General features: G+C 50.0%; 1 long non-coding RNA gene across 1 annotated transcript; it reads left to right on the top strand.

Moving 5' to 3' along the window:
* The first annotated feature begins 40684 nt into the window (after positions 1-40684).
* On the top strand, positions 40685-71229 carry LOC142295638 (uncharacterized). The gene is made up of 3 exons (XR_012751506.1): positions 40685-40751; positions 70760-70890; positions 71121-71229. It is a non-coding gene; the product is annotated as an uncharacterized LOC142295638 (long non-coding RNA).
* The last annotated feature ends 860 nt before the right edge of the window (positions 71230-72089 follow it).

The raw sequence follows: 72089 nt of genomic DNA, 5'->3' as shown, positions 1-72089 counted from the left end.
GTGTCAAAATGTGACAGTGCGATGTAAATGGACGCCGCGGGTAATGCGCACTTATCCACCACCATTGGAGGCCCCGTGACGTGATCACAGGGAGCTGATGTTTGCCTTGGTAGCACAGGATCATGTAATGACTCCTGTCACTATCATAACTCACTTCCTGTTACAGCCAGCAGAGTGCTGGCTGTAAGAGGAGTGCAGCATTTCAGGTGATCTGAGCTATGCAGCTCTGAACAGGAGAAATGAACAAGTGATCAGACTGCTGATCTTTAGAGACCCCTAGAGGGACTAGTAAAATAAGTAAAAAAAGTTTTAAAAAATTAAGAAGAAGGGAATTTTGTTACTTACCGTAAATTCCTTTTCTTCTAGCTCTTATTGGGAGACCCAGACGATTGGGGTATAGCTACTGCCCTCCGGAGGCCACACAAAGCACTACACTAAAAAGTGCAAGGCCCCTCCCCCTCTGGCTATACCCCCCCGTGGTATCACGGGTTCTCCAGTTTTAGTGCCAAAGCAAGAAGGAGGAAGCCAATAACTGGTTTAAACAAATTAACTCCGAGTAACGTCGGAGAACTGAAAAACCGTTCAACATGAACAACATGTGTACCCGCAAACAACCAAGAAATCCCGAAGGACAACAGGGCGGGTGCTGGGTCTCCCAATAAGAGCTAGAAGAAAAGGAATTTACGGTAAGTAACAAAATTCCCTTCTTCTTCAGCGCTCTATTGGGAGACCCAGACGATTGGGACGTCCAAAAGCTGTCCCTGGGTGGGTAAAGAGATACCTCATGTTAGAGCTGCAAAACAGCCCTCCCCTACGGGGATGTCACTGCCGCCTGCAGGACTCTTCTACCTAAGCTGGCATCCGCCGAAGCATAGGTATGCACCTGATAATGTTTGGTGAAAGTGTGCAGACTCGACCAGGTAGCTGCCTGGCACACCTGTTGAGCCGAAGCCTGGTGTCGTAGCGCCCAGGACGCACTCACGGCTCTGGTTGAATGGGCTTTCAGCCCTGAAAGAACCGGAAGCCCTGCAAAACGGTAGGCTTCCAGAATTGGTTCTTTGATCCATCGAGCCAGGGTGGCTTTAGAAGCCTGCAACCTCTTGCGCGTACCAGCGACAAGGGCATCGGAACGGCGTACGGGCGCCGTGCGGGAAATGTAGATTCTGAGTGCTCTCACCAGATCTAGCAAACGTAAATCATTCTCATACCGGTGAACCGGATGAGTGCAAAAGGACGGTAAGGAGATATCCTGATTAAGATGAAACGAGGATACTACCTTAGGGAGAAACTCCGGAATGATGCGCAGCACTACCTTGTCCTGGTGAAACACCAGGAAGGGAGCCTTGGATGACAGAGCTGCCAGCTCAGACACTCGCCGAAGCGATGTGATCGCAACGAGAAACGCCACCTTCTGTGACAGGCGAGAAAAGGAAACTTCCTTCAGAGGCTCGAAAGGCGGCTTCTGGAGAGCAACTAGAACCCTGTTCAGATCCCATGGATCCAACGGCCGCTTGTACGGGGGTACGATATGACAAACCCCCTGCGGGAACGTGCGCACCTTAGAAAGACGTGCTAGACGCTTCTGAAAAAACACGGATAGTGCTGAGACTTGCCCTTTGAGGGAGTCTAGCGACAAGCCCTTTTCTAACTCCTATTGTAGGAAGGAAAGAAAGATAGGCAATGCAAATGGCCAGGGAGACACTCCCTGAGTAGAGCACCAGATTAAGAAAACCTTCCACGTTCTGTGGTAGATCTTAGCAGACGTGGGCTTCCTAGCCTGTCTCATGGTGGCAACGACCCCTTGGGATAATCCTGAAGACGCTAGGATCCAGGACACACAAGCCACACAGTCAGGTTCAGGGCCGCAGAATTCCGATGGAGAAAACGGCCCTTGAGACAGTAAGTCTGGTCGGTCTGGTAGTGACCCCGGTCGGCCGACCGTGAGATGCCACAGATCCGGGTACCACGATCTCCTCGGCCAGTCTGGTGCGACGAGTATGACGCGGCTGCAATCGGATCTGATTTTTGCGCAGTACTCTGGGCAAGAGTGCCAGAGGTGGAAACACATATGTGAGCCGGAACTGCGACCAATCTTGCACTAAGGCGTCTGCCGCCAGAGCTCTGTGATCGCGCGATCGTGCCATAAATGCCGGGACCTTGTTGGTGTGCCGAGACGCCATTAGGTCGACGTCCGGCCCCCCCCCAGCGGCAACAGATTTCCTGAAACACGTCCGGGTGAAGGGACCATTCCCCCGCGTCCATGCCCTGGCGACTGAGGAAGTCTGCTTCCCAGTTTTCTACGCCCGGGATGTGAACTGCGGATATGGTGGATGCTGTGTCCTCCACCCACATGAGGATTCGCCGGACTTCCTGGAAGGCTGCTGACTGCGTGTCCCTCCTTGGTGGTTGATGTATGCCACCGCTGTGGAGATGTCCGACTGGATTCGGATCTGCTCCCTTCTAGCCACTTTTGGAAAGCTAATAGGGTAAGATACCCTGCCCCGATTTCCAGCACATCGAACTGAAGGGTGGACTCCTGCTGAGTCCACGTCCCCTGAGCCATGTGGCGGAGACAAACTGCTCCCCACCCTGACAGACTCGTATCTGTCGTGACCACTGCCCAGGATGGGGGCTATGGCAATGAGGTGGGAATAAGCCACTATTGCAGAGAGTCCTCGGCCGTCAGGGAAAGGGAGACTTCCCGTCCAGGGAGGTTGACTGCCCATCCCATTGGCGGAGAATGTCCCATTGCCGTTGGCGCAGATGAAACTGCGCAAAGAGAACTGCCTCGATGGCTGCCACCATCTTCCTTAGGAAGTGCATGAGGCGCCTTAAGGGGTGCGACTGGCCTTGAAGGAGAGACTGCACCTCTGTCCGCAGTGAACGCTGCTGGTTCAGCGGAAGCTTCACTATGGCTGATAGAGTATGAAACTCCATGCCGAGATACGTTAGTGATTGAGTCGGAGACAGATTTGACCTTGCCAAATTGATGATCCACCCGAAAGTCTGGAGAGTCTCCAGCGTAACATTCAGGCTGCGTTGGCATGCCTCGAGGGAGGTTGCTTTGACGAGTAGATCGTCCAAGTACGGAATCACCGGGTGTCCGTGAGAGTGCAAGACTGCTACCACTGCTGCCATGACCTTGGTGCCCACCCGTGGGGCTGTCGCCAGACTGAATGGCAGAGCTACGAACAGAAGATGTTCGTCTCCTATCACAAAACGTAGAAAACGTTGGTGCTCCGTAGCAATTGGCACGTGGAGATAGGCATCTTTGATGTCTGTTGAGGCAAGGAAGTCTCCTCGAGACATTGAGGCAATGACGGATAGGAGGGATCCCATCCGGAACCGCCTGGCGTTCGCATGCTCGTTGAGCAGTTTCAGAACCAGAACAGGACGGAAGGAACCGTCCATTTTTGGAGCCACAAAGAGATTGGAGTACAAACCCTCGCCCTCGTTCCTGAGGGGGGACAGGGATCACCACTCCTTCTGCTCTTAGAGCGTCCACCGCCTGCAGCAGGGCATCTGCTCGGTGGAGAGGTGGGGCCGTTCTGAAGAATGGAGTCGGAGGACGAGAACAGAACACTGTCCTGTGCACGTGAGCACAATGTCCATCACCCACCGGTCTGTGACCTGTGGCAGCTAAATGTCGCCAAAGGCGGGGGAGTCTGCCATCAACCGCGGATGCGGAGAGAGAGAGAGAGAGCTGAGAGTCCTGAGGAGACCGCCTTGGTAGCGGTTCCTCCGACTGCCTTCCTTGGGCGAGATTGAGCCCGGCCGGAATCTGAGCCCGTCTGAGGTTTTGTAGCCCTTTTGCACGAGGACAATTGGGACCTGCCGGAGCTTGGGAAGGACCGAAACCTCGACTGTACTTTTAGGACAGCATTAACAGGGTAAGTCGCAGTGCAGACATTGCGGGGTTACGGACGCCTCTGCGGTACAGATGTCCCTGCTCAAGGTCAGCTGCGCAAGAACAGCAGAAAAGGTTAGGTTGCCAATACGGCTGTGGATGCCGGAGCAACCGACACGCCGATAGCCTCCTAGACAGATTTCAACCAGAGTCCATCTGTCTGTGAATGGCATCTTGAAGTGAAGCCCCATCTCCAGTGCAACTATGGCTCTATATGCAAGCCTGGAGATTGGAGAATCCACCTTTGGACCCTGGGTCCAGCGCTGACCACGTCAGGGGAAAAAAGGGATAACGTGTATCCTAAAAACGTTTGGAGAAGACGCTTATCTGGTAAGCGTGGTGTTCCTGGACTGCTTCTCTGAAGTCAGCGTGGCCAGAAAAATACTCAATATCTGCGTGAGACACTGAAAAGGAACTTCTCCTGTTCGTCTCCTATCTCCACTGGGGGAGCTGAGGGAGAAAGATCCAACCTTCCATTGATGGACGGTATAGGATCATTCCGTATGGCGTTACCACCCGGTGTATCCGGATTGAGAGCGATGTCAGTATCAAAGCCCTGAAGAGCTGCCTTTTGTTCAAGTAGATTGCCCATGGGTGCAAGTCTCTATATTATGACTACTCCGTCCCTGTCCATGGACAGGGTTGACAGGAGGTTTCTTTGGCCACAACTAGTAGAGCCCCGGCAGACGAAGTGCTAGAGACCCCGGCAGACGACGTGCTACAGGGGAGCATGCACACAATGGGACGGTGTCATGAACAGCATCCCATGTAGTAAAAACAGCACTGAAATCTGTGTTGCTTTTTTGCCGCTGCCGACTAGCTATCTAGAAGTATATAGCCAAGATTGGTGACCGTACATTGCAATGTATAGCATACAGGCATAAAGTACAAATGACCACTGCAGCACAAGCAATACAAGCAGCATAGAAGCCTGTGCCCTGGCACCCCTGCTCTTCTGCTGCTGTATACTAGTCATCTAGGGGAATATAGCCCAGAAGAGTGACCCTACAGTGCAATGTATAGCATACAAGCACAAGTACAAATGAACACTGCAGCACATGCAATCCAAGCAGCATAGAAGCCTGTGCCCTGGCACCTCTGCTCTTCTGCTGCTGTAGACTGGTCATCTAGGGGAATATAGCCCAGAAGAGTGACCATACAGTGCAATGTATAGCATACAAGCACAAGTACAAATGCACACTGCAGCCCATGCAATACAAGCAGCATAGAAAAAAACCTGTGCCCCAGCACCCTTGGTTTTCTGCTGCTGTAGTCTAGCCATTCCAGAAGAATATAGCTAAGACTAGCGACTGTACAGTGCAATGTATAGCATATCAGCATAAACACAAATGAACACCTCAGTCGTGCAAAACAAGCAGCCTAGAAAGCCTGTGCTTTAGCACACCTGCTTTCCTGCTGCTGATGTGTCGCTCCCCAAGCGGGCATATAGCGACCTATGTAGTTAAAAACAACACATGTATACACTGCAGTTATATCGTGGTCAGCCCTATGTGTGCCTCTTACCGCCCGCCTATAAGCGGGTGTATGATCGCCACTGTCCTGCCTTGGTGCCCCGAGCTCTGCAGTAATGGCTGCCGGCTTCTTCCCCAGCTCGTGTGAGTAGGGGCGGGCCGTGGGCGTGCCCCCAAGGCAGAGCGGGAATCCGGCGTCCGACAGAGTGCAGTGAGAGGGCTGGAGCATGTAAAAAGGCTCCAGCCCTCGGCGCTGCTGATTGCTCAGCGCCTGTCCCCTTCCCTGAGTGACAGGGAGGGGGCGGGAACGAAGCGGCACTAGGCCGCAGAAGCCGGGGACTGGAGTTATAAGCGCCGCCGCCGTAAAAGCGCGGTCGGCGCCCAGTCCCCGGCGAACTACAAGTCCCAGCCGCGCCGCCGCTCCCGGAGCGTCCGGCGCGGTAGTTCCCAAAACACAAAGTCACTCAGCAAAGCTGCAGTGACTGTAACCCTTTACTGTCCCCGGCGCACTAGCACACCCAGCAAGTCTGGAGTGTGCTGTGCCTGTGTGTACGGGGACACAGAGTACCTGTAATGGTGCAGGGCCATGTCCCTGAACGGTACTCCAGCTCCGTATCCAGCAGGTTCAAATGGGTCTGTGGATGGAGCCCGGCGTCAGAGCTTTGAGGCCGGCAGGATCCCACTTCCTCAGAGCCCCTCAGGGGGATGTGGAAGGAAAGCAGCATGTGGGCTCCAGCCTCCGTACCAGCAATAGGTACCTCAACCTTACAACACCATCCAGGGGTGAGAAGGGAGCATGCTGGGGGCCCTATATGGGCCCTCTTTTCTTCCATCCGAAATAGTCAGCAGCTACTGCTGACTAAAATCTGTGGAGCTATGCGTGGATGTCTGACCTCCTTCGCACACAAAGCTAAAACTGGAGAACCCGTGATACCACGGGGGGGTATAGCCAGAGGGGGAGGGGCCTTGCACTTTTTAGTGTAGTGCTTTGTGTGGCCTCCGGAGGGCAGTAGCTATACCCCAATCGTCTGGGTCTCCCAATAGAGCGCTGAAGAAATAAAAAAACCTAAAAAGTCAAATCACCCCCCATTAGCCCCATTGAAACAGCATAGAGGAAGACAATTCCAAACACCAAAATTACGGTTTTTTTGCTTGCCACAAATTTTGCACAAAATGTAATAACAGGAGATCGAAATGTAGCATCTGCGTAAACATGGTACCGTTAAAAACGTCAACTAAGGACACAAAAATAATCCATCATTGAACCCCATATCCCGAAAAATGAGAGCGCTATGGGTCGCAGAAAATGGCGCACAAAGTAAGGGACTTTTTTTGGCCAAATTTCAGAATTTTCTTTAACCCATTAGATAAAAGTAAACCTATACATGTTTGGTGTCTACAAATTCGACTGCCCTGAGGCAACACACCAACACATCAGTTTTACCATATAGTAAACGCACTCAATGAATATCCCAAAAACAATGGTGCAGTCGCACTTTTTTTTGCAATTTTTGCGCACTTGGAATTTTTTTTGTCATTTTCCAATACACTATATGCTAAAACTCATGCTTTCATTTAAAAGTACAACTCGTCCCACAAAAAAACAAGCTTTCATATGGTAAGATTGACAGTATAATTTAAAAATGTTGGCTCTCGGAAGAAAGGGAGCAAAAACAAAAATTAAAAAACGGAAAATCAATCGAGGTTGAAGGGGTTAAACCCATAGATAGCAGCACTTTTGGTTCAGGGAAAAGATGTTTAACATCTTCCGCTCCATGACCTCCTGGGGAATTTGTGTCGGGGTGCAGTCCTCTGAGCGCTGGATTGATCCCATGTCTAACACTGAAATAAGTGAAATATTGCAACTACAGTTTTCATCTGTATAAGTGCAATCTACCCCCAAGTCAAATAGAAGATTAACAACAAATCATTGTGCACTTCTACCTCTCTGCAAGGGTGCTAAATAGTTATTTTTTGCAGCGGTTTCCCCACATATAAATGCAATGGCAGACCCCATTAAAATGCCAAAATTATGTTTTTTGGTTGAAACAAATTTTGCGCAAAATGCAATAATAGGCGATCAAAAAGTAGCATCTGCACACAAATGGTACGGTTAAAAACATCAGCTCGAGATGCAAACATTAAGCCATCACCGAGCCATAGATCCCGAAAAATGAGAATGCTATGGGTCTCAGAAAATGGCGCAAAACGTACCCTCCTTTTTTCGGACACACTTCAGAGATTTTTTTTAACCCCTTAGATAAAAGTAAACTTATCCATGTTTGGTATCTAAGAACTCGCACCGATCTAAGGCATCATAGCGCCACATCAGTTTTACCATATAGTGAACACTGTGAATAAAATATCTCAAAAACAATAGTGCAATCGCACTTTTTTTGCAATTTTTTCCGCATTTGGAATTTTTTTGCCATTTTCCAGTACACTATACGGTAAAACTTATGGTTTAATTTAAAAGTACAAATCGTTCCGCAAAAAAAAAGATCCCTCACATGACCATATTGACTAAAAAATCAAAAAGTTACGTCTCTCGGAAAAAGAATGGCGAAAAAAAACAAAAAAAACCCCGGAAAGCACAAAATCGGCTGGTCGGGAAGGGGTGAAAGAAAATCTTTACATATTGTATTGGCTATGTGGTATAGAAGTGTAAAACCTCACATTTTTGAGAAATACATTTTTCAGTTATTGCTTCTTCGGTGCAGAATACACATATATTTCTTAATGCTGCTTCCTAGAAACCATTATTAATCCTGCTGACTCTTGTTTGACAGCTCTGACATGTCTATTATATGTCTCTATTGAGTACTTTGAGTGTATAATTGTATACTGTTGCTAATTAGCTGTTATACTGTGTATTTCTAATCTATTACATTTGTGAATATCACATTTATTTAGTCATTTAATTCTACCGTTCTTCTTTCTCATGCAGAGTATTTTCATTTGCTTTTAACATATAATAATACTATTGTCGAGCACCAGAACTATTGAAGGAACTGCGTTTTATTATACACCCGATGATTCTTCAGTCCTCTGATCCTTTCCTTCTCATCTAAAAGAAAAGATATGTGTCAAATCAGTAGTCATCCAATCCATACCCAAGTCTTTGTTCATTTTACTGGCAGAGGTTTTCATAGATCTAATATCTTCTGGCACTGAAATAGGACACCTAAAAAATATGTTGTAAGATACTTTTATTATTGTTTGAGGTTGTTTGAGCGGCAGAAGGTGCTGAAAAGAAAGGTGAGAGCAAAGTACACATCAGTCTACGCTTGTATCCCGGATCACATACTTCATTCTCTGTAAGAAGCAGAAGCCAAGCTGTTCAGTAACCAATCAATTATTTTCAGTTTCAATTTTCTCCTGCTGCATCTTCACCTGGTCAAACAAAGCTTAAGAGCTTATGAAAACCATCGATCTAGATCAACAGGTTGATCGACAAGGGATTCCGCAAAGTTTACAGGGCGATACTCACTTTTAACTTTCTCTGCATCGTGTAGAAATGAAGTAAAATTCATTACTTCTCTAGGCTCCCAGTGTTTAATATATTACTTCCAACACTTATTATTAAAGAGAATCTGTCAGCAGGTTTTTGCTATGTAATCTGAAGACAGCATGCTGCAAGAGTTAAAACATAGAATTCAGGGATGTCTGACTTGTTAACCCCTTAACGACCCATGACGTACTAGATACGTCATGGATCGTGTGCCGGTAAGCCCCGCCCCCTGCCGCCGGCAGGCGGCGGCGATCGGCGCACATATCAGCTGTTATCAACAGCTGATATGTGTGCCTGCTAGCCGCGGGTGGAATCGCTTCCACCCGCGGCCATTAACCCCTTACATTTCGCTGCCAAAGTCTTGGCAGCGATATGTATATGGGCGCCGCCATGACAGTGACTTACCCCGCCCCCACCGGAAGTCACGTGACATGATCACGTGACTTTCGGTGGTTGCCATGGTAGCACAGGGTCATGTGATGACGCCTGTAGCTAACATGAGTCACTTCCTCTCAATGCCGGAATACAGCCGGCATTGAAAGTGAAGCAGCAAATCTGCAGTTCTCAGCTCTGTAGCTGAGATCTGCAGATAGTGCAAAGCGATCAGATTGCTGATCGCAATAGCCCCCTAGGGGGACTAGTAAAATAAAAAAAAAAAGTAAAAAAAAGTTTTAAAAAATTAAAAAAAAATAAAAAAACCTAAAAGTTCAAATCACCCCCCTTTCACCCCATTGAAAATTAAAGGGTTAAAAAAATAAAAAATACACATATTTGGTATCGCCACGTTCAGAAATGCCCGATCTATCAAAATATAAAATCAATGAATCTGATCAGTAAACGGCGTAGCGGCAAAAAAATTCCAAACGCCAAAATTAAGTTTTTTGGTCACCGCAAATTTTGCGCAAAATGCAATACCAGGCGATCAAAACGTAGCATCTGCGCAAAAATGGTACCGTTAAGAACGTCAGGTCGAGACGCAAAAAATAAGCCATCACTGAGCCTCAGATCCTGAAAAATGAGAACGCTACGGGTTTTGGAAAATAGCGCAAAACGTGCGCCACGTTTTTTGGACAAGCTTGTGAATTTTTTTTAACCCCTTAGATACAAGTAAACCTATACATGTTTGGTGTCTACAAACTCGCACCGATCTGAGGCATCATACCCACACATCAGTTTTACCATATAGTGAACACACTCAATAAATATTCCAAAAACGGTGAATAAAATATCCCAAAAACTATTGTACAATCCCACTTTTTTTGCAATTTTTCCGCACTTGGAATTTTTTTGCCGTTTTCCAGTACACTATATGGTAAAACTTATGGTTTCATTTAAAAGTACAACTCGTCCCGCAAAAACAAGCCCTCATATGGCAAGATTGATGGAAAAATAAAAAAGTTACGCCTCTCGGAAGAAGGGGAGCAAAAAACAAAAACGCAAAAACGGAAAGTGCCCGGGGGCTGAAGGGGTTAAGGTCCTATCTGTTGTTTATTTGCTATGTTTGTTTAACTAGCAAGACTTCTTAGTGCTTGGATTACAATACCATGCTGTCAAGATTCCTCTCTGCAGACCTTCTTGCCTTTGGAGATGCTCTGCTGCACTTTCCTGTATTACTAAACTAGCAGTTTGTTTGACAGCTCAGGATTCTATGTTGGTGCTGATTACTTAGGTGTCCCACCTTCCTGGTAATTACTCAGGCTTCTTTACTGAGCATGCTCGCCCAGGACTTTGCCAGTTGTATTTTCTGGTTCTGCAGTTGTGCTGTTAGCTTGTGTCTTTGATACTGTTCTGATCTTTCTTCTCTGACCCTGGACTGTTATTTGATTTCTCTCTGCCTATCCCCTGTTCTTGTTGTGACCTTCTGCCTTTTTGACTACAGACTGTTACCTGATCATGTCTCTGCTTCTCTTCTGCTTCTGAATCTATTACGTGCTCTCCTGAATTTCGAACCCTTGGATATTGAATTAACGACGCCCCTGTTTTCTCCTTGTGCTCATACGCGTCCTCCCATTACCAGTCCCTGGCATTCCTGACTACTCCTCTGCCCATACTTCCCATAAGCAGTTGCTAGCATGGCACATGCCCATGGCAGTCTGGCACTCCCCCTCCTCAGATGGACACCTCACGGTCAATGTGCAATCTATATAGAGAGCGTGGTGTAAGGGAGGGGCAGCTCGCTCAGCTATGATAGATTGCTAAATCAAAAAATTCTGATTGTGTTAGAACAGCTGCACCCAGTAATTAAGTGATACATCATTGTATTCAGGTTCTCTTTGCCTACATCATGCTGCTCTTAGATGAGGTAGCAAAAAACTGCTGACAGATGGAATTTAAATGCAATAAATATACAGTATAAACTATCTATTGTTTTTTATTATTCTTAGTAGTAATAAATGCATTGATAGACACTTTTAAGAGAGTTGAAATAACGACAAACACTCTCTTATGTAAAAATTCCATCTTTTTAATAATATTATGCTCTTATACTGTAGCTAGTTATTGTATATTATTATTTATGCCATTCTATATTGATTTGTAATTATTGTACCTTAGTTATTTTTGTGATGTCACATTAATGGAATGTGTTCCGTATATGTCATCATAGGAACTGGCACTGAGTGATAACATCATGATATTCCCCTGGATCAAGAAATGCCTGATTTATAGGGCTTGTGATTAGCCAGTGAGAAGTATTACCTAGAGTGGGTGAAGATGCTGCACTGTATCCGTAAAAGGGATTGTCCACTACTGGACAATATTCCATAACTAGCTAGAGACACAACTTTAGGCCGCTTTACACGCTACAACATCGCTAATGCGATGTCGTTGGGGTCACGGAATTTGTGACACACATCCGGTCACATTAGCGATGTCCTTGTGTGTGACACCTACGAGCGATTTTGAATCATCGCAAAAACATGCAGAGGAGCCCCACAACCAGAGCCCAGCGCCGCGCCCGCACAAGATCAACCGCCACACAGCAGCCTCCAGACCGGTATGAAGTAGCAGCCAGAGACTTGAAGGAGAAGCAGTCTTTAAGGAGAGCTAAATCCCAGGTCAGAGGCCCTCTTTGCCGTGGAGTTGTAGAGGAGTTCAGCTTGAAGAGTGGATATGGCTTCATAGTCGCACCTGGTGTCAGAGAAGGAATCTTTGTCAGCCGGAGAGATGTGAGAGCCCACTTGCCAAGAGGACATCCAGGAAGAAACTTGCAGATGGGAGATCTAGTGGAATTCACTAAAGCATCAAGGAGAACGTGGATGGTATGCATTAGATGTAACGCCATGTCCCAAAAATCCATACTGTAGCCCAGCAATTTCCACTCAACCTACCCCAAAGTCTACAGAAATAACAACAACAAAAGCAATAGAACAAGAACAAGAAAAAGGAACAGAAGCAGAAGAAGATAAAGAACTGGAAAGAGACACCAACAAAGACAAAGAACCAACAGAAGATACTACAGATGACGACGACAGAAATATGTAAAATGACAGGTGCCACAGCCCTACAGGCCAAAGCCCTGGTGAGGAGGAATCCGAGTAAAGCAAGTACAGCAAAGTGAAGAGCGTTACAGTTTACAGTTCTGCAACGTTTACAAGTTCAAGAAATGTGCCCACATGAACTAATGTGAGAAACCCCTTTTTGCACTTTGAAAAACATGGACCATAGGCTATGAACTGGCTATAGCCACAAACTCTCGCAGTATATATAGTTACCCCAGTGGTACCACCACCAGAGCCAGCCTGTTTAGGAGCCTGGCTCGCCTGTGACCAGGGATCACGCCTGTTTATGGAGCCTGGCTCTCCACCACAAAGAGGGTACCTGGTCAGCACCGACTGTGGAGGCTGCCTCTACATCCTGCCAGAAGAGGCTGAAGGTGCGGCTCCACCAGGCCAGGTATACCCTGAAACCACCAGACCAAGAAAGCCGCCTCTACATCCTGCCAGAAGTGGCTGAAGGCGCGGCCAACGGGAGAGGAAGATTGGAGGAAAGGTCTGGGGAAGCGGATGGCCCAGACCTGGTTGCTAAAAGAACCGGTGACCTGCCTCCTGAGAGGGTTTTGGGTGGGTTAACGGACTTGTGGGTGGAGGGTGGTGATGTATGGTACCTGGTGGTTTTAAAATGTTTTAATTTTTTACTGTTTTATGCATTTTAAAATGTTGTCTTGCAGCCCGAGGACGTGCTGATGACAACTAAGGGGGAATGTGGCGCCCCTGACCTGTTCAGGTACCACTGAGTACTGCACCCATGCTGGGGGCAGTAAAATACAGGTAATCCAGAAGGCTGACCGATGTGTGACTACACAGGCGCATAGTAATCAGGTCTTACACATCTACCTTTGGGAGGACCCCTGAGATATTCCAGGAGGGGGCGTGGCCTCCATGTCCACTCAAGGGGTGTGGTAGAGAGCCTGGTTGCTAGTTTGCGTAGGCAAGAACAGGAGAGGAGGAAGTAGTGAGCCAGTTAGTAAGTGCAGCTCAGGGAGAGCAGACGTGAGGAGCAGACCCTGCAGGCTGTTACAAGCTGACAGCGTAAGCGCAGTGACTACCGACGGGGGAGATCGGTCATCTGGTAGTGCCACCCGAAATCCATCCAAGGCTAGAGAGAGCAAAGGGGTGGCAGAGTAAGGGGACTGCCAGGGAGGTACTAGGCCCGCAAGTGTAACAGGTCCCAGTGCAGAGATAGATTCACCTTTCTTCTGCCAAACCTGCCGGTGGGGGTACTCCAGACCCACACCATACCACCACAGAGTCCGCAGCCACGTAGCAAAGAGAGGGTCCATAGTTCACAGGAGGCAAGCAGCCGGAGTGACCTGGTCCAGGCTACAAGCAAACAGGCCGAAATGAGGGGAGAACAGGCAGCAGCAACGTCCCTGGGTGACCCCCGTAGGGACTTCAAGTCGGGGTCACCACAAAAACACAAAGGGCTAAGGAAGGCGAGTTGGTAGTCACCCTCATCAGCCAGCCGGAAGGATACCTGGTTCCAGCCTGGTTCATCCCAGCTACGCCCAGGTTACTCACCCTGCCATCTACTGTGAGTAAAAACCCTGAAAGACTGTTTGGACTGTGCCTGAGTCAATCTGCTCCTTGTGGTTCCACACACACAGGGCCCTGGGGCTTGCCTCACTCTCGGGAGGCCACTACAACTGACTGCATCCACCATCAGCCCCAGGCATCCCTTAATCTGCAGTGGCGGTCACCCTGACCGCAATACCGAGAGTGACGTCACGAAAATCCTAAAGAAGGTTCCCTGTGACCAGACTGTTCCATCCACGTGGAGTCCCTGAAGGTAATGCACCGACACAACACCTGTGGGGCTTCACACCTGCGGTGTCAGACACAGCGATGTGTGGTGCCGCAGGAACGACAAACAACATCGTACCGGCAGCAGCAGCGATATTATGAAAAGGAGCGACGTGTCACCGATCAACGATTTTTGACATTTTTGTGATCGGTGATCGTCGCTCCTAGGGTTTACACGCTGCGATATCGGTAACGGCGCAGGATGTGCGTCACTAACGATGTGACTCCGACGATATGTCGTTACCGATGTCGCAACGTGTAAAGCCCGCCTAAGTTGGCACCATGCAATCCACCAGCGTATCAGGCCGACTTTATCTTGCCAACAGCAGACTCCAACTCTGCGTTGTTCCCATCCATGCTCCTGTTTGGGCTTGTCCCATCTTCCCACTAAGCTGCACTCACTTCCAGAATAATGCTTCTGCTAATATTTCTGGATTTCTGTCCTGCTAGAATTTGCTTTCTGTCTGGCTGATACTCACTGTTCTGTAACTACAGGCATTCTGGTGTACTAGGCATTAACATGCACTCATATTACTAAAGCTCTCTGAGCTTCCCACTAATTACCAACCCTTTATTGCACAAAACTCCTGCAGCAAACAATAGTTTTTACAGTGCACTTAAAGCGAACCAACCAGCAGGATTTTCATATACAGTGGTACCTTGCTTAACGAGAACAATCCGTTCTGGGACTGTGCTTGTTAATCAAGGTACTCGTTCAGCAGAGCAAGATTTCCCATAGGAACTCATTGCAATGCTGACGATCCGTTCCACAACTTCTAAAATGTCCCATCCTGGTCCCCTATTCTATCATTCCACACATGCACAAACACACACAAACATGTACAAACACACACAAACAAACACACATGCACGCATGCACATATTATATGCTCACCTTACCCTCCGTTCCCTTGCCGGTCTCCTGGGACTTGCTGTTCTCTGGTACGTGGCCGGGCTGTGTATCGCGTTACCATAACGACGAGGCAGGAACTTCCCGGCCAGAGCGCTTACGTCAAAGGCAGAGCCGCTTGCCTCTGATTGGCCAGCGCTCTGCCTTTCATTAGCGGTGACAGGAAGTTCCTCCCTCGTCGCTATGGATGCAGATACAGAGCGTGGACTGGAGCGCAGCAGCGCACTACAGCACCCAGGAGGCCGGCGATGAAACGAAAGGTACATTATATTATATGCTCACCTTACCTTCTGTTCCATCGCAGGCATCCTGGGTCTTGTAGTTCGCCGCTAGGACGTCGCGATGTACCCTGGAACTACAAGCACCATGAGGCCGGCGGTGGAACGGAAGGTAAGGTGAGCATAATACTCTATGTGTGTGCGTGCGTGTGTGTTTGTGCGTACATGTGTGTGTTTGTGTAGACTGCAAGTGCAGGTCAGAGTGTGGTGGATGGACGAAACCGGAAGTGTGTGCGGTGAGAATTTCGCTCGCACAGCAAAGCTTTCTCGTAAAGCGGAGTACAAATTTACAGAAAGCTTTGCTTGTTAAGCGAAATTCTCGTTAAGTGGGTTACGAGTGAGGTACCACTGTATACAGTAAAGTCACTACTATACTGGCACTAGGATGCTGAATGTAAGTATAGCTTTTGTTCTAAGATTGGAGGTTTTATTTCAGAAATATGTGCAAGTAAAGTTCCAGCAATGCCCTGCTATTTGATTGATAGCAGCTACAGAATATCTAATAGGTGGGTCAGGTTTTGCTATTGTTGCGGGCGGGGGCCGCTGCTGCTTCTGGGGCTGCTCAGATCCAGGTTACTGCTGCGGCTCGAGTGGTGACCGGACCCGGGCTCGCATGGCCGCCCGTCCTCACAACTGTCGGAAAGGGGATATTTACAGGGGAGTTGTTGTGTCTGTGACGCCACCCGTGGGTTGCGGTAAGGGATGGTGGCACCGCCGCTGCCTGGTGATGGGGCGCCCGGGGTTGATGGAGCGGGGCAACGAGATGGGATCCCCTCCACGGGTAGGGGAGGTGTAGTCCCGGGGCCCGCGGTCGGAACACGGGAGTAATGGCTGCTGGAGGTGGCGTGCCGGGCTGGACCGGGGGACAATGGTGTACTCACAGTTCAGTAATTTCACACAAGTCCAGTAGTAAACAAAGTTGCCAGTGGCCGACTACCTTAGGAGGGTGCATTTGGGTCCCGCACCCAGGTTAATGAACAGGTGTCCCTTCCTCCTGCACTTTGTGTTTGCCTTTCCTTTTGGACGACTTCGCATGGAACGGAAAAGTCAACTCCCGGTTCTGTATTTGTTGGGAGCTGTGGCCCGTGAAATCTGACCCTTGGGATCTCAGTGGGTTCTGACGGACACCCTATCCCCCGCGTTGGGCTTCCGTTTCGCTCTATCTGGGCAGTTAATGGGACAAAGTCTGGAACCTTGTCTCCGGCTGGTTATTTGGAGAGGGGCTTACAACCTTCCTTGCCCTAGGGTCCAGACACCTCGACTGTGCACTGCCTCCGGACCAGATTTCCGCTGTCGGCACCGGCGGGCTACAACCCTGCCCCGGTCCACGTTAGGTCTCCCGCGACCGGATCTCCGTCGCCTGTGGCCCTGTTCACTGTCTGCCACCTAGCCGGGTAGTCCAAGGGCTACTACCCTTGACTACACTGCACACTTCGCTCTTCTCACTTCAACTGTCAAAACTGAACTCCTGTTTTTTCCGCCCCTGACACCTCAGGACCCCTAGGTGGACGTTCTCATCCGCCTGATCCCGCCTACTGGTGTGTCCTTATTATCATGAGGGGGTGGCTAGGGTTTAATAGCTGTGTGTTATGCCTAAAGGGTGCTTTACACGCTGCGACATCGCTAGTGATAGCTAGCAATGTCGTGCACGATAGCACCCGTCCCCGTCGTTCGTGCGACATTTATCGATCGCTTCCATACCGAACATGATCGCTACGGCAGCGTCACACGCACATACCTTTTCAGCGACGTCGCTGTGACCGCCGAACAATCCCTCCTTCAAGGTGGAGGTGCGTTCGGAGTCATAGCGACGTCACTGCGGTGTCATTAAGCGGCCGCCCAATAGCAGAGGAGGGGCGGAGATGAGCGGGCGGAATATCCCGCCCACCTTCTTCCTTCCTCATTGCCGGTGGACGCAGGTAAGGAGATGTTCGTCGTTCCTGCGGCGTCACACATAGCAATGTGTGACGCCGCAGGATCGACGAACAACCAGCGGCATACACCACCAATGATATTTGGAAAAGGAGCGACGTGTCAACGATCAACGATTTTTGCGATCGTTGATCGGCGCTCCTTGGTGTCAAACGCTGCGATGTCGCAAACGGCGCCGGATATGCGTCACTAAAGACGTAACCCCGACGATATATCGTTAGCGATGTCGCAGCGTGTAAAGCACCCTTTAGTGTGGGTTTCTGGTGGTAACAAGGAGGATGTACAACTTTTGTGACTACCTGGTTTTGCCAGGGCATCATATGCCGCCCCCACGTCAGCAGGCGGGGTGCTCGGATCCGGATCCGCAGTGGCTCGAGGGGTTTCCGGACCCGAGGTCGTGCCGACACTCAAATAAAAAGGGGATGTGATATGTACAGGGGATTATTGTAGATAATTTAGTTCAAAGAAAAAAATATTTGGAACCGTGTTAGCCAGTTGAAAAATGATTGATTGCTCTCAGTGAGAGAAACAAAATTAAAATATTGTAGTTGTGATACCTTTTAATGGCTAACTAAAATAAAAATAAAATATGATGTTATAAAGCAAGCTTTCGAGACATCTCAGGTCTCTTCCTCAGGCATGGTATCCTGCCTGAGGGTCCAGGGTCCACTGCTTGCCACCTAGCCAGTAGACCAGGGCCACTACCCTAGCTACCCTTCACTAGGCTCAATCTTGACTCCAACTAGACTTCAATTCTCCTCTCACTTGAACTTCAACTTCTTTTTCTGACTGGTTCCCTCCCCTGGATCCTCAAGACCCCTAGGTGGGCGCTTCCAATCAGGTGGCTAGGATTTTGTGGCAGGTGGAACCTGATGTGGGATGATGTTGTGTGGGATGCATGTATTTCTGTGACCACCTGGCGGCGCCAGGGCCTCACACGTCACACTATCTATTCCCGCCCCTGTCTGCCTCCCTGGTCTTGGTAGATGCTAGACTGTATGGGCTGCATTTCGAACACGCCCCTATCACATGACAGAAATGACTCATACCTGGAAGGAGCCCATACAGTCTAGCATCTACCAAGGCCAGGCAGCAAACAGGGGTGGAAATAGATAGCAAAACTTGACCCACATGTTAGTGTCGCGGGCGGAGGAGGGGACGCTGCGCACACCCACTGCTCGGGTCCGGCTGCTGCTGCTGCTCGGTGGCTCGAGCGGTGGGCCGGATCCCGGGGACTCGAGCGGCGCTCCTTGCCCGTGAGTGAAAGGCGGTGGTTTGGTTTAGGGATATTGTCCGTGACGCCACCCACGGTTGTGGTGAGGTTGTGACACCACCGCTGCTCTGGACAGGGATCCCGGGAGCGATGACAGGGAGCAGCTTGGATGTTATTTTCTCCCCTCCGTGGGTAGGGGGGTTGGTTGTCTCGGGGCCCGGTGAGGGAGGGATAGCAGGCGGGCTACGGGGCCTGGTGAGGTGCAGGGTCGCGGGGCAGTGCTGTGCCGCTCGGCACGGTGGTACTCACTCAGCCAATGACGAATGCAAAGTCTCCGGTAAAACAAACGGCTGGATGGACGGGTCCCACAGACGGCTGCGGTAGCTCTCCCGGTAGGTTGGTGGTGACTGCCTTTCCCTGCACCTGTGTTGTGTTCACGGTTCCAATGGCTTCCCACCGGTAACCCGCTCCCCAGCTTGGATGGAGACTGAGGGAGCCCCTTTTGCCCGCAGGCTCTGGCCCTGGGAACTGTAGCCTTGGCGGTGACTGTATTTCCCTTCACGGTTTGAGCTGTTGCCTTCAATCGGGTCTTGACTGCTGGGAAACCCCGGAGGTTCCCTTCGCTAACGGATTTGACCGGTTTTACGGCGACTCCTAGCCTGGTCGGGGTCCGTAAGCCCTGCCGAATTGTGCTGGCTTCTCTTTGCTCCCCGATCCGGTACCGTCGGGCCACCGCCAGTCCCCGGTCCTTACGGTTCACTCCAATCAGCCTCTCCTGCAGACGGTCACCACCGTCTGCCAACCTTGCTGTATGTGCCCGGGCCACGCACCGGGACACAGTCAGTCTCCTCTACTACCACTTCACTCTCCAAAACTGATCTGACTTCTCTTCCCGCCTCCAGGACTGTGAACTCCTCGGTGGGTGGGGCCAACCGCCTAACTCACCCCCTGGTGTGGACATCAGCCCCTGGAGGGAGGCAACAAGGATTTGTGTTTGACCTAGATGTGCCTAGCCGGGGTGTGGGGTGTGTTGTTGCAGTACCTGTGACGTCCTGGCTTGTCCAGGGCGCCAATTTAGCTATTCTGGGTCTGCTATCAATCAAATAGCTGTACATTTCTGTAACTTTACATGCACATATTACTGAAATAATATCTCCAATCTCAGAAAAAAAAGGTATGCTTGCATTCAGCATCCTAGCGCCAGTATAACACTGGCTTTACTTTATATATGAAAATCCTGATGGATGGTTCCTTTTAAATCAATCAATGCAGCATTTTAGAAATGCATCAACATAACACATTACATTTATTGTATAATCTTCAGGGTAGAGGCGGATATATTATTGGTGCAACCTGTGTGACTGTGTGACGCCCTGGCAAAACCAGGTTGTCACAGAGACTGCACAAATCTTCCAGGTGCAGGACTCCATCCTCCTTGGCATACCAACACAAACCCACACCCAGGTACACACCAGCCAGCAAAGCCTAGTCACCCCCCATGACAATAGGGACACACCAGTGGGTGGGGCCAAGCGGATGGTGATGCCCATCTAGGGGTCCTGAGGTGTCAGGGGAGGGAAAACAAACAGAACAGTACTGACAGAGGAAGTGAGAGGAGTGTGGAGTGACAGCGGAGTCAGGGGGGTTGGGGCCCCTGGACTACCGGACTACTGACTAGGTGGCAGACGCAGACAGGGCCACAGGCGATGGTGATCCGGTCGCGGGAGACCTTAAGTTAACCGGGGCAGGGTTGTAGCCCGCCGCGGTGCCGACAGCGGGAATCCGTTACGGAGGCCGTGCACAGTCGGGGTGCCTGGACCCTAGGGTGAGGAAGGTTTCAAGCCCCTTGTCAATTAGCCAGCCGGGGACAAGATTCCACGTCTTGTCCCACCAGCAAGCCCAGAGAGCGAAATGGAAGCCCAACGCGGGGGATAGGGTGTCCGCCAGAACCCACAGAGATCCCATGGGTCAGATTTCGCGGGCCACAGCTCCCAACATACAAAGATACCGGGAGTGGACTTCCCCATTTCAAGCGGAGTTGTCCTGTTGAAGACACCAACACTGAGTGCAGGAGGAAGGGACCCCTGTTTGCTGTACCAGGGTGTGGAACCCGAATACACCCGCCGGAGGTTACCAGTCACTGGCAATTTGGTTTACCACTGGACTCTGTATGAATCTCTTTGGAACTGTGAGTACACCATTCTTGCCAGGTCCAGCCCTGCATGACACTCTCCGCAGCATATTTTCCCGTACACCTGGGCCCCGGTATACCTGACCTACCTGTGGAGGGGATACCATCCTGCTGCCCCACTCCATCAGCCCCGGGAGTCCCATATCCAGGCATCGGCGGTGCTACCAACCCTCACCGCAACCCATGGGTGGCATCACTGACAAACTCTTCCCCTGTAAATACACCCTTTCTACGGTTGTGAGGACAGACGGCCGCACGAGCCCGGGTCCGGCTACCACTCGAGCCATAGTAATGAACCCGGATCCGAGCAGCCTCCTGCAGTGGTCTGGCTCCCGTCCGCAACAACCCGAAATTGGCGTCACGAACAGGATACTTAGCCCATCCACTAACCTGGGTGAAGTGCGCCTTTCCTGGACTGTTAACCCGTGAAACGCTGAAATTTTCGGACTGTCGCCATCTTGCCCACCATTCTTGGCGTCAAAAACAACAGCTTCGCTATCTTCTTCCCTGAAAAGAGCGCGAAATCTGAGGCCCCGTCCCCTAAGAACGCGGGCGGAACCCGGTGACCCGCAGAGCAGGAAGTTGAAAAGGACAGTGGGTCTCGCGAGATTGCTGTCGAAAACCAAGGGGGAAGCACCGGAAAGATGTCGGCGCCTGATAGTGATGGGGGAGCCGCGGCTCCCGCAGCAGTGCAGGATGACGGAGAAGCGGCGGGTCCCGCTCCGGTCGCAGTCACGCGAGTTATGCCGATTACTTTACCTTACGTGCCCGGAGCCGCCTGGCTGCCCCATTATGATGGCCGACCCGATGCCCTGCAGGTATTTAAGAAGAAGATATGCACTGTTCTCGATATGTATGCAATGACTGGCAAGCAGGGCGCATCCGTGGTGCTCAGACAACTGACAGGCACAGCCGAGCAGGAGGTAGATGAGGATCGGGACCTCAGTGGCCGCCATATTTGACTAACTGCAAGTAGCCTTTGAGACCCGCACGGAGGCGGAGCTAAGGATTTTACAACTTTAGGATTTTGCAATTTTACAACTGCCGGCAGCGTCCACAGGACAGCATTAATGACTATGCCCTAAGGTTACAAACCGCTCTGCGCACTCTAAGGCAAGTAGACCCTATCAATGAGCCAGAGAGCAACAAAATGCTTCTGGAGCAGTTCCTTCAGGGGCTGGGGGTCAGCAGAGGATCGCAAGCAGCTGCGGGCCCTGGAGCATCCGGACTTAAACTTTGCAGTCCTAAAGGACCGGGCCATAAAGGCTTTACAAACCTCTGAGGCTAGTGACTTTGTACCATCATCCTGGCCAGCTGATACCTCCCAACTGCTGGTGAAATCTCCTCTATTAGCCTTACCAGCAGCTGCAGTGCCAACAGCACCCCCTGGAGCTCCTGGTAACCTGTCATCCCAAGTTCAACAGTTGAGCAAGGACGTCGCCAAGATCCTCGAGGGCATGCAGCTCCAGCCAAAGACCAAGCCGGTGGAGAAGATCCAGCTCGCCGTCAGCCCTGACGACGTCCCCTCATGCAGAGAAGGAGCAACAACCGCTATGGACAACACGTTTGTTACAGGTGCAACAAGACCGGCCACTACTCCCGTCGGTGTCCTTTAAACGAGTAACCCCTGAGGCCAAGGGCCAATCCTCAGGAATAGATCGACAAGGTCCAGCTGATTGGCGCGAGCGGTATGTCGGAGGCCGCCCCATCATCTCCCTGACCGTAGACGGGATCCTGACGTTTGCACTTCTGGACACTGGCTCACAGGTAACGACTATACCCTATGTATTGTATAAGCGTTACTGTCTGATGATGATCTCACCCCGCCAGATTCTGGCCTTACCATTATTGCAGCCAATGGGCTCCCAATGACCCAAGTGAGGTTTAAGGAAGTGACTCTTAAGGTGGGGCGAGTGGAATTAGAGCATCAAGGACTCGTAGTGGTGCAGAATGACCCTAGTGACCGTAACCCGAAAATGGTCCTAGGAACCAATGTTATTTAAAATTATATGGGGGAAGTATTGCACTTACTTCAGAAGCTGTCTGCCATGTCAGGAGTGGGCCGGCAGAGGGCACTGCAACGTGAAATCCGGGCCCTCCTGCAGCGGCAACAGGTGAATCTCTCTGGTGGAGAGATTGGTGGTGTGCGAGTGATGGATGTAGCACCCCTGGTAGTGCCTCCGCGAAGTGAGATGATGATTTGGTGTAGGGCAGCAGTAGGTACCCGTGGACAAGATTATCAGGCAGTGGTGGAGCCCCTGCTTTCAGAACACTGGCCCACAGTTTTGACAGCCAGAAGAGTGTTTAATGTCCGGAAGGGGAGGGTGCCCGTGAGAGTGATGAATTGCGAAGAGGAAGAGGTTAAGCTACCCAGATATGCCACCATTGCTAAGCTATTCACAGTAGATATACATGCCATCCAAGCAGCTGCATCCACCATCACTGCACCCCAACCAGTCAATGATAGTTCATCAAGTCAGACAGAGGAGTGGTGTCAAGAACTACACGTAGACACTGACTCCACACCTTCACACCACAAGGAGGGGGTCTATAGGGTAGTGCAGGCGTACGAGCAGGTCTTCAGTAAACACCCACTAGAATTTAGGAGGATCAGGGGGGTCCAACACCAACACTACATTCCCACAGGCGCACACCCACCCATCAAAGAGAGGTAAAGGCCAATACCACCTTCACATTACCAGTGTGCCAAAGACATGTTGAGGAACATGAAGGAGGCGGGGGTAATCCGTGACAGTTGTAGCCCCTGGGCAGCCCCGTTGGTTCTGGTAAAGAAGAAGGATGGCACCATGAGGATGTGTGTGAACTACCGGAAGATTAATCAGATCACCCACAAAGATGCGTATCCACTCCCCCGTATTGAGGAGTCATTAGCTGCATTAAGAACTGCAAATTACTTTTCTACCCTTGATCTCACTAGTGGGTACTGGCAAGTGTCCGTTGCTGAGGATGACCTTGAGAAGACCGCCTTCGCCACCCCAATGGGTCTCTGCGAGTTCAACAGCATGCCCTTCGGGTTGTGCAACACACCAGGAACCTTCCAGAGACTGATGGAGTGCTGCTTGGGACACCGCAACTTCGAGACGGTACTGCTATACTTGGATAACGTCATTGTCTATTCAAAGATGTATGAAGATCATTTGGAACATCTTGAGGAAGTCTTTGAGGCCCTCTCCAAGTATGGGATGAAATTGAAACCATCCAAATGCCACCTGCTGAAGCCTAAAGTTCAATACCTCGGCCATGGGGTAAGCGCAGAAGGTGTGGCTCCGGAGAAGATAACCGCCATCCAGAACTGGCCAATACCCACTACCATCAAGGAGGTATGACAGTTCTTGGGCCTGATGGGCTATTACCGCGGCTTCATCAAGGGCTACACCAAGATGGCAGCTCCTATGCAAGATCTCCTGGTCGGACAAACCAAGCATGGCAAGACTTCTGGGCCTCCATTCACATGTGGTGAGGAGCAAGAAAGATCCTTCCAGCAGATGAAGTCAGCCCTGACCGGAGAAGAGATCCTGGCATATCCCGACTATGGTCTCCCGTTCATACTGTTTACGGATGCCAGCAACATGGGATTGGGAGCTATCCTGTCCCAAGTGCAGAATGGCAAGGAAAAGCTGATAGCTTATGCCAGCAGGAAGCTCCGCCCAACAGAAAGGAACCCTGAGAATTACAGTTCTTTCAAGTTGGAGTTCCTGGCACTCCTCTGGGCTGTGACAGAGAGATTTAAGCATTACCTGGCTTCCGCAAAGTTCACTGCATATACGGACAACAACCCTTTGACCCACCTGGATACAGCAAAACTTGGAGCCCTGGAACAGTACTGGGTAGCCCGACTGGTGAATTATGACTTCACCATAAAGTACAGAGCCGGTCGGAAGAACACCAATGCTGATGCGTTGTCTAGAATGCCACACCTGCCTGACAAGGAAGCAGATGAGGATCAGTTGGAAGAGTTTGGAGAACACCCGACCTTACAGCAGTCAGCAGGAGGCAGCATTCAACCCGTTACCTCACCAGGGCTGGCAAGAAGCGCAAGATAGAGATCCTGCCCTCAGATTAATGAAGGCACTGATTTCCCAGGCGGATTCCAAGTTGGAGCCTACTGCCCCGGCAGAAGCACAGAGGCTGTGGAAAGAAAGGAGCCGGTTTTACCTGCAGTGAGGCAAGTTGTGCAGAGGGCTGATCAACCCTAAGACGCATGAGATGGTCTGCCAGATAGTCGTACCTCAAGTATATGTGCCAGTGGTCCTGGAAGCTTATCATGATGGAGCTGGACACTTCGGCTGGAAGAAGCTGGAAATGCTACTAAGGGAGCGCTTTTACTGGACTGGAATGAGAATCCATTGAAGCATGGTGTAGGGATTGTGGTCCCTGTGTGCTAAGAAGAAAGGATGGTACCAGCCAGAGAGCCCCATTACAGCCGATCATCACGCGCCAGCCATTAGAAATCGTCGCTCTGGATCATGTCAAGCTCACACCAAGCAGGAGCGGATACACGTACGTGCTCACAATAATGAACCACTATTCAAGATTTATGGTTGTGGTACCCGTTAAGGATCTAACAGCCCGTACTGCAGCAAAGGTTTTCCAAGCTTACTTCTGCAGGCCTCACGGCTACGCAGAAAGGGTCCTCAAGGATCAAGGCCCTGCCTTTGAAGCAGAGATCTTCAAGGAGTTCTGCAGTCTGTACGGATGCAGGAAAATACGTACCACACCCTACCATACCCAAACCAATGGGATGTGTGAAAAGATGAACCACTTAGTCATCAACTTGCTTAAGACTCTACCCCTTGAAGAACGGAACCATTGGCCTGAGAGATTGCCCGATCTGGTAGATATGTACAACATTCCCGTTAGTTCCACTAAGTGTACACCTGCGTACCTCATGAGGGCGAGGCCTGAAAGATTGCCGGTGGACTTGGATATGGATGTTGAGATGCCCGAGACCATCTCCCCAACCACAGACTGGAATTCCAAACGTCAGAAGCAATACAAACAGATTCAGTAATATGTAGAAAGGAACCTGAACCGAAGCAGAGAAAAGCAAGAGCCGCACTCAACAAACAGGCAAAAGCTGCCCCCTTTGCACCAGAAGACGTGGAACTAAAGGGGAAAAGAAGACTGCATAGATTGGACAACCAGTGGGAGAAGGTCTCCTATGTTATACAACCCTCTGATTCTGGTAATCAGAAGACCTATCTTGTCAGTAGAGACCAAGGACAAACTACAGCTACTGTCTCCAGGGACCACTTGAAAAGGTGCCATGAACCTGTAAAGGTTTTAGAAGAAGTTCCCGCTCCAACCCTGGGTGTAGAGAAGCGAAAGGAGGTGATTCACGCTGTCCTAGGTGACTTCCCAGCAGATTGGCCTATGCAAAATGGAGCAGTGATTGTTCCCGTTCTAACATTCCCACAACCTGTGGAGGAACCAGAAGCAGAGAGGCCCGCTGACACCACATCAATGCATACAATTAGAGTTGCACCTGTACCCATGCCATGCACCCGTCGGTCTCTACCCACATTACCCATCACGAGGGGTGGGGAACCCGTAGATAGTTCTACACTGCAGGACCTAGGAGAAAACTTAGGGTTGAGAAGGTCTACACGCCCTAACCTAGGTCAGCCACGACTCAGATACAGGGAATGAGTAATGCCTGTATGCCTGTGTACTGTATATAGTAGTGTATAAATATATATGCAAATTATAAATGCCAATAACCGTGTACTTCACCTCATTCACTTGCATGAAAAAGAATAAGTAGGTAGCGAATCCCGGCTACCCCCTTTCCCAGTTTAAAAATCCAGCTTTCCCCTTTTTATTGTTGATGGACCAAGGCCTCTGGACTGGTAGAGGCCACCCAAAAACTCTCTTGGGTCTTTGTACATAATCCCCATTCACCTTCTTGTTATCTCACCACCAGGACTACAACACCCCCTGGAGAGGACTGGTTGGAGGAAGGGCCTGCGGTAGAGTCGGCCGAGGCCCAGTCACCAGCAAAACCGGTGGCTAACCTCCAGGTCAGAGGGTTCCGGAACTTTGGGATCCTTTGGGGTGGACTGGTGGGACTTCAATACCGTCATCAGAGACATCAACCGGAACTTGGGGTGGTGTGACACCAGGGCTAGCGGTGGCACCACGGGTTGAAGTGTTTTGGTGGCGTGTTGAAGGGAGAAGGAGATGTTTGCAACGTTTAAGGGAAGAAATGTTCATGTTTTATTATCTGTTTTACCGTTTTTTACATTTTGCAGATAGAGTTACAAAATAAACGTCAGTGGCCGGACAGCCCGAGGACGGGCTGTATTCTACCAAGGGGGAGTGTGACGACCTGACAAAACCAGGTTGTCACAGAGACTGCACAAATCTTCCAGGTGCAGTACTCCATCCTCCTTAGCATACCAACACAAACCTACACCCAGGTACATGACACCAGCCAGCAAAGCCTAGTCACCCCCCATGACAATAGGGACACACCAGTGGGCGTGGAGAGGAGTGTGGAGTGACAGCGGAGTCAGGGGGGTTGGGGCCCCTGGACTACCGGACTACTGACTAGGTGGCAGACGCAGACAGGGCCACAGGCGACGGAGATCCGGTCGCGGGAGACCTTAAGTTAACCGGGGCAGGGTTGTAGCCAGCCGGTGCCGACAGCGAAAATCCGGTCCAGAGGCAGTGCACAGTCGGGGTGCCTGGAACTTAGGGCGAGGAAGGTTTCAAGCCCCTTGTCAATTAGCCAGCCAGGGACAAGATTCCATGTCTTGTCCCACCAGCAAGCCCAGAGAGCGAAGCCCAACGCGGGGGATAGGGTGTCCGCCAGAACCCACAGAGATCCCACGGGTCAGATTTTGCGGGCCACAACTCCCAACATACAAAGTTACCGGGATTGGACTTCCCCGTTTCAAGCGGAGTTGTCCTGTTGAAGACACCAACACTGAGTGCAGGAGGAAGGGACCCCTGTTTGCTGTACCAGGGTGTGGAACCCGAATACACCCGCCGGAGGTTATCGGTCACTGGCAATTTGGTTTACCATTGGACTCTGTGTGAAACTCTTTGGAACTGTGAGTTCACCATTCTTGCCCGGTCCAGCCCTGCATGACACTCTCCGCAGCATACTTTCCCATACACCTGGGCCCTGGGACAACACCTCCCTTACCCGTGGAGGGGATACCATCCTGCTGCCCCATTCCATCAGCCCTGGGAGTCCCATATCCAGGCATCGGCGGTGCTACCAACCCTCACCGCAACCCACGGGTGGCGTCACTGACAAACTCTTCCCCCGTAAATACACCCTTTCTACGGTTGTGAGGACGGCCGGCCGCACGAGCCCGGGTCCGGATACCACTCGAGCCACAGTAATGAACCCGGACCTGAGCAGCCCCCTGCAGTGGTCTAACCCCCATCTGCAACAACTGCACAGGGTCCCAAGAGGTAAGGGAGCCCATTTCTACCACCTAAAAGGGGAATTGTGCTTTTGGATGGGATATTCAACTGCAAAGGGCCCCTATGTTGTTCTTGCACAGTGGCCCTATTCTGTCTGTGTCTGCAAGATCTTCAGGGCGTGCTGATCATTCTTCCACTCTCTTACAAAAAAAACAATAAGCAAGGAACTCCATATTGCAGGAGGGATGGTGTTAATCATTAGGGTTCATTGTGTTTTTGCTCTTCACCTAGTCTAGATATACGTGGATATATTGTGTCGCATAGGCCTAAAACACACATCCGTGAAAACCACGTCCGTGTAAAACGGGCAGTTTTTCGGGTCCGTTTTCCAGGTCCGTTTTTATGGTATGTGTGGCCTGCGTATGTATCCCGTATGCTAGCCGTATGTGCGTGTGAAATGCCCGTGTGTGCGTGTGAAACTTAACTGACATGTGTTTGTGTTGTCCGTGTGGAATGTCCGTGTGGAATGTCCGTGTGTGATGCAAAATGTCGTTACTACATGTCGGAAGACAGAGTAGCGGGATGAGAATTAACTCGGGTGAACTTCACCCGACTTCATTGTCATGCCGCGGCTCTGTCTGTGTGCCGTGTACTGATTAGCGGTCACCTGTGAAGGATTCACCGGTGACCGCTAATCCCCTGAGTGACTGAAGTGTCCCCCCCGCTCTCATACTCACTGATCCCCGATCACCGGCGCAGCACGGCGTTCACACTGCTTCGGCGGCTTTTTCTAATTTGAAAAAGACGGCCGCTCATTAAACAATCTCGTATTCCCTGCTTTCCCCGCCCACCGGCGCCTATGAATGGTTGCAGTGAGACACGCCCCCACAACGAGTGACAGGTGTCTCACTGCACCCAATCACAGCAGCCGGTGGGCGTGTCACTATGGAGTATAGAAAATAAATAAATAATAAACAAAACGGCGTGCGGTTCCCCCCAAATTTAATACCAGCCAGATAAAGCCATACGGCTGAAGGCTGTATTCTCAGGATGGGGAGCTCCACGTTATGGGGAGCCCCCCAGCCTAACAATATCAGTCAGCAGCCGCCCAGAATGGCCGCATACATTAGATGCGACTGTTCTGGGACAGTACCCGGCTCTTCCCGATTTGCCCTGGTGCGTTGGCAAATCGGGGTAATAAGGAGTTATTTGCAGCTCATAGCTGCCACTAAATCCTAGATTAATCATGTCAGGCGTCTCCCGAGAAACCTTCCATGATTAATCTGTAAATTACAGTAAATAAACACACACACCTGAAAAATCCTTTATTAGAAATAAAAAACACAAACACATTCCCTGGTTCACCAATTTAATCAGCCCCAAAAAGCCCTCCATGTCCGGCGGAATCCAGGATGGTCCAGCGTCGCTTCCAGCTCTGCTGCATGAAGGTGACAGGAGCTGCAGAAGACACCGCCGCTCCTGTCATCTGACAGGATTACGCCTGACATGATTAATCTAGGACTTATTGGCAGCTATGGGCTGCCAATATCTCCTTATTACCCCGATTTGCCAACGCACCAGGGCAAATCGGGAAGAGCCGGGTACTGTCCCAGAACAGTCGCATCTAATGTATGCGGCCATTCTGGGCGGCTGCTGACTGATATTGTTAGGTTGGGGGGCTCCCCATAACATGGAGCTCCCCATACTGAGAATACCAGCCTTCAGCCGTATGGCTTTATCTGGCTGGTATTAAATTTGGTGGGAACCGCACGCCGTTTTTTTTTAATTATTTATTTATTTCTATACTCCTTATTATTATTATTATTATTATTATTTATTATTATAGCGCCATTTATTCCATGGCGCTTTACAAGTGAAAGAGGGTATACGTACAACAATCATTAACAGTACAAGACAGACTGGTATAAGAGGAGAGAGGACCCTGCCCGCGAGGGCTCACAGTCTACAGGGAATGGGTGATGGTACAATAGGTGAGGACAGAGCTGGTTGCGCAGTGGTCTACTGGGCTGAGGGCTATTGTAGGTTGTAGGCTTGTTGGAAGAGGTGGGTCTTGAGGTTCCTCTTGAAGCTTTCCACGGTCGTGGAGAGTCTGATGTGCTGAGGTAGAGCGTTCCAGAGTATGGGGGATGCACGGGAGAAATCTTGTACACGATTGTGGGAAGAGGAGATAAGAGAGGAGCAGAGAAGGAGATCTTGTGAGGATCTAAGGTTGCGTGCAGGTAGGTACTGGGAGACTAGGTCACAGATGTAGGGAGGAGACAGGTTGTGCATGGCTTTGTATGTCATGGTTAATGTTTTGAACTGGAGTCGTTGGGCGATGGGAAGCCAGTGAAGGGATTGGCAGAGTGGCGAGGCTGGGGAGTAGCGAGGGGAGAGGTGGATTAAGCGGGCTGCAGAGTTTAGGATAGATTGGAGGGGTGCAAGAGTGTTGGAAGGGAGGCCAGAGAGCAGGAGGTTGCAGTAGTCGAGGCGGGAGATGATGAGGGCATGCACTAATGTTTTTGTAGATTCTTGGTTAAGAAAAGCACGGATCCGGGAGATATTTTTGAGTTGTAATCGGCATGAGGTGAAGAGGGCTTGGATGTGTGGCTTGAAGGATAGAGCAGCGTCGAGGGTCACTCCAAAGCAACGAGCTTGTGAGACTGGGGTGAGTGAGCAACCATCAAGTGTGATGGAAAGGCTTGTTGGAGGAGATGAGTGAGGAGGAGGAAAGACAATAAACTCTGTTTTGTCCATGTTAAGTTTTAGGAATCGCGCCAAGAAGAAGGATGAAATAGCAGACAGACATTGTGGAATTTTGGTTAGTAGGGAGGTAATGTCAGGTCCAGAGAGGTAGATCTGTGTGTCATCGGCATAGAGATGATACTGGAAGCCGTGGGACTCTATGAGCTGTCCCAAGCCGAAGGTATAGATGGAGAACAACAGGGGTCCAAGAACTGAGCCTTGAGGGACACCGACAGATAGGGGGCAAGATGAGGAAGTGGTGTGAGAATGTGAGACGCTGAAAGTTCGGTCGGTTAGGTATGAGGAGATCCAAGATAGGGCCAAGTCTGTGATGCCCAGAGATGAGAGAATCTGTAGTAGGAGGGAATGGTCTACTGTGTCGAAGGCAGAGGACAGGTCCAGGAGGAGGAGGACAGAGTAGTGTCGCTTGGCTTTGGCGGTTAGTAGATCATTGGTGACTTTGGTTAGGGCAGTTTCGGTAGAATGATGTGGTCGGAAGCCAGATTGAAGCCGGTCAAAGAGGGAGCAGGAGGAGAGGTATGAGGACAATTCAAGATGGACATGCTGTTCCAGTAGTTTTGAGGCGTAGGGGAGAAGGGATATGGGGCGATAGTTTGACACAGAGGATGGGTCAAGGGAGGGCTTTTTGAGGATGGGTGTAATAGAGGCATGTTTAAAGCATGAAGGGACTACACCACTTGCTAGTGATAGGTTGAAGAGATGGGTTAGAGCTGGGATGAGGACTGCGGTGATGTTGGGGATGAGGTGCGATGGGACCGGGTCCAGTGCACAGGTGGTTAGATGTGATCTTGAGAGTAGAGTGGAGAGATTGTTTTCTGTCATGGTGGAGAAGCTGGATTTGGAGGAAGATGGCTGAGTAGCTATGATGAGGGGCTGTGGTGATTGTGGGCCAAAGCTTGCTCTGATGTTGTCAATCTTCCGCTCCATAGTGACACGCCCACCGGCTGCTGTGATTGGGTGCAGTGAGACACCTGTCACTCAGCGTGGGGGCGTGTCTCACTGCAACCAATCATAGGCGCCGGTGGGCGGGGAAAGCAGGGAATACGAGATTGTTTAATGAGCAGCCGGCTTTTTCAAATTAGAAAAAGCCGCCGGAGCAATGTGAACGCCGTGCAGCGCCGCGCCGGGGATCGGTGAGTATGAGAGCAGGGGGGACACTTCAGTCACACGGGGGATTAGCGGTCACCGGTGAATCCTTCACAGGTGACCGCTAATCAGTACACGGCACACAGACAGAGCCGCGGCATGACAATGAAGTCGGGTGAAGTTCACCCGAGTTCATTCTCATCCCGCTACTCTGTCTTCCGACATGTAGTAACGACATTTTGCATCACACACGGACATTTCTCACAGACAACATAACCACACATCCGTGCAAGGAACGTTTTATTTGGAATCCCATAGGCTAACATTATGTCCGTGTGTGCGTGCTCCGTCCCAAAAACGAACATGCTTCCGTGCCAAACGGAGCAAAAAATGTGGGACGCACACAAACACACGGAAGATCAAATAACACGCACGTGTGTCTTTTACCATAGAACAACGTATGTGCACGTTTGGTCGTATCTCCGGTATGTACGGAAACGGACCAAACACACACGTTTTAAACGGATGTGTGTTGCAGGCCATACATACAGGCAGTGGCGTAACTAGAGTTTGATGGGCCCTGGTGCAAAATTTGGACCGGGGCCCCCCTCCACATACATCGACACTTAGGGTACGGGATATGACACTGACACTCGGGGTACGGGAAATGACACTGACACTTGGCTCTTATCCTCAGCACCCAAGTTTCCTATGATCTGAAATCCCTCTATCAGCACCCAGCTTTCCCATGATCTGATATCCATCTTGTCCTCGGCACCCAGCTTTCCCATGCTCTGCCATACATCTCTCCCTCAGCACCCAGCTTTCCCATACCAGAGCATGGGAAAGCTGGGTGCTGAGAGAAGATGTACAGCAGAGCATGGGAAAGTTCTCCAAATACTATAATGGCCCACACATAGCCTTCCATATAGTATAAAGCAGGGGTGGGCAATTAATTTTCCCATGGGACCGCATGAGAAATTGGGATTGGTTTAGAGGGCCGGACTAATATAATTGCCTCAGTTCTACCCAATATACTACATCACTACACCCCCTCCATATACTACACCTGTAATAAACTACATCACTACACCCCCTCCATATACTACACCTGTATTATACTACATCACTACACCCCCTCCATATACTACACCTGTAATAAACTACATCACTACACCCCCCATATACTACACCTGTATTATACTACATCACTACACCCCCTCCATATACTACACCTGTAATAAACTACATCACTACACCCCTATATACTATACCTGTATTATACTACACTCCCTCCATATACCTGTAATATACTACACCCCCTCCATATACTACACCTGTATTATACTACATCACTACACCCCCTCCATATACTACACCTGTAATAAACTACATCACTACACCCCCCATATACTACACCTGTATTATACTACATCACTACACCCCCTCCATATACTACACCTGTAATAAACTACATCACTACACCCCTATATACTATACCTGTATTATACTACACTCCCTCCATATACCTGTAATATACTACACCCCCATATACACCTGTATTATACTACACCACTATATAATACACCTCCGATATACTACATCATTACACCCCATATACTACACCTGTAATATACTACACCTCCATATAGCACACCTGTAATATACTACATCACTACATCCCATATAGTACACCTGTAATATACTACATCACTACACCCCTATATACACCTGTAATATACTACATCACTACACCCCTATATACACCTGTAATATACTACATCACTACACCCCTATATACACCTGTAATATACTACATCACTACACCCCATATACTACACCTGTAATATACTACACCTCAATATAGCACACCTGTAATATACTACACCTCCATATAGTACACCTGTAATATACTACACCTCAATATAGCACACCTGTAATATACTACACCTCCATATAGCACACCTGTAATATACTACATCCCTACACCCCTATATAGCACACCTGTAATATACTACACCTCCATATAGCACACCTGTAATATACTACATCACTACACCCCTATATAGCACACCTGTAATATACTACACCTCCATATAGCACACCTGTAATATACTACACCTCCATATAGCACACCTGTAATATACTACACCTCCATATAGCACACCTGTAATATACTACACCTCAATATAGCACACCTGTAATATACTACACCTCCATATAGCACACCTGTAATATACTACATCACTACACCCCTATATAGCACACCTGTAATATACTACACCTCCATATAGCACACCTGTAATATACTACACCTAGGCTCCATATAGCACACCTGTAATATACTACACCTCAATATAGCACACCTGTAATATACTACACCTCCATATAGCACACCTGTAATATACTACATCACTACACCCCTATATAGCACACCTGTAATATACTACACCTCCATAGAGCACACCTGTAATATACACCTCCATATAGCACACCTGTAATATACTACACCTCCATAGAGCACACCTGTAATATACACCTCCATATAGCACACCTGTAATATACTACACCTCCATATACCACACCTGTAATATACTACACCTCCATAGAGCACACCTGTAATATACTACACCTCCATAGAGCACACCTGTAATATACTACACCTCCATATAGTACACCTGTAATATACTACACCTCCATATAGCACACCTGTAATATACTACACCTCCATATAGCACACCTGTAATATACTACACCTCCATATAGCACACCTGTAATATACACCTCCATATAGCACACCTGTAATATACTACATCACTATACCCCCATATACTACACCACTATATACACCTCCATATAGCACACCTGTAATATACTACACCTGCACCCCCATATCACACACACTACACCCCATACAGCCTGCACCCCCATATCACACACACTACACCCCATACAGCCTGCACCCCCATATCACACACACTACACCCCATACAGCCTGCACCCCCATATCACACACACTACACCCCCATATGTCACACACCCTGCCCACATATCTCACCCTGCCTGTACCCCCAACTTACCCCTCTCAAACACTCTGCACCCCTTCACATCCTTTTGTCAGTCTGCAGCCCTCATATGCACTCACCCTGCAGCCCCCCTCCCCCTCATGTCCCCTCTTTTCTTATTACCAGTCATCATGTGTCCACATCTCCTTCAGCATTCAGCATGTCTTGTCTTGCTTTCTCCCCGGCAATCCTGTCTCCTCCCACACAGTCACATGGGCGTGACATCATCGCAGGTCCTGGAAGATGAATTATTCCGTCTGCTCTGCTGTGCTGCTTCTTCTCCTGCACTGACTGTGCGGACCTGCACAGGATCTCTCCCTACTCGGCATGCTGCAGCCCGGCTCCACTGCACCGGCTGAAGACGGGCGGGCCGGTCACAAAGAGCAGGCGGGCCGGATGTGGCCCGCGGGCCGCCCGTTGCCCAGGTCTGGTATAAAGGGTGCCACATAACCCTTCATATATTAGAATGCAGCCCCATAGTCCTCCATGTATTATAATGAATTTCCCATAGTCCTCCATATTTTATACTTCCCCACACAGTCCTCCGTGTTTTATAACACACCCCCATAGTCCATGTATAAGGTAGCCTCCATAGTCCTCCATATATTATAATGTAGCCCCCATAGTCCTATATGTATTATAATGCAGCCCCATAAATGTTCATATTGTAATATGCAGCCCCATACTCCTCCATGTATAATGTAACCCTTGTCCAAGTATAAGGTGTCCTTCATGTTTATTATGCAGTCCCATAGACCTCCATGTACCATGCAGCCAGCCCCCCCAGGGTCAACATGTATCATGCAGCCAGCCCCCCAAGGGCCTCCATGTATCATGCAGCCAGCCCCACCCCCAGGGTCTCCATGAGTCATGCAGCCAGCCACCCCCAGGCCTCTACATGTCATGCAGCCACCACCCCAGGGTGTTATGCAGCCAGCACCCCCCACCCCCCGGGCCTCTACATGTCATGCAGCCGTCCCCCCAGGTGTCATGTAGCCAGCCCCCCCAGGTGTCATGCAGCCAGCCCCTCCAGGGCCTCCATGTCTCATGCAGCCAGCCCCCCCTAGGGCCTCCATGTGTCATGCATCCAGCCCCCCCCCAGGGCCTCCACGTGTCATGCAGCCAGATCCCCCCCCAGGGCCTCCATGTGTTATGCAGCCAGCAAAATAAAAAAAAAACACCTTTCTTCTCCTTCTGACCGCGGTAGTTACGCCCCTGCCCCCATACTTCACATACCCTGCTCCCCATACAGCCTGCATCCCCCATATCAAACACCCTGCTCCCCATACAGCCTGCACCCCCCATATCACATACACACTACACCCCCATATGTCACACACCCTGCTCCCCATACAGCCTGCACCCTCCATATCACACACACACACTACACCCCCATACTTCACACACCCTGCTCCCCATACAGCCTGCACCCCCCACATCACATACACATTACACCCCCATACTTCACACACCCTGCTCCCCATACAGCCTGCACCCCCCACATCACATACACACTACACCCCCATACTTCACACACCCTGCTCCCCATACAGCCTGCACCCCCCATATCACATACACACTACACCCCCATACTTCACACACCCTGCTCCCCATACAGCCTGCACCCCCCATATCACACACATTACACCCCCATATGTCACACACCCTGCCTGTATTACAACTTACCCCTCTCTCAAACACTCTGCGCCCTTTCACATCCTTCTGTCACAGTCTGCAGCCCTCATATGCACTCACCCCCCACCAGGGCTGGATTAAGGTTGGTGGGGGCCCCTGGGCAGAAAATCTGGTGGGGGCCCCATAACGTTAACATTTTTAGCCATAACAGTAGAGCGCGAACTGTAGCATTTAGATAGAAATCCAATGAACATTTATCCTGTTCTGCCACATTCAGATTTACAGTACTACAATACAGACACAGTCCAGGATCACTCACAGCCGTCACTTATACACGGAAAGTAGAGTTAAGGCTGCTTTACACATTTCGATCTCGTATGCGATCACACACGCCCCCATCGTATGTGCGGAACAGGCAATTTGTTGCCCGTGTCGCACAAACGATTACCCCCATCACACGTACCTTCCAAACGACCTCGCTGTGGGCAGCGAACATCCACTTCCTGGAGTGGGAGGGACATTCGGCGTCACAGCAACGTCACACAGCGGCCGGCCAATAGAAGCGGAGGGGCGGAGATGAGCGGGGCGTAAATATCCCGCCCACCTCCTTCCTTCCGCATTGCCGGCAGTACGCAGGTAAGCTGCAGTTCATTGTTCCCGGGGTATCACACGGAGCGATGTGTGCTGCCTCAAGAACGATGAACAACCAGACATTCAATTTTTAGAAAATGAACGACGTGTCAGCGATCAACGTTTTAACGCATAATCAGGGTCGCACATAGCTGTCACACACTACAATATCACTAACGATGCCGGATGTGCGTCACTTACGACGTGACACATCGTTAGATATATTGTAGCGTGTAAAGCTTTACTCACATTTTTTACTGATCCCAATGTTGAGGCAGCCAGGGCCAGCTCCAGGTTTTTGTGGCCTCCGGGTGAAAGAGTCTCAGTGGACCCCATCCACACACAGACACGCACATACACATACAGGCATACGTATACATATTTGAAGACAAATTCAGAAAAATACATATAAACAGACAAATATATGCACAGTCATATACACTGACATACATGCAGACACAGACGCATTAGGGCTCGTGCGCACGTTGTGTAATTCCATGCATTTACACTGCGTATAGCACTGCAGTGTAAATACATGCGTCCTGCGTCCCCTATACAATCTATGTAGATTGTGCATGATACGTGCACCCATTGCTTTTATGAACGCAGTGATTTGGGTGCTAAAATGTTGACCCAAATCTGTGCGTTCATAAAATGAGCATGTCAATTATTCCGTGCGCTATGGATGCAGCTCCCGCTCTGTCTATGGTGGGGGAAGCAGCCAGAGCGCATGAAATCGGATTTTCTGTACAGAAAAACTGCATCCATTATGCAGTGTTTCTGCAGCGATTTGACGCGCACATGTGCTGTCACATCGCTGCAGAATATTCAGCAGTTACGTGTGCATGAGCCTTTACAGGTATTAATATGGGAAAGTCGCCAGCAGCCTCACTCACCTCTCCCACTTGTTTCCGTCCAGCTCCTTCAGGACATGTGGCTGTGTTTCACGATGGCTGTCACTAACAGACATGACTGCACACTGACAGCACTGCTGTATATACATCACAGGAGGGGCAGGGGGCATAGACGTTACTGGAGGGGCAGGGGGCATAGACGTTACTGGAGTGGCAAACAGCTCTGGTGGTGTACTCATTACTGCGATGGGTGACATAGCGCTCTGGGGGACCCATATAGTTCTGGGGGGGGCCGCACAGACTGCTCTAATTCATATATACACACACACAGTACTGCTTCTTACACACACAGCTCTGACACACACACACACACACACACTACAATGCACCCCCTACACACACACACACACTACAATGCACCCTCTACACACAGACACACACACACACTACAATACACACACACACACACACACAATGCACCGCACATCACCACACACTACAATGCAGCCCCCCACACACACACACTGCACCCCACATCACCACCTACACACACACACACACACACACACAATGCACATCACCTCACACACACACACACACAATGCACCCCACATCACCTCAACACACACACAATGCACCCCACATCATCTCACACACACACACACACACAATGCACCCCACATCACCTCACACACACACAATGCACCCCACATCACCTCACACACACACAATGCACCCCACATCACCTCTCACACACACACACACAATGCACCCCACATCACCTCTCACACACACACACACAATGCACCCCACATCACCTCACACACACACACACACACACACACACAGAGAATACAATGCACCCCCCATTACCCCTCCCCCCACATACAATACAATGCACCCCCCCATTAACCCTCCCCCACAGACAATACAATGCACCCCCCATTACCCCTCCCCCCACATACAATACAATGCACCCCCCCATTAACCCTCCCCCACAGACAATACAATGCACCCCCCCATTAACCCTCCCCCACACACAATACAATGCACCCCTCATTACCCTTCCCCACACAGAATACAATGCACCCTCCATTACCCTTCCCCACACACACGATACAATGCACCCTCCATTACCCCTCCCCCCACACACAATACAACCCTCATCACCCCCTACACACACAAATTACACTGCCCCATCACTACACACTCCTCCCTCCCTCGGAATACAGTGCTCCTCCTCTGCCTGTCAAAGAGCTGTGTTCCTTCACAAATGTTCCCCGTTGTGTCCTCAGCCCCTCCTCACTCATCCCCATTAATTACACCTTTCTCTTCAGCTCCTTCATGGAGCACTCGCTTCCTCTTGTCCCCTGTGTGGCGCCTGCAGCACTGTGATGACGTCAGCAAGGTGCTGATCTCATCACGTTGCTGCACGTCGGGGGCGGGGCCGGGTCCCGGCGCGCTGTTAAAATGTATTTACGTCTGAAAGATGCAAATACATTTGAATAGGAACGGAAAGAGGAAGCTGCGGTCATCGGCTCTGCTGCGCTCCTCTACACTGGGTGCATGCCGAGCACAGCACACAGCAGAGCCGACAGAGCACAGCGTGCTGCCTCCTGCTAGTGTGCCTGGCATGCACACAGTGTAGAGGAGCGCAGCGGGGACAGCAGATACAGCGGCGCACTACACCGTGCCCCTGCTTCTAGGGAGGGGGAGGGGGAGGGGGGGCAGCTGCCCGCCCCTCGCTGGGTACGGCCGCAGCACATAGCAGGGAGCATTAGCACACCTGACCCCGGAAGTACAAGCGGCCGCTGGTACTTCCGGTGTCAATCAGCGTCCTGTGCCCGCAGTTTGTTTTTGCGTCTTAAAGACGCAGATACAAATAAATAGCGGTGCTTCAACACCCCACGCCTCCCCCCCCACGAAAACACAGCTGATTTATTAGACTGTCTTTACGGAGGGGGAGAGGGTGTGAAGAAAAAAAAATGCTGACAGGTGCCAAGTATGGTGGGGGCCCCCTTAAAAGCTCTTTTGGTGGGGGCCCCTGGGCTGGAGCTCCGTCTGCCCCGCCTATAATCCGGCCCTGCCCCCCACCCCCCCCCCCCTCATGTCCCCTCTTTTCTTATTACCAGTCATCATGTGTTCAGATCTCCTTCAGGAATCGATATCTTCTGGTGCTTTCTGCCGCAAACCTGTGGAGCCGGCTCTACAGAGCGGCTGCCGGGCCCCTAAAACCCTGCAGGCCCAGTCACAGTGGAGACCTCTGCGGTCATTACGCCCCTGTATCTGCTCCATCTATGGTGGAAAGTACGGAGCAGCGCGCAGTGCACTTCAATACTGCCGCTCTAACCCCGCCCATCATCAGTATAGTCACGCCCATCATCAGTATAGCTCCGCCCATCTCCCCATAGACCCCGCCCCTGCTTGAGAACTCCATGACAACCCCTGTGTGGCTCAACAGTGAGAAGCCCCGCCCCTGTGTCCAGGATTCCAGTCAGTGCAGATATCTCCATATTGCTGAGGACGGTGAAGAGACCGAGGGGCGGAGCCAGCAGCGATCTGAGCCCTCAGCGTGTCACAGAAGTCGGAGTGTGTGCAGCCAGGTGAGCGCTGCGTGTGGAGCCCGAGCCCCGGCCGCTGTATACAGTGCAGATGAGGGTCTGTCTATATATCTACAGGGGGCGGCGCAGTCCTGGAGGGAATATATTACCATGGTAACAGCGACATCCAGCGATCACATCACCGAGGGGGAGGGGCCCGAACAGTGTAGAACATAACAAACCCCCCCACATGCCAGTGACCATTATTCTGTATGGGGGGCTATGTGGGGCCCATTATTCTGTATGGAGGGCTATGTGGGGCCCATTATTCTGTATGGAGGGCTATGTGGGGCCATTATTCTGTATGGAGGACTATGTGGGGCCCATTATTCTGTATGGAGGGCTATGTGGGATCATTATTCTGTATGGAGGGCTATGTGAGGACCATTATTCTGTATGGAGGGTTATGTAGGGCCCATTATTCTGTATGGAGGGCTATGTGGGATCATTATTCTGTATGGAGGGCTATGTGGTGTCTATTATTCTGTATGGAGGGCTATGTGTGGCCCATTATTCTGTATGGAGGGCTATGTGGGGCCCATTATTCTGTATGGAGGACTGTGTGGGGTCCATTATTCTGTATGGAGGACTATGTGGGGACCATTATTCTGTATGGAGGGCTATGTGGGGCCCATTATTCTGTATGGAGGGCTATGTGGGGCTCCTTATTCTGTATGGAGGGCTATGTGGGGTCCATTATTCTGTATGGAGGGCTATGTGGGGCCCATTACTCTGTATGGAGGACTATGTGGGGCCCATTATTCTGTATGGAGGACTATGTGGGGACCATTATTCTGTATGGAGGGCTATGTGGGGACCATTATTCTGTATGGAGGGCTATGTGGGGCCCATTATTCTGTATGGAGGGCTATGTGGGGTCCATTATTCTGTATGGAGGACTATGTGGGGACCATTATTCTGTATGGAGGACTATGTGGGGACCATTATTCTGTATGGAGGACTATGTGGGGACCATTATTCTGTATGGAGGGCTATGTGGGGACCATTATTCTGTATGGAGGGCTATGTGGGGCCCATTATTCTGTATGGAGGACTATGTGGGGCCCATTATTCTGTATGGAGGGCTATGTGGGGCCATTATTCTGTATGGAGGGCTATGTGGGGCCCATTATTCTGTATGGAGGGCTATGTGCGGACCATTATTCTGTATGGAGGACTATGTGGGGCCCATTATTCTGTATGGAGGGCTATGTGGGGCCCATTATTCTGTATGGAGGACTATGTGGGGCCCATTATTCTGTATGGAGGGCTATGTGGGGCCATTATTCTGTATGGAGGGCTATGTGGGGCCCATTATTCTGTATGGAGGGCTATGTGCGGACCATTATTCTGTATGGAGGACTACGTGGGGCCCATTATTCTGTATGGAGGGCTATGTGGGGCCCATTATTCTGTATGGAGGGCTATGTGGGGCCCATTATTCTGTATGGAGGACTATGTGGGGCCCATTATTATGTATGGAGGGCTATGGGGGGCTCATTATTCTGTATGGAGGGCTATGTGGGGCCCATTATTCTGTATGGAGGGCTATGGGGGGCTCATTATTCTGTATGGAGGGCTATGTGGAGCACATTATTCTGTATAGTGGACTATGTGGGGCCCATTATTCTGTATGGAGGGCTATGTGGGGCCCATTATTCTGTATGGAGGGCTATGTGGGGCCCATTATTCTGTATGGAGGGCTATGTGGGGCCCATTATTCTGTATGGAGGACTGTGTGGGGTCCATTATTCTGTATGGAGGACTATGTGGGGACCATTATTCTGTATGGAGGGCTATGTGGGGCCCATTATTCTGTATGGAGGACTATGTGGGGACCATTATTCTGTATAGAGGACTATGTGGGGACCATTATTCTGTATGGAGGGCTATGTGGGGCCCATTATTCTGTATGGAGGGCTATGTGGGGCCCATTATTCTGTATGGAGGGCTATGTGGGGCCCATTATTCTGTATGGAGGGCTATGTGGGGCCCATTATTCTGTATGGAGGGCAATGTGGGGCCCATTATTCTGTATGGAGGGCTATGTGGGGCCCATTATTCTGTATGGAGGACTATGTGGACCCCATTATTCTCTATGGGGGGCTATGGGGGGCCCATTATTCTGTATTGAGGGCTATAGGGGGCCCATTATTCTGTATGGAGGGCTATGTGGGGCCCATTATTCTGTATAGAGAGCTATGTGGGGCCCATTATTCTGTATGGAGGACTATGTGGTGCCCATTATTCTATATGGAGGGCTATGGGGGGCTCATTATTCTGTATTGAGGGCTATTGGGGGCCTATTATTCTGTATGGAGGGCTATGTGGGGTCCATTATTCTGTATGTAGGGTTTATGTGGGGACCATTATTCAGTATAGAGGACTATGTGGGGCCCATTATTCTGTATAGAGGCCTATGTGGGGCCCATTATTCTGTATGGAGGACTATGTGGGGCCTATTATTCTGTATGGAGGACTATGTGGGGCCCATTTTTCTGTATGTAGGACTATGTGGGGCCCATTATTCTGTATGGAGGACTATGTGGGGACCATTATTCTGTATGGAGGACTATGTGGGGACCATTATTCTGTATGGAGGGCTATGTGGGGACCATTATTCTGTATGGAGGGCTATGTGGGGCCCATTATTCTGTATGGAGGACTATGTGGGGCCCATTATTCTGTATGGAGGGCTATGTGGGGCCATTATTCTGTATGGAGGGCTATGTGGGGCCCATTATTCTGTATGGAGGGCTATGTGCGGACCATTATTCTGTATGGAGGACTATGTGGGGCCCATTATTCTGTATGGAGGGCTATGTGGGGCCCATTATTCTGTATGGAGGGCTATGTGGGGCCCATTATTCTGTATGGAGGACTATGTGGGGCCCATTATTATGTATGGAGGGCTATGGGGGGCTCATTATTCTGTATGGAGGGCTATGTGGGGCCCATTATTCTGTATGGAGGGCTATGGGGGGCTCATTATTCTGTATGGAGGGCTATGTGGAGCACATTATTCTGTATAGTGGACTATGTGGGGCCCATTATTCTGTATGGAGGGCTATGTGGGGCCCATTATTCTGTATGGAGGGCTATGTGGGGCCCATTATTCTGTATGGAGGACTGTGTGGGGTCCATTATTCTGTATGGAGGGCTATGTGGGGCCCATTATTCTGTATGGAGGGCTATGTGGGGCCCATTATTCTGTATGGAGGGCTATGTGGGGCCCATTATTCTGTATGGAGGGCTATGTGGGGCCCATTATTCTGTATGGAGGGCAATGTGGGGCCCATTATTCTGTATGGAGGGCTATGTGGGGCCCATTATTCTGTATGGGGGCTATGTGGGGCCCATTATTCTGTGTGGGGGCTATGTGGGGCCCATTATTCTGTATGGAGGACTATGTGGACCCCATTATTCTCTATGGGGGGCTATGGGGGGCCCATTATTCTGTATTGAGGGCTATAGGGGGCCCATTATTCTGTATGGAGGGCTATGTGGGGCCCATTATTCTGTATGGAGGACTATGTGGTGCCCATTATTCTATATGGAGGGCTATGGGGGGCTCATTATTCTGTATTGAGGGCTATTGGGGGCCTATTATTCTGTATGGAGGGCTATGTGGGGTCCATTATTCTGTATGTAGGGTTTATGTGGGGACCATTATTCAGTATAGAGGACTATGTGGGGCCCATTATTCTGTATAGAGGCCTATGTGGGGCCCATTATTCTGTATGGAGGACTATGTGGGGCCTATTATTCTGTATGGAGGACTATGTGGGGCCCATTTTTCTGTATGTAGGACTATGTGGGGCCCATTATTCTGTATGGAGGACTATGTGGGGCCCATTATTCTTTATGAAGGACTATGTAGGGCCCATTATTCTGTATGGAGGACTATGTGGGACCCATTATTCTGTATGGAGGACTATGTGGGGCCCATTATTCTGTATGGAGGACTATGTGGGGCCCATTATTCTGTATGAAGGACTATGTGGGGCCCATTATTCTGTATGGAGAGCTATGTGGGGCCCATTATTCTGTATGGAGGATTATATGGGGCCCATTTTTCTGTATGGAGGATCATATGGGGCCCATTATACTGTATGACGAGCTATGTGGGGCCCATTATACAGTATGGAGAGCCATGTGGGGCCCATTGTTCTGTATGGAGGGCTATGTGGACCCCATTATTCTTTATGGAGGGCTATTTGGGGCCCATTATTCTGTATGGAGGGCTATGTGGGGCCCATTATTCTGTATGGAGGACTATGTGGGGCCCATTATTCTGTATGGAGGACTATGTGGGGCCCATTATTCTGTATGGAGGGCTACGTGTGGCCAATTATTCTGTATGGAGGGCTATGTGGACCCCATTATTCTGTATGGAGGACTATGTGGGGCTCATTATTCAGTATGGAGGGCTATGTGGACCCCATTATTCTGTATGTAGGGCTATGTGTGGCCCATTATTCTGTACGGAGGACTATGTGGGGCCCATTATTCTGTATGGAGGGCTATGTGGGGCCCATTATTCTGTATGGAGGGCTATGTGGGGCCCATTATTCTGTATGGAGGGCTATGTGGGGCCCATTATTCTGTATGGAGGGCAATGTGGGGCCCATTATTTTGTATGGAGGGCTATGTGGGGCCCATTATTCTGTATGGGGGCTATGTGGGGCCCATTATTCTGTATGGGGGCTATGTGGGGCCCATTATTCTGTATGGAGGACTATGTGGACCCCATTATTCTCTATGGGGGGCTATGGGGGGCCCATTATTCTGTATTGAGGGCTATAGGGGGCCCATTATTCTGTATGGAGGGCTATGTGGGGCCCATTATTCTGTATAGAGAGCTATGTGGGGCCCATTATTCTGTATGGAGGACTATGTGGTGCCCATTATTCTATATGGAGGGCTATGGGGGGCTCATTATTCTGTATTGAGGGCTATTGGGGGCCTATTATTCTGTATGGAGGGCTATGTGGGGTCCATTATTCTGTATGTAGGGTTTATGTGGGGACCATTATTTAGTATAGAGGACTATGTGGGGCCCATTATTCTGTATAGAGGCCTATGTGGGGCCCATTATTCTGTATGGAGGACTATGTGGGGCCTATTATTCTGTATGGAGGACTATGTGGGGCCCATTTTTCTGTATGTAGGACTATGTGGGGCCCATTATTCTGTATGGAGGACTATGTGGGGCCCATTATTCTTTATGAAGGACTATGTAGGGCCCATTATTCTGTATGGAGGACTATGTGGGACCCATTATTCTGTATGGAGGACTATGTGGGGCCCATTATTCTGTATGGAGGACTATGTGGGGCCCATTATTCTGTATGAAGGACTATGTGGGGCCCATTATTCTGTATGGAGGACTATGTGGGGCCCATTATTCTGTATGAAGGACTGTGTGGGGCCCATTATTCTGTATGGAGGATTATATGGGGCCCATTTTTCTGTATGGAGGATCATATGGGGCCCATTATACTGTATGACGAGCTATGTGGGGCCCATTATACTGTATGGAGAGCCATGTGGGGCCCATTATTCTGTATGGAGGGCTATGTGGACCCTATTATTCTTTATGGAGGGCTATTTGGGGCCCATTATTCTGTATGGAGGGCTATGTGGGGCCCATTATTCTGTATGGAGGACTATGTGGGGCCCATTATTCTGTATGGAGGACTATGTGGGGCCCATTATTCTGTATGGAGGGCTACGTGTGGCCAATTATTCTGTATGGAGGGCTATGTGGACCCCATTATTCTGTATGGAGGACTATGTGGGGCTCATTATTCAGTATGGAGGGCTATGTGGACCCCATTATTCTGTATGTAGGGCTATGTGTGGCCCATTATTCTGTACGGAGGACTATGTGGGGCCCATTATTCTGTATGGAGGGCTATGTGGGGCCCATTATTCTGTATGGAGGACTATGTGGACCCCTTTATTCTCTATGGGGGGCTATAGGGGGCCCATTATTCTGTATGGAGGGCTATGTGGGGCCCATTATTCTGTATGGAGAGCTATGTGGGGCCCATTATTCTGTATGGAGGACTATGTGGTGCCCATTATTCTATATGGAGGGCTATGGGGGGGTCATTATTCTGTATTGAGGGCTATAGGGGCGGGGGCCTATTATTCTGTATGGAGGGCTATGTGGGGACCATTATTCTGTATGGAGGGTTTATGTGGGGACCATTATTCTGTATAGAGGACTATGTGGGGCCCATTATTCTGTATGGAGGACTATGTGGGGCCCATTATTATGTATGGAGGACTATGTAGGGCCCTTTTTTCTTTATGAAGGACTATGTAGGGCCCATTATTCTGTATGGAGGACTATGTGGGACCCATTATTCTGTATGGAGGACTATTTGGGGCCCATTATTCTGTATGGAGGACTATGTGGGGCCCATTATTCTGTATGAAGGACTATGTGGGGCCCATTATTCTGTATGGAGGACTATGTGGGGCCCATTATACTGTATGGAGAGCTATGTGGGGCCCATTATTCTGTATGGAGGACTATGTGGAGCCCATTATACTGTATGGAGAGCCATGTGGGGACCATTATTATGTATGGTGAGCTATGTGGGTCTCACTATTCTGTATGGAGGGCTATGTAAGGCCCATTATTCTGTATGGAGGACTATATGGGGCCCATTATTCTGTATGGAGGACTATGTGGGGACTATTATTCTGTATGGAGGGCTATGTAGGGCCCATTATTCTGTAAGGAGGACTATGTGGGGCCCATTATTCTGTATGGAGGGCTATGTGGGGTCCATTATTCTCTATGGGGGGGGGCTATGTGGGGCCCATTATTCTGTATGGAGAGCTATGTGGGGCCCATTATTCTGTATGGAGAGCTATGTGGGGACCATTATTCTGTATGGAGGATTATATGGGGCCCATTTTTCTGTATGGAGGATGATATGGGGCCCATTATACTGTATGGAGAGCCATGTGGGGCCCATTATTCTGTATGGAGGGCTATGTGGACCCCATTATTCTGTATGGAGGGCTATTTGGGGCCCATTATTCTGTATGGAGGGCTATGTGGGGCCCATTATTCTGTATGGAGGGCTATGTGGGGCCCATTATTCTGTATGGAGGACTATGTGGGGCCCATTATTCTGTATGGAGGACTATGTGGGGCCCATTATTGTGTATGGAGGGCTATGTTGGGCCCATTATTCTGTATGGAGGGCTTTGTGTGGCCCATTATTCTGTATGGAGGGCTATGTGGACCCCATTATTCTGTATGGAGGACTATGTGGGGCTCATTATTCAGTATGGAGGGCTATGTGGACCCCATTATTCTGTATATAGGGCTATGTGTGGCCCATTATTCTGTACGGAGGACTATGTGGGGCCCATTATTCTGTATGGAGGGCTATGTGGGGCCTATTATTCTGTATGGAGGACTATGTGGTGCCCATTATTCTGTATTGAGGGCTATAGGGGGCCTATTATTCTGTATGGAGGGCTATGTGGGGACCATTATTCTGTATGGAGGACTATGTGGTGCCCATTATTCTGTATTGAGGGCTATAGGGGGCCTATTATTCTGTATGGAGGGCTATGTGGGGACCATTATTCTGTATGGAGGGTTTATGTGGGGACCATTATTCTGTATAGAGGACTATGTGGACCCCATTATTCTGTATGGAGGACTTTGTGGGGCCCTTTATTCTTTATGAAGGACTATGTAGGGCCCATTATTCTGTATGGAGGACTATGTGGGACCCATTATTCTGTATGGAGGACTATTTGGGGCCCATTATTCTGTATGGAGGACTATGTGGGGCCCATTATTCTGTATGAAGGACTATGTGGGGCCCATTATTCTGTATGGAGGACTATGTGGGGCCCATTATACTGTATGGAGAGCTATGTGGGGACCATTATTCTGTATGGAGGATTATATGGGGACCATTATTCTGTATGGAGGATCATATGGGGCCCATTATACTGTATGACGAGCTATGTGGGGCCCATTATACTGTATGGAGAGCCATGTGGGGACCATTATTATGTATGGAGAGCTATGTGGGTCTCATTATTCTGTATGGAGGGCTATTTGGGGCCCATTATTCTGTATGGAGGACTATATGGGGCCCATTATTCTGTATGGAGGACTATGTGGGGACCATTATTCTGTATGGAGGGCTATGTAGGGCCCATTATTCTGTAAGGAGGACTATGTGGGGCCCATTATTCTGTATGGAGGGCTATGTGGGGTCCATTATTCTTTATGGGGGGTGCTATGTGGGGCCCTTTATTCTGTATGGAGAGCTATGTGGGGCCCATTATTCTGTATGGAGAGCTATGTGGGGACCATTATTCTGTATGGAGGATTATATGGGGCCCATTTTTCTGTATGGAGGATGATATGGGGCCCATTATACTGTATGACGAGCTATGTGGGGCCCATTATACTGTATGGAGAGCCATGTGGGGCCCATTATTCTGTATGGAGGGCTATGTGGACCCCATTATTCTGTATGGAGGGCTATTTGGGGCCCATTATTTTGTATGGAGGGCTATGTGGGGCCCATTATTCTGTATGGAGGGCTATGTGGGGCCCATTATTCTGTATGGAGGACTATGTGGGGCCCATTATTCTGTATGGAGTACTATGTGGGGCCCATTATTGTGTATGGAGGGCTATGCCTATGAGGGGCCCATTATTCTGTATGGAGGGCTTTGTGTGGCCCATTATTCTGTATGGAGGACTATGTGGGGCTCATTATTCAGTATGGAGGGCTATGTGGACCCCATTATTCTGTATGTAGGGCTATGTGTGGCCCATTATTCTGTACGGAGGACTATGTGGGGCCCATTATTCTGTATGGAGGGCTATGTGGGGCCCATTATTCTGTATGGATGACTATGTGGACCCCTTTATTCTCTATGGGGGGCTATGTGGGGTCCATTATTCTGTATTGAGGGCTATAGGGGGCCCATTATTCTGTATGGAGGGCTATGTGGGGCCCATTATTCTGTATGGAGAGCTATGTGGGGCCCATTATTCTGTATGGAGGACTATGTGGTGCCCATTATTCTATATGGAGGGCTATGGGGGGCTCATTATTCTGTATTGAGGGCTATAGGGGGCCTATTATTCTGTATGGAGGGCTATGTGGGGACCATTATTCTGTATGGAGGGTTTATGTGGGGACCATTATTCTGTATAGAGGACTATGTGGGGCCCATTATTCTGTATGGAGGACTATGTGGGGCCCATTATTCTGTATGGAGGACTTTGTGGGGCCCTTTATTCTTTATGAAGGACTATGTAGGGCCCATTATTCTGTATGGAGGACTATGTGGGACCCATTATTCTGTATGGAGGACTATTTGGGGCCCATTATTCTGTATGGAGGACTATGTGGGGCCCATTATTCTGTATGAAGGACTATGTGGGGCCCATTATTCTGTATGGAGGACTATGTGGGGCCCATTATACTGTATGGAGAGCTATGTGGGGTCCATTATTCTGTATGGAGGATTATATGGGGCCCATTTTTCTGTATGGAGGATCATATGGGGCCCATTATACTGTATGGAGGATGATATGGGGCCCATTATACTGTATGGAGAGCCATGTGGGGCCCATTATTCTGTATGGAGGGCTATGTGGACCCCATTATTCTGTATGGATGGCTATTTGGGGCCCATTATTTTGTATGGAGGGCTATGTGGGGCCCATTATTCTGTATGGAGGACTATGTGGGGCCCATTATTCTGTATGGAGTACTATGTGGGGCCCATTATTGTGTATGGAGGGCTATGAGGGGCCCATTATTCTGTATGGAGGGCTTTGTGTGGCCCATTATTCTGTATGGAGGACTATGTGGGGCTCATTATTCAGTATGGAGGGCTATGTGGACCCCATTATTCTGTATGTAGGGCTATGTGTGGCCCATTATTCTGTACGGAGGACTATGTGGGGCCCATTATTCTGTATGGAGGGCTATGTGGGGCCCATTATTCTGTATGGATGACTATGTGGACCCCTTTATTCTCTATGGGGGGCTATGTGGGGTCCATTATTCTGTATTGAGGGCTATAGGGGGCCCATTATTCTGTATGGAGGGCTATGTGGGGCCCATTATTCTGTATGGAGAGCTATGTGGGGCCCATTATTCTGTATGGAGGACTATGTGGTGCCCATTATTCTATATGGAGGGCTATGGGGGGCTCATTATTCTGTATTGAGGGCTATAGGGGGCCTATTATTCTGTATGGAGGGCTATGTGGGGACCATTATTCTGTATGGAGGGTTTATGTGGGGACCATTATTCTGTATAGAGGACTATGTGGGGCCCATTATTCTGTATGGAGGACTATGTGGGGCCCATTATTCTGTATGGAGGACTTTGTGGGGCCCTTTATTCTTTATGAAGGACTATGTAGGGCCCATTATTCTGTATGGAGGACTATGTGGGACCCATTATTCTGTATGGAGGACTATTTGGGGCCCATTATTCTGTATGGAGGACTATGTGGGGCCCATTATTCTGTATGAAGGACTATGTGGGGCCCATTATTCTGTATGGAGGACTATGTGGGGCCCATTATACTGTATGGAGAGCTATGTGGGGTCCATTATTCTGTATGGAGGATTATATGGGGCCCATTTTTCTGTATGGAGGATCATATGGGGCCCATTATACTGTATGACGAGCTATGTGGGGCCCATTATACTGTATGGAGAGCCATGTGGGGACCATTATTATGTATGGAGAGCTATGTGGGTCTCATTATTCTGTATGGAGGGCTATGTAAGGCCCATTAATCTGTATGGAGGACTATATGGGGCCCATTATTCTGTATGGAGGACTATGTGGGGACCATTATTCTGTATGGAGGGCTATGTAGGGCCCATTATTCTGTAAGGAGGACTATGTGGGGCCCATTATTCTGTATGGAGGGCTATGTGGGGTCCATTATTCTCTATGGGGGGGGCTATGTGGGGCCCATTATTCTGTATGGAGAGCTATGTGGGGCCCATTATTCTGTATGGAGGACTATGTGGGGACCATTATTCTGTATGGAGCTTTACAGTCATTTGCCCTTTTATATTGGTGCAGGATGATGGAGCCGAACTATGCCAGCCAGAAAGAGGAAAGTGGAACCTTTGGATTATAAATTGTGGAGCCTTGTACCATTACTACCTTCTTGGATAGTAACCAGGATAAGAACCTTTGTCACCAGAATGAAGAAAGAAAAAGTGGAGCCCTCGGATTATAAATTATGGACCCCGACACCTTTACTGCCCTTTTGGATGGTAACCAAGAAGAAGTAAGAAAAAGGAGTGTCTGGAAGACGACCCATTACCGTGAGCCCCATGAGGAGCTAGTAAGCGTACACCGGCTCTGTATAATGTCATGTAAGCCTTTGTTGGGTGATTTATCACGGCTGGTCTTTGCCGTCCTTCATGAAGCGCCCAAATTCATTGAACAGTGCGGCCTCCTTCACTTCTATTTTACACCACTTTTGCGGCCTAAATTCTCAATTTTTTTGTAATATTCGGCCACATGCCGCCCGGCTAACCTCTGCTCAGTGTTTAATAAGATTTGTTTGAGGTCCTGTGCGCACGCTGTGGTTTTTACAGCGGTTTTTACCGCGGTTTTTGTAGCATGTTTTGCTGCAGAAAATGTTCATTATCTTGCTGCAGTCCTTCCTCAGCAAAACCTATGGTAAAAAAAAATGCTGTGCGCACACTGCGGTTTTTTCACCAACAGGTTTTGCTGCGGAATTTCCGCTGCGGAAAATAATGAGCATGTCACTTCTTTTCCGCACGTACCTGCGGTATTTCACTCCATTGACTGTAATGTAATCATGAAATACTGCAGGGAATAACACAGGTAGCAAAATATGTGCGCTTCATTGCGTTTTCCTCCTTTATTCCCCGCGGTATTTCGCGTTTTTCGGGACATAGTGATCATCACTACCTGCGTTTTGCAAGGACGTGATGTCACTAGGAGAGGAAAAGGACATAGAGCAGAGAGAAAATACACACATCTCACACACACACACACACACACAGACACATATCTCACACACACACACACACACACACACGCACACATCTCTCACACACATACACACACACACACACACACACAGACACACACACACACATATGTAATGCACAGACACATAGAAAACAGCAACGTACGTTCCGAGGGCTGGTATTTGGCCAGATACTGCTTCCCATATAAAGTGTATTGGGACCAGAATCAGTTGCACAGGAGTAGGAGCCAGCGCTTCTTACTCACTGATCACCATGCGGCTGTCACACTGCTCCGGCAGCTTCTCCTGCTTTAGAAAATGCCGGCCGCTTATTATTCCATCTCATATTCACTGCTTCCCCTGCCCACCTGTGGCTGTGATTGGTTGCAGGCAGATACGCCTCCACGCTGAGTGACAGCTGTGACACTGCAACCAATCACAGCTGCCGGTGGGCGGGTCTTTATCGTGCAGTAAAATAAATAAATTATTTAAAAAAAAAAAAAAAACTGCGTGCGGTCCCCCAAATTTTGATACCAGCCAAGATAAAGCCACATGGCTGAAGGCTGGTATTCTTAGGATGAGGAGCCCCACGTTATGGGGAGCCCCCAGCCTAAAAATATCATCCAGCAGCTGCCCGGAATTGCCGCATCCATTAGCTGCGACAGTCCCCGGGACTCTACTCGGCTCATCCCGATTTCCGTGATGCGGTGGCAATCGGGGTACTAAGGAGTTAATGGCAGCTCATAGCTGCCACTAAGTCCTAGGTTAATCATGGCAGGCGTCTATGAGACACCCCCAATGATTAACCTGTAAGTGAAAGTAAATAAACACATACACCCGAAAAATCCTTTATTTGGAATAAAAGACAAAAAAATCCCCCTCTTTCACCACTTTATTAAAATCCCCAAATACCCCTCCAGGTCCGACGTAATCCACACGAGGTCCCACGACGCTTGCATACTGATCCTGCGGCGTCTGAGAGCTAATACTCAATGCAGCGTCATTCCGTGAGCGAGGCTGCAGGGGTGACTCCAGATCATTTCACACGGTCGGTGATGTCAACACATTTCCGCTCGCGAGAACTTCAGGACCTGAGAAGCAGTAATAGAGTAACGTCATCGACCGGCAGTGACCCTGCGAGAACTCAGACCCAAGATCCCGCAGGGTCACTGCTGTATGAGAAATACTGTTGGGGGGGGAATAAAAACATCAAAAATAAAATCTGAAATATCTATCAACTATATCTATCTATCCATTATTTAGCTATCACTCTATCTATTTTCTATCTATCTATCTATCTATCTATCTATCTATCTATCCATTATTTATCTATCTATCCATGTATCTATCTATCTAAGAAGACGAAGGAAATGACAACACATTTTTTTTTTCTTTTTTTCAACGTGCTTCATTGCACTGAAGGCATATACACACAGGTACCGACCCGCGGCCAAACCGCAATAAAACTGAATGCGGTTTTCGGGTGCGGTTTGCTGCTTTGTTTTTTGCCGCAGGTGCCGTAATCTTTCAGAGGTTGCGGAATTTTGTTAGAAAATTCCATTTTCTAGTGTGCACAGGGACTTACAAGACATTTCTGGTGCAAACTGATGAGTCTCCAGCCCTATGTTATTACAGCACAACATGTGTATATATGGGGCCCATTATTCTGTATGGAGGGCTATGTGGGGCCCATTATTCTGTATGGAGGGCTATGTGGGGCCCATTATTTTGCATGGAGGGCTATGTGGGGCCCATTATTCTGTATGGAGGGCTATGTTGGGCCCATTATTCTGTATGGAGGGCTATGTGGGGCCCATTATTTTGCATGGAGGGCTATTCTTCCTTACAGGGCTATTATTCTTCCAGCGGTATTCTTCCTTACAGGCACATTGTCCTGGTACATAGAGATATGTCAGTATATAGTAGTACATCTCTATAGAACGGTAATTTAGTAATAATCGCATTTTCATTACACTTTTTAAAAATAAACATCACTAACTAGGAAATAACATTTGCATCCTTTTAATAATAATGACATGTATAATACAGTTAATAAATAGTATATTAATGGTGATTGGAATCTTAAAATAGTGTAAAATTGTGTTGTTTTTTTTCCTCCACTACATTAATAAAAAACTTAAAGAGAATCTGTCATTAGGATTTTATCCCTCAGACGTATGACGCACTGTATATAAACACGCTTTGCTTACCTTTCTTGTAGAAATCCATGTTGCTGTTTTAGAGAAATCCATAGTTGAGCTGGAGGCGCAGGGTCCACCCCTCGGCCCTTCTGCCTCCAGAACCTCCAATTTCAATTTTGCATTTCTCTAAAATACACAAATGTTTTTTTTTTAAAGGAAAAATCAAGGTTTAATTGGTATTACAGCAGCTTTTATATTCAGGCCATTAGTTTGGGATATAAAATCTGGATGACAGATTCCCTTTAATACTATGGTAAGACTTATATACCTGTTTGGCAAAATGACAGGTAAAATTACAGCTCACTCTTATATAATGAAATGTATATAAATATAAAGTATGGCTTTTACACCTAGTAATGGATAAAAAAAAAAAAAGTTTACTGATGTGAACAAGTGCATCACAAAATTATCATTGTGTATGTGAAAATTGTATTCTTTTGTGAATGTGTTTACTATGTACATGCGATTGTAATGTGTACATGGCCATGTAATTTTTATTATATTATGCTTTATGTGAATATACACATAAATGTGCTGGTATTTGAGTGGGGCGTGATGGTGGGGGGCCCAGACACGAATCCAGGCCCCTCACTGTCAGTGTCCGCCCGTGGTCTGAACACTTGTACTATAGACAGCAGTGCCACAGCATTGCTATATACAGTAGAGGAAATCAGTCTTCTATGTATACCAGCCACAAGCTGTTTTCTTCGGCGCTCCATTGGGAGACCCAGACGATTGGGTGTATAGCACTGCCTCCGGAGGCCACACAAAGCAATTACACTAAAAAGTGTAAGGCCCCTCCCCTTCTGGCTATACACCCCCAGTGGGATCACTGGCTCACCAGTTTTTCTGCTTTGTGCGAAGGAGGTCAGACATCCACGCATAGCTCCACTGTTTAGTCAGCAGTAGCTGCTGACTATGTCGGATGGAAGAAAAGAGGGCCCATATACGGCCCCCAGCATGCTCCCTTCTTACCCCACTTGTGGTTCGTAAGGTTGAGGTACCCATTGCGGGTACGGAGGCTGGAGCCCACATGCTGTTTTCCTTCCCCATCCCCCTGAGGGGCTCTGTGGAAGTGGGATCTTACCGGCCCCCAAGCCCTGAGGCCGGGCTCCATCCACAGACCCAGTGAACCTGATGGATACGGAGCTGTGTACCATTCAGGGACAAGGCCCTGCAACTTTCAGGTACTCTGTGTCCCCGTTCAGGCGGGCACGCACACACCAGGCTTGCTGGGTGTGTTAGTGCGCCGGGGACAGTAACGCTGGGGTTTGAGTCACAGCAGCTTTGCTGTGTGACTTCATGTGCTGGGAACTACCGCGCCGGCCACTCTCGGAGAGGCGGCGCGGCTGGGACTTGTAGTGCGCCGGGGACTTAGCGCCGACCGCGCTTTTACGGCGGCGGCGCTTATAAATTTAGTCCCCGGCTTTTGCGGCCTAGCTCCGCTTCGTTCCCGCCCCCTCCCTGTCAATCAGGGAAGGGGAGAGACGCTGTACGTTTACTCAGCGCCGAGGGCTGGAGCCTTATTTACATGCTCCAGCCCTCTCACTTGGCACAGTGGGACACAGGTTTCCCGCTTTTGGTCTGGCACGCCCAGGGCCCGCCCCCCCCTCCACAGGACGCCGGCAGCCATTCCCGCATGCAGTTCTGGCTGGAGGACGGACACAGGCTCTGGGAGACCCAAGACTAGGGATTTCTGGACCACACACCCGCGTTTAGCGGGCGGTAAGCAGCACTTTAGTGCTGGCCCCTCTTGTGCCACAGTGTGTATTGGTGTACTTTTTCCTGTACCAGATATCTATAGATATATACTGCACTGTACGGTCGCTTCTTGGCTGTATACCCTATATTGCTCTGGGAAGACAACAACATGTCATCCACAAAACGCAAGGGTGCCAAGGCACGGGCTGTATACACTGTTTGTACAGCATGTGGGGCTAATCTACCAGCAGGCTCCAACGACTCTCATTGTGTGCAATGTTCAGTCCCAGTGGCACTTCGTCAGCCAGAGCCTATGGTGGTAGTAGCCCAGGCAGAGTCGCCTGTGAACCCTGCCCCGGTGACGGGGACAGAATTTGCAGTCTTTGCTGATAAAATGTCTGTGACTATGACAAAAATCCTGGAGACCTTGCAGTCCAGGCCAGTTGCTCAGACCATGGACACTACTGTCCCTATGTTCCCCGGTCCCCCTCAGTTGGAACTAATCCGTACTTCACGGGGGTCCCAGGCATCACTGGCTGAGGGCTCTGACTCCGATGACAGTCCCAGGCCGCCTAAGCGAGCTCGCTGGGAGAGACCCTCCACGTCATCACGCGGGTCAGGGTCTCAGCGAGAAGGGTCTCTATATGATGAGACAGAGGTGGGTGATCAGGAGTCTAGCCCTGACACCGCACTCAATTTGGATACGCCAGATGGTGACGCCATGGTAAATGACCTTATAGCGGCCATCAATAGGCTGTTGGATATTTCTCCCCCAGCCCCTTCAGCAGAGGAGGCAGCTGCCCAGCAGGAGAAATTCCATTTCCTGTATCCCAAGCGTAAATTGAGCACCTTTCTGGACCACTCTGACTTCAGAGCATCAATCCAGAAACACCATGCTAATCCGGACAAGCGTTTTTCCAAACGTCTTAAGGATACACGTTATCCCTTTCCCCCTGACGTGGTCAAACGCTGGACCCAGTGTCCAAAAGTGGACCCTCCAATATCCAGGCTTGCAGCTAGATCCATAGTTGCAGTGGAGGATGGGGCTTCACTTAAAGATGCCAATGACAGACAGATGGACCTTTGGTTGAAATCTGTCTATGAAGCTATTGGCGCGTCGTTTGCTCCAGCATTCGCGGCCGTGTGGGCGCTCCAAGCTATTTCAGCTGGTTTGGCACAGGTGGACTCTTTCATACGTCCAGCAGTGCCGCAAGTGGCGTCCTTAACTACGCAAATGACTGCGTTTGCGACCTACGCTATTAATGCGGTACTGGACTCTACGAGCCGTACCGCAATGGCTTCCGCCAACTCTGTAGTTTTGCGCAGAGCCTTGTGGTTAAAGGAATGGAAAGCAGATTCTGCTTCTAAAAAATGTTTAACCAGCTTGCCATTATCTGGAGACAGACTGTTTGGTGAGCAATTGGCGGAAATCATTAAACAGTCCAAAGGTAAGGACTCTTCCTTACCCCAGCCCAGATCAAGCAAACCTCAACAGAGGAAGTGGCAGTCAAAGTTTCGGTCCTTTCGAGGCTCGGGCAAGCCCCAGTTCGCCTCGTCCAAGGGGACTCAGAAAGAGCAAAGGAGCTCTGATTCCTGGCGGGCTCACTCACGCCCCAAGAAAGCAGCCGGAGGTACCGCTTCCAAGGCGGCTGCCTCATGACTTTCGGCCGCCTCCCTCCGCATCCTCGGTCGGTGGCAGGCTCTCCCGCTTTTGCGACATTTGGCTGCCACAGGTCAAAGACCGGTGGGTAACAGACATTTTGTCTCACGGGTACAGGATAGAGTTCAGTTCTCGTCCTCCGCCTCGGTTCTTCAGAACTTCCCCACATCCCGACCGAGCAGATGCCCTTCTGCAGGCGGTGAATTCTCTAAGAGCAGAAGGAGTGGTGGTCCCTGTTCCTCTTCAGGAACAAGGACAAGGTTTTTACTCCAATCTCTTTGTGGTGCCAAAGAAGGACGGCTCATTCCGTCCTGTTCTGGACCTAAAACTGCTCAACAAGCATGTGAACGCCAGGCGGTTCCGGATGGAATCCCTCCGCTCAGTCATTGCCTCAATGTCTCAAGGAGATTTCCTAGCATCAATAGACATCAAAGATGCTTATCTCCACGTGCCGATTGCTACAGAGCACCAACGTTTTCTACGCTTCGTGATAGGAGACGACCATCTTCAGTTCGTAGCTCTGCCATTTGGTCTGGCGACAGCCCCACGGGTGTTCACCAAGGTCATGGCGGCAGTGGTAGCAGTCTTCTTGCACTCTCAGGGACACTCTGTGATCCCTTACTTGGACGATCTACTTGTCAAGGCACCCTCTCAGGAGGCATGCCAACTCAGCCTGAATGTTGCACTGGAGACTCTCCAGACGTTCGGGTGGATCATCAACTTCTCAAAGTCAAATCTGTCACCGACCCAATCGCTAACGTATCTTGGCATGGAGTTTCATACTCTCTCAGCGATAGTGAAGCTTCCGCTGGACAAGCAGAGGTCACTACAGACTGGGGTGCAGGCTCTCCTTCAAAGTCAGTCGCACTCCTTAAGACGCCTCATGCACTTCCTCGGGAAGATGGTGGCGGCAATGGAGGCGGTTCCGTTTGCGCAGTTTCATCTGCGCCCACTTCAATGGGACATTCTCCGCCAATGGGACGGGAAGTCAACATCCCTGGACAGGAAAGTCTCCCTTTCCCAGACGGCCAAAGACTCTCTGCAGTGGTGGCTTCTTCCCACCTCATTATCACAGGGAAGATCCTTCCTACCTCCGTCCTGGGCGGTGGTCACGACGGACGCGAGTCTCTCAGGGTGGGGAGCAGTTTTTCTCCACCACAGGGCTCAGGGTACGTGGACTCAGCAGGAGTCCACCCTTCCGATCAATGTTCTGGAGATCAGAGCAGTGTATCTTGCCCTACTAGCCTTCCAGCAGTGGCTGGAAGGAAAGCAGATCCGAATTCAGTCGGACAACTCCACAGCGGTGGCATACATCAACCACCAAGGGGGGACTCGCAGTCGGCAAGCCTTCCAGGAAGTCCGGCGGATCCTGATGTGGGTGGAAGCCACGGCCTCCACCATATCCGCAGTTCACATCCCCGGCGTAGAAAACTGGGAAGCAGACTTCCTCAGTCGCCAGGGCATGGACGCAGGGGAATGGTCCCTTCACCCGGAAGTGTTTCAGGAAATCTGTCGCCGCTGGGGAAGGCCGGACGTCGATCTAATGGCGTCCCGGCACAACAACAAGGTCCCGACCTTCATGGCACGGTCTCGCGATCACAGAGCTCTAGCGGCAGACGCCTTAGTGCAAGATTGGTCGCAGTTCCGGCTCCCTTATGTGTTTCCACCTCTGGCACTCTTGCCCAGGGTGCTACGCAAGATCAGATCCGACTGCAGCCGCGTCATACTCGTCGCCCCAGACTGGCCAAGGAGGGCGTGGTATCCGGATCTGTGGCGTCTCACGGTCGGCCAACCGTGGGCACTACCAGACCGACCAGACTTACTGTCCCAAGGGCCGTTTTTCCATCGGAATTCCGCGGCCCTGAACCTGACTGTGTGGCCATTGAGTCCTGGATCCTAGCGTCTTCAGGATTATCCCAAGGGGTCGTTGCCACCATGAGACAGGCTAGGAAGCCCACGTCCGCTAAGATCTACCACAGAACGTGGAGGATATTCTTATCCTGGTGCTCTGCTCAGGGAGTGTCTCCCTGGCCATTTGCATTGCCTACCTTTCTTTCTTTCCTACAATCTGGGTTAGAAAAAGGTTTGTCGCTCGGCTCCCTTAAGGGGCAAGTCTCGGCGCTATCCGTCTTTTTTCAGAAGCGTCTAGCACGACTCTCTAAGGTGCGCACGTTCCTGCAGGGGGTTTGTCATATCGTACCCCCGTACAAGCGACCATTAGATCCATGGGACCTGAACAGGGTGCTAGTTGCCCTCCAGAAGCCGCCCTTCGAGCCTCTGAGGGAGGTTTCACTTTCTAGACTGTCACAGAAAGTGGCTTTTCTGGTAGCGATCACATCTCTTCGGAGAGTGTCTGAGCTAGCAGCGCTGTCATCCAAGGCTCCCTTCCTGGTCTTCCACCAGGACAAGGTAGTGCTGCGCCCCATTCAGGAGTTTCTCCCGAAGGTGGTATCCTCTTTTCATCTTAATCAGGATATCTCTTTGCCTTCTTTTTGTCCTCATGCAGTTCATCGGTATGAGAAGGATTTACATTTGTTATATCTGGTGCGAGCACTCAGAATCTACATTTCCCGCACGGCGCCCCTGCGCCGTTCGGATGCACTCTTTGTCCTTGTCGCTGGTAAGCGCAAGGGGTCGCAGGCTTCTAAGGCCACCCTGGCTCGATGGATCAAAGAACCAATTCTTGAGGCCTACCGTTCTGCTGGGCTTCCGGTTCCATCAGGGCTGAAGGCCCATTCTACCAGAGCCGTGGGTGCGTCCTGGGCATTGCGTCACCAGGCTACGGCTCAACAGGTGTGCCAGGCAGCTACCTGGTCGAGTCTGCACACTTTCACCAAACATTATCAGGTGCATACCTATGCTTCGGCGGACGCCAGCCTAGGTAGAAGAGTCCTGCAGGCGGCAGTTGCCTCCCCGTAGGGGAGGGCTGTCTTTGCAGCTCTAACTGAGGTATTTCTTTACCCACCCAGGGACAGCTTTTGGACGTCCCAATCGTCTGGGTCTCCCAATGGAGCGCCGAAGAAGAAGGGAATTTTGTTACTTACCGTAAATTCCTTTTCTTCTAGCTCCTATTGGGAGACCCAGCACCCGCCCTGTTGTCCTTCGGGATTTTTGGTTGTTTTTCGGGTACACATGTTGTTCATGTTGAATGGTTTTCAGTTCTCCGAGGTTATTTCGGAGGGAATTTGTTTAAACCAGTTATTGGCTTTCCTCCTTCTTGCTTTTGCACTAAAACTGGTGAGCCAGTGATCCCACTGGGGGTGTATAGCCAGAAGGGGAGGGGCCTTACACTTTTTAGTGTAATTGCTTTGTGTGGCCTCCGGAGGCAGTGCTATACACCCAATCGTCTGGGTCTCCCAATAGGAGCTAGAAGAAAAGGAATTTACGGTAAGTAACAAAATTCCCTTCTTTCACACAAGTAGGTCAATGGTAATTGGTGTACTCCGGTGGTACACCAACGGGAAGCGGTGAGCTCCAGTGGTTCACCAACGGGAAGCGGTGGACTCCGGTGGTTCACCAACGGGAAGCGGTGGGCTCCGGTGGTTCACCAACGAGAAGCGGTGGGCTCCGGTGGTCCACCAACAGGAAGCGGTGGGCTCCGGTGGTCCACCAACGGGCAGCGGTGGACTCCGGTGGTTCACCAACGGGCAGCGGTGGACTCCGGTGGTTCACCAACGGGAAGCGGTGGACTCCGGTGGTTCACCAACGGGAAGCAGAGAACTCCGGTGGTTCACCAACGAGAAGCGGTGGACTCCGGTGGTTCACCAACGAGAAGCGGTGGACTCCGGTGGTTCACCAACGGGCAGCGGTGGACTCCGGTGGTTCACCAGCGGGAAGCGGTGGACTCCGGTGGTTCACCAACGGGAAGCGGTGGACTCCGGTGGTTCACCAACGGGAAGCGGTGGACTCCGGTGGTCCACCAATGGGCAGCGGTGTACTCCGGTGGGTCACCAACGGGAAGCGGTGGACTCCGGTGGTTCACCAATGGGAAGCGGTGGGTGCACCCCGGTGGCAGGCTACAAAAGCCCAAGGTGCGCCTCGGTGATTTGCAAAAAGGCCAAAGAATGCACCCCGGTGGCAGGCTACAAAAGCCCAAGGTGCGCCTCGGTGGTTTGCAAAAAGGCCAAAGAATGCACCCCGGTGGCAGGCTACAAAATCCCAAGGTGCGCCTCGTTGGTTTGCAATAAGGTCAAAGAATGCACCCCGGTGGCAGGCTACAAAAGCCCAAGGTGCGCCTTGGTGGTTTGCAAACAGGCCAAAGAATGCACCCCGGTGGCAGGCTACAGAGCAAGATCACAAGCAACAGGAACACGACCAAGTGCTGTATCCAGGAGCAGAAGCACGATGGACACGGCTAAAGCTGCAACCAGGATCATCTTCCCCAGTGATAAATGCAGGAACAGCAATTAGGATCATGGACACCAGTGATAGCCAGGAGATGATCCAGAATCACAAGCTCCATGGACATGTTCATAATTTGAAATCAGGATTTCAGGCACCAGGGACATTGCCGAAAACTGCAAACACAATCATGATATCAGGACATCACCAGTAGCTGCAGTCAAGATCAAAGTGACCAAAGACATGTCCAGAAGCTGTATCAAGGAGGATCAGGGATATGACCACAAGATGAAACTAAAGTAGGCCCTGGACAAAACCAGTGAACACCTGTAGAAGGTCACAGACTGAGAACTTGGAGATGCTAAAAAACAGTGTCCAGGAACAATGAAAGTTGGGAAAAAAAGAACACTGTGCAGAATCATACAGGTGTCCGCACAGGACAGGCAGGGGACCACATCACAGACACAAAATGTCAAAGATCCATGGAACCTTTGATAAAGAGGCCCAAGTGGAAGATAATAGATCTAAAAAGATTCCAACGGGAAGCGGTGGGCTCCGGTGGTTCACCAACGGGATGCGGTGGACTCCGGTGGTTCACCAACGGAAAGCGGTGGACTCCGGTGGTTCACCAACGGAAAGTGGTGGACTCCGGTGGTTCACCAACGGAAAGCGGTGGACTCCGGTGGTTCACCAACGGAAAGCGGTGGATTCCGGTGGATCACCAACGGGAAGCGGTGGACTCCGGTGGTTCATCAACGGAAAGCGGTGGACTCCGGTGGTTCACCAACGGAAAGCGGTGGACTCCGGTGGTTCACCAACGGAAAGCGGTGGATTACGGTGGTTCACCAACGCAAAACGGTGGACTCCGGTGGTTCACCAACGGAAAGCGGTGGACTCCGGTGGTTCACCAACGGAAAGCGGTGGATTCCGGTGGCTCACCAACGCAAAACGGTGGATTCCGGTGGTTCACCAACGCAAAACGGTGGACTCCGGTGGTTCACCAACGGAAAGCGGTGGACTCCGGTGGTTCACCAACGGAAAGCGGTGGACTCCGGTGGTTCACCAACGGAAAGCGGTGGACTCCGGTGGTTCACCAACGGAAAGCGGTGGAATCCGGTGGTTCACCAACGCAAAACGGTGGACTCCGGTGGTTCACCAACGGAAAGCGGTGGACTCCGGTGGTTCACCAACGGAAAGCGGTGGATTCCGGTGGTTCACCAACGCAAAACGGTGGACTCCGGTGGTTCACCAACGGAAAGCGGTGGACTCCGGTGGTTCACCAACGGAAAGCGGTGGACTCCGGTGGTTCACCAACGGAAAGCAGTGGACTCCGGTGGTTCACCAACGGGAAGCGGTAAGTGAACCCCGGTGGCAGGCTACAAAAGCCCAAGGTGCGCCCCGGTGATTTGCAAAAAGGCCAAAGAATGCACCCCGGTGGCAGGCTACAAAAGCCCAAGGTGCGCCTCGGTGGTTTGCAAAAAGGCCAAAGAATGCACCTCGGTGGCAGGCTACAAAGCCCAAGGTGCGCCTCGGTGGTTTGCAAAAAGGCCAAAGAATGAACCCCGGTGGCAGGCTACAAAAGCCCAAGGTGCGCCTCGGTGGTTTGCAAAAAGGCCAAAGAATGCACCCCGGTGGCAGGCTACAAAAGCCCAAGGTGCGCCTCGGTGGTTTGCAAAAAGGCCAAAGAATGCACCCCGATGGCAGGCTACAAAAGCCCAAGGTGCGCCTCGGTGGTTTGCAAAAAGGTCAAAGAATGCACCCCGGTGGCAGGCTACAGAGCAAGATCACGAGCAACAGGAACACGACCAAGTGCTGTATCCAGGAGCAGAAGCACCATGGACACGGCTAAAGCTGCAACCAGGATCATCTTCACCAGTGATAAATGCAGGAACAGCAATTAGGATCATGGACACCAGTGATAGCCAGGAGATGTATCCAGGATGACAAGCTCCATGGACATGTTCATAATTTGAAATCAGGATTTCAGGCACCAGGGACATTGCCGAAAACTGCAAACACAATCATGATATCAGGACATCACCAGTAGCTGCAGTCAAGATCAAAGTGTCCAAAGACATGTCCAGAAGCCGTATCAAGGAGGATCAGGGATGTGACCACAAGATGCAACTAAAGTAGGCCCTGGACAAAACCAGTGAACACCTGTAGAAGGTCACAGACTGAGAACTTGGAGATGCTAAAAAACAGTGTCCAGGAACAATGAAAGTTGGGAAAAAAAGAACACTGTGCAGAATCATACAGGTGTCCGCACAGGACAGGCAGGGGACCACATCACAGACACAAAATGTCAAAGATCCATGGAACCTTTGATAAAGAGGCCCAAGTGGAAGATAATAGTTCTAAAAAGATTCCAACGGGAAGCGGAGGGCTCCGGTGGTTCACCAACGGAAAGCAGTGGACTCCAGTGGTTCACCAACAGAAAGCGGTGGACTCCGGTGGTTCACCAACGGAAAGCGGTGGACTCCGGTGGTTCACCAACGGAAAGCGGTGGACTCCGGTGGTTCACCAACGGAAAGCGGTGGATTCCGGTGGATCACCAACGGGAAGCGGTGGACTCCGGTGGTTCATCAACGGAAAGCGGTGGACTCCGGTGGTTCACCAACGGAAAGCGGTGGATTCCGGTGGTTCACCAACGCAAAACGGTGGACTCCGGTGGTTCACCAACGGAAAGCGGTGGACTCCGGTGGTTGACCAACGGAAAGCGGTGGATTCCGGTGGTTCACCAACGCAAAATGGTGGACTCTGGTGGTTCACCAACGGAAAGCGGTGGACTCCGGTGGTTCACCAATGGAAAGCGGTGGACTCCGGTGGTTCACCAACGGAAAGCGGTGGACTCCGGTGGTTCACCAATGGGAAGCGGTGGGAGAACCCCGGTGGCAGGCTACAAAAACCCAAGGTGCGCCCCGGTGGTTTGCAAAAAGGCCAAAGAATGCACCCCGGTGGCAGGCTACAAAATCCCAAGGTGCGCCTCGGTGGTTTGCAAAAAGGCCAAAGAATGCACCTCGGTGGCAGGCTACAAAAGCCCAAGGTGCGCCTCGGTGGTTTGCAAAAAGGCCAAAGAATGCACCGCGGTGGCAGGCTACAAAAGCCCAAGGTGCGCCTCGGTGGTTTGCAAAAAGGCCAAAGAATGCACCCCGATGGCAGGCTACAAAAGCCCAAGGTGCACCTCGGTGGTTTGCAATAAGGTCAAAGAATGCACCCCGATGGCAGGCTAGAAAAGCCCAAGGTGCGCCTCGGTGGTTTGCAAAAAGGTCAAAGAATGCACCCCGGTGGCAGGCTACAGAGCAAGATCACGAGCAACAGGAACACGACCAAGTGCTGTATCCAGGAGCAGAAGCACCATGGACACGGCTAAAGCTGCAACCAGGATCATCTTCACCAGTGATAAATGCAGGAACAGCAATTAGGATCATGGACACCAGTGATAGCCAGGAGATGATCCAGAATCACAAGCTCCATGGACATGTTCATAATTTGAAATCAGGATTTCAGGCACCAGGGACATTGCCGAAAACTGCAAACACAATCATGATATCAGGACATCACCAGTAGCTGCAGTCAAGATCAAAGTGACCAAAGACATGTCCAGAAGCCGTATCAAGGAGGATCAGGGATATGACCACAAGATGCAACTAAAGTAGGCCCTGGACAAAACCAGTGAACACCTGTAGAAGGTCACAGACTGAGAACTTGGAGATGCTAAAAAACAGTGTCCAGGAACAATGAAAGTTGGGAAAAAAAGAACACTGTGCAGAATCATACAGGTGTCCGCACAGGACAGGCAGGGGACCACATCACAGACACAAAATGTCAAAGATCCATGGAACCTTTGATAAAGAGGCCCAAGTAGAAGATAATAGTTCTAAAAAGATTCCAACGGGAAGCGGTGGGCTCCGGTGGTTCACCAACGGGATGCGGTGGACTCCGGTGGTTCACCAACAGCAAGTGATGGACTCCGGTGGTTCACCAACGGAAAGCGGTGGACTCCGGTGGTTCACCAACGGAAAGCGGTGGACTCCGGTGGTTCACCAATGGAAAGCGGTGGACTCCGGTGGTTCACCAACGGAAAGCGGTGGATTCCAGTGGATCACCAACGGAAAGCGGTGTACTCCGGTGGTTCACCAACGGAAAGCGGTGGACTCCGGTGGTTCACCAACGGAAAGCGGTGGACTCCGGTGGTTCACCAACGGAAAGCGGTGGACTCCGGTGGTTCACCAACGGAAAGCGGTGGACTCCGGTGGTTCACCAACGGAAAGCGGTGGACTCCGGTGGTTCACCAACGGAAAGCGGTGGACTCCGGTGGTTCACCAACGGGAAGCGGTGGGTGCACCCCGGTGGCAGGCTACAAAAGCCCAAGGTGCGCCCCGGTGGTTTGCAAAAAGGCCAAAGAATGCACCTCGGTGGCAGGCTACAAAAGCCCAAGGTGCGCCTCGGTGGTTTGCAAAAAGGCCAAAGAATGCACCCCAGTGGCAGGCTACATAAGCCCAAGGTGCGCCTCGGTGGTTTGCAAAAAGGCCAAAGAAAGCACCCCGGTGGCAGGCTACAAAAGCCCAAGGTGCGCCTCGGTGGTTTGAAAAAAGGCCAAAGAATGCACCCCGATGGCAGGCTACAAAAGCCCAAGGTGCGCCTCGGTGGTTTGCAAAAAGGCCAAAGAATGCACCCCGGTGGCAGGCTACAAAAGCCCAAGGTGCGCCTCGGTGGTTTGCAATAAGGTCATAGAATGCACCCCTGTGGCAGGCTACAAAGCAAAATCACGAGCAACAGGAACACGACCAAGTGCTGTATCCAGGAGCAGAAGCACCATGGACACGGCTAAAGCTGCAACCAGGATCATCTTCACCAGTGATAAATGCAGGAACAGCAATTAGGATTATGGACACCAGTGATAGCCAGGAGATGATCCAGAATCACAAGCTTCATGGACATGTTCATAATTTGAAATCAGGATTTCAGGCACCAGGGACATTGCCGTAAACTGCAAACACAATCATGATATCAGGACATCACCAGTAGCTGCAGTCAAGATCAAAGTGACCAAAGACATGTCCAGAAGCCGTATCAAGGAGGATCAGGGATATGACCACAAGATGCAACTAAAGTAGGCCCTGGACAAAACCAGTGAACACCTGTAGAAGGTCACAGACTGAGAACTTGGAGATGCTAAAAAACAGTGTCCAGGAACAATGAAAGTTGGGAAAAAAAGAACACTGTGCAGAATCATAAAGGTGTCCGCACAGGACAGGCAGGGGACCACATCACAGACACAAAATGTCAAAGATCCATGGAACCTTTGATAAAGAGGCCCAAGTGGAAGATAATAGTTCTAAAAAGATTCCAACGGGAAACGGTGGGCTCCGGTGGTTCACCAACGGGATGCGGTGGGCTCCGGTGGTTCACCAACGGGATGCGGTGGACTCCGGTGGTTCACCAACGGGAAGCGGTGGACTCCGGTGGTTCACCAACGGGAAGTTGTGGACTCCGGTGGTTCACCAACGGGAAGCGGTGGACTCCGGTGGTTCACCAACGGAAAGCTGTGGACTCCGGTGGTTCACCAACGGAAAGCGGTGGACTCCGATGGTTCACCAACGCAAAACTGTGGACTCCGGTGGTTCACCAACGCAAAACTGTGGACTCCGGTGGTTCACCAACGCAAAACGGTGGACTCCGGTGGTTCACCAACGGAAAGCGGTGGACTCCGGTGGTTCACCAACGGAAAGCGGTGGACTCCGGTGGTTCACCAACGGAAAGCGGTGGACTCCGGTGGTTCACCAACGAAAAGCGGTGGACTCCGGTGGTTCACCAACGAAAAGCGGTGGACTCCGGTGGTTCACCAATGGAAAGCGGTGGACTCCGGTGATTCACCAACGGGAAGCGGTGGGTGCACCCCGGTGGCAGGCTACAAAAGCCCAAGCTGTGCCCTGTTGGTTTGCAAAAAGGCCAAATAATGCACCCCGGTGGTAGGCTACAACAGCCCAAGGTGCGCCTCGGTAGTTTGCAAAAAGGCCAAAGAATGCACCCCGGTGGCAGGCTACAAAAGCCCAAGGTGCGCCTCGGTGGTTTGCAAAAAGGCCAAAGAATGCACCCCGGTGGCAGGCTACAAAAGCCCAAGGTGCGCCTCGGTGGTTTGCAAAAAGGCCAAAGAATGCACCCCGGTGGCAGGCTACAAAAGCCCAAGGTGCCAAAGATCCATGGAACCTTTGATGAAGAGGCCCAAGTGGAAGATAATACTTCCAAAGATATTCCAAGAGGGCAGGAAGCCTAGCCAGCCACGGGGGGAGGGGCAGGTGTGTGTGAGTTTCCTGGATTTAGACTTCTGTTAGCTGGGATCTAGCAGGGTAGAAGCATGAAGTTGAGCAGTCAGATGCTTTGCAGCAGTGGTGGCACCACGTTTTCATAGGATTCAAGATCAGTCACTTCTGGTAGGGCTGGAAATGCGTGTAGCATCCAGCTTGAATAAAGTCAGGCGGCAAATTACTGCGGCATTGCACAGTGGACATCAAAAAAGGTGTTATGCCGGTGATCACTCTGGCATTAAATATTTGGCAGACCTTTCTAGCTTATAAAGTGGTCTGTGGATAGATTGGCAAACAGTTTTGCAAACCAGGATCCTTTCAGCTACAGTCTCCAGCTTTGGCCACTAGGTAAGTAGGCTGGTGCATAGCCACCAGGAGTTTTTAGAGGATACCCAGATGGGCCATTCACTAGGGACCTTGATATGGAGGTTGGAGACCAGTAGTTAATGTAGCTGGCCATGATTTGCTGCATTGTCAGTTTAGTTGTGGTATAGTGACAACATTTTGGAAAAGCCACATTGGAACGCATACTCGCACAGTGCCTCTTGTTACAGGGATCAAAACAAGAAGATTGTGACAAGATGTGGACATTGAGCAGCAGGAGGAGGATGAAGGACAGAAGTCAGGCCCTGTAAGCAGCGACGCATGTCCATGTCACAGAGAGAAACAATCCAAGAAGCACCGCAGCAGCCGAGTAAGTCTGATAGAGATTCTTTAGACGGGGATGTATGATCAGATGAAGAGGATGTAATAAGAAAGGAAATAGGTTTAATATGTTAATGCTGTAAAGTGTCTGAAAGCTATGGAGGGGAACCCGAAAAGAAAGGGGGTTCTCTACAAGGGGAAAGCTCAGAATAGTTGGCTATTAGGAAAAGTTGTGGCGATCAGGTTTTAAGATATGTATGTCTGTTCATTGTCACCCCCAGATTTTGTCAGGAAATGAGATGATCAAACTATGACACTTGGAGTTGCCAAAAATTTTAGAGGATAAATTAATGAATCAAATAAAATGTGAAAGAAAAAAAGTGTCTTCGATAATTGTCCAGTCAAAGGGATGTTGTGTTTAAGAATTGTTGTAAAAGGGTTGTGATGGTGACACTTAGAAGTATGTGGGTTTGTTCGGTTGCCTGATCTTTGCATGTAGGATGAGTCCAACGAAGAAGGTTTTCTTCCGGTAACTGAAGTTAAGTGGAGTTGGGGGGGAAGAAAATGTTTCCCCAAATCAGGGTTATAAAGACTCTGAAGAGGAATTTTGCTGTAAGAAAAAAATGTAACAGATTTTTACAATGTTTGGGTGCGGATTAGTGTAATTTCTCCATGCCGCCTTGAGGTCAGTGGGTTTTGTGGCCTTGTTGTAGGGAGATGGAGTTGGGCCCAAAGATTTGAAGGAAAAGGGGCGACAGAAGAAATTGTTACTGTCTAGAATTATTCCAAATTGTGGTGGCAATTGAGCTTTGGAAAGAGAAATTGGAAGATAGTTGGGTGTTTTTTGGACAGACAATATTAGTGTAGTTGGAACAGTGTATACTATGATGGCTGGTAACCCGCACCGGCCTCTTCCAGCACTCAGCGCTGAGGAGCGGGAACAGAAGAGCAAAATTCTGGAGGAGCACGTGCCGGAGGCGAACGAGTCAATAGCAGAATATTGTACAGGGGAAAAAGGAAACTTTGTTAATTTGTTCCAAATGCGAGAAAACGTTAGAGAAGTCTGCTAACAATGTGTGACAGGTATTGACCTGGATCTAAACCTTCCAGGTGAGAAGTCCTTGGAACCGGACATCTTGAGGAGATACAAGTCAGAATGGAATAGATGGAGCAGCTTCAGGAGACAGCGAGAAGATGTGGGTCCAGAGATGATGCTACTCAGGACAAGCATTGAGCTGTTGGTAAGTTTTATGTTTTGTTTTTATGTTTTCTTATGTTTTCCTTAATAACGCTGGTGCAGTCATTTTCCTAAAGTCATTGCACAAGTGGCCACTAATATAGTTTAAATGAAAATAAATCTTGTGCTCTGCAGATAGCTCCTGTAGTTTCTTGATTGCTGCATTTTTTTATTTTCAAAAATTTTAAACTTAATTTATAATTGTTTTTTTTTTTTTTAATTCTTTTTGTGCAGAATATCAAGAATCAATGGAGGTACATGCAGGAGCGAGATAAGAAGTTCATGGCTGAGAAGGACAAAAGTTTCATTCTTCTGAGCTGCAGGTCTTTGTGTCCAGCCGAGAGCCCCATTAGTAAGCAGATTTATCCCATTCTTACATCTTTCAGGGAAGGTTCCAATGGATCGAATACAAGACTTTCAGAACACTCTTAGGCCCGTTTCACACGTCAGTGAAAAACAGTGACATTTTTCACTGGCGTGTAAAACACGCACATGTCCCTGCGTGTGCCGTGATTCACGGCACACGTGGGTTGTCTAAGTGCAATCCAGGCTCCGTTCTCCGTGGCCCGTGATTGCACTTAGAAAACAACTCACCTGTGCGCGGTCCCGCTCTCCATGGTGCTGATCGCTCCCGCGGTGCAGCATCCGGCCGGCGGTGATCCCCGCAGCAGCTGCTTCCGGGTCGGCTGTGTCGCGCATAATGAATATGCGCGACAGTAATGAGGCGGCTCAGAAGCAGCATGGAGAACGGGCTGCAGAGGACATCGCTGGACGCCGGGTGAGTAAAAATGATTTTTATTTTAAAAGCACGTTTTTTTCTGGCACGTGTTTCACGGACCACACCACTGCGTGGTCCGTGGGACATTAGTGATGCCAGAAAAAAATGGACATGTCTCCGTGCGGCAATCACGCACACGCGGGTACGCCGCACGGAGACACGTGGAGTGAAAAATCACTGACGTGTGAGCAGACCCATTCATTATAATGGGTCTGCGTATGTCAGTGATTCTGGTACGTTTTAAAAAAAGCACAAACGTACCAGAATCACTGACGTGTGAAAGGGGCCTTAAGGCCCCGTCACACACAGAGATAAATCTTTGGAAGATCTGTGGTTGCAGTAAAATCATGGACATATTGTTCCATTTGTACACGGCCACAAACCTGGCACTGATTGTCCACAATTCCACTGCAACCACAGATCTG

The sequence above is a fragment of the Anomaloglossus baeobatrachus genome, chromosome 3, assembly GCF_048569485.1.
Source record: "Anomaloglossus baeobatrachus isolate aAnoBae1 chromosome 3, aAnoBae1.hap1, whole genome shotgun sequence".
NCBI lineage: Eukaryota > Metazoa > Chordata > Amphibia > Anura > Aromobatidae > Anomaloglossus > Anomaloglossus baeobatrachus.
The sequence above is the reverse complement of the archived record's forward strand: the minus strand, read 5'-3'. Positions and strand labels throughout refer to the sequence as shown.